Source organism: Antechinus flavipes, chromosome 3, assembly GCF_016432865.1.
Source record: "Antechinus flavipes isolate AdamAnt ecotype Samford, QLD, Australia chromosome 3, AdamAnt_v2, whole genome shotgun sequence".
NCBI classification, from domain to species: domain Eukaryota; kingdom Metazoa; phylum Chordata; class Mammalia; order Dasyuromorphia; family Dasyuridae; genus Antechinus; species Antechinus flavipes.
In genome coordinates this window covers 162,923,536-162,995,624 of record NC_067400.1, presented here as the reverse complement: position 1 = coordinate 162,995,624, position 72,089 = coordinate 162,923,536, and positions in this window count along the sequence as shown.

Below are 72,089 nucleotides of genomic sequence, written 5' to 3'. Positions count from 1 at the left end.
TAACATCTGAGAACCTCAATTTCCTCATCTCTAAAGTGAAGGGTGTGATCTCCAGGTCCCTTTCCAGCACTAGATCCACTTATAGATGGCTTATGATCCACTATAACAAATCGATAAGCAAATCAATTATCATTACTTCTCTGAAGGATATAGCAGTCTAGTGCCTTATGGCTCCACAGATTGTCCAGGAACCTTCTCTAACCCATTCCCCTTGCTCTTTCCTTTTCATTCCTATCAACCAAATCTCATCTATGTCCTTATTATATTCTGCCCTATCTTTACATTATATCCACATGTGGATGAATTTTATTGCTAATTAACTGTCCTTTATATTACTACTAGGATACTAGAAATTACTTTTGAAAAATATATTTGTGCTAATTTTCTATATAAATGTTGATTTTTCTCCAAGAGAATATAAGCATCTCAAAAGTTAGAATGGCTTTGTTTTTAGCTTTGTAAATCTGAAGCTTAGCACAGTGCCTGACTGATGAATTGAAACATCTTTAAATAAAGTCAGAACAGTGATGAGAACATGCAAAATGCATTATAAGCTATTCACTCATCTCTCAGCCATAGAAAAATGTCCAAAATAAAATATAATTATACAGTTTAATGTCTTATGTCTCACTCTTTTAAGGGCTTCACAATGGTAATAAAATGTTCAAACGTTCATAGAATCATCATAGAAGTGAAGTTTGACACTATGAGATTAAAAAAGAAGAGGTTATTATTTTACATTACTACACTGTTTGTCAGGTCTTTCTAGGAGAGTGTGTGTGTGTGTGTGTGTGTGTGTGTGTATGTGTGTGTGTGAAAGATTGAGAAAAGAGAGAGAAAAGAGAGTGTGAGATGAGAGAGAGAGAGAGCCAGAAAGAGAGAGAGAGAGAGAGAAAGAGAGAGAGAGAGAGAGAGAAAGAGATTGAATTCTTCAAAGAGTCTTCAAATTTCAGTAATCAGAACTTAAGGAGTTTCACATTATTTTTAAAGCCTAGAAAAACTCTTTTAACAACCCCATTTCTACATTATTCTCCACATATTACAGCACAATTGAACTACAAAAGCTCATTTGGTCCAAGGAGCTGCTCTCTGGCAACTAAATGATTGAACTATCTTATATACATGTGTTTTATCTTTTTGTAAAGATTTTATGATTGAACCAATATAACCATTGAAGATTTTGATTAGTTTATTTTTAAATATAAATCCATTATTAGGAGACAGAATAACACATATAAATGGATAATCATGAAAACTTTCACGTGATCTTCAGGTGCCTTGGTACATAGCCAAATAATTTGGACTTGTTTTAGGATTATTGAGAAGGCACATTTCCAGCACACAAAGTGATTCCAAAAAATTTAGTCGGTTCCCTAGTGCACCACATAATCTAAGGAGACCTGAAAATGGAGTTGTATTCACCTGCCCTGAAATATGAGTCTTACTACATGAGATAAGCATCAGTACCAGTACCCATCTGGGTATACTCATTACATTAAAAAAAAAAAAAATCCCTTACATTTTTAGTGATCAAGGCAGAGTTCTAAGACTACTGGTTATGGAGAAGGAATGGGCATGAATAATACAGGAAGTTTTCTTAACTGAAAGGTTTGCTATGTCAGTGAAATCATACCTGATTCTGTCTGCCTCTATTTGTCTCTGTCTGTATTTCTGTCTCTGTCTTCCTATTTCTGAATCTGTAGATGTCACTTTCTCCTTCCCTAATGCCATAGCCTCCATCTGCCTCTCTATTTCTAATTTCCAGAATTATATAGATGAAAATATATACATATACTAGATAGATAGATAGATAGATAGATAGATAGATATGACATCTATATCTATGTAAATATTGGAAATCTAAAAACACAACATAGGTATGTTAAGATTCTACAGTGGAATAGAAAGAATGGGGTAGAACCTAGATGAAAATGCTACTTTACCCTTTTATTAACTGAGTGACTGGCCAATCACTTAATTTCTCTGAGCTTTTCTTTCTTCATTTGTAAAATGAAAGTACAGTAGGACAACTAAATAGGCATGGTTCTTTTCAGTGCTGACATTGTATGACTCCCTCTGTATGTACACAAATCATAATATTGGGAATATATATGTAGTCCTCTTTACCCTACTCCAATTATATATATATATTTGTGTGTGTGTGTGTGTATGTGTGTGTGTGTGTGTGTGTGTGTGTGTAAGTATTTGGAAAAGATGAACAGTAGAAAATCTGTTGGTATTCTTTTAAAAAAGTGAAATATTGTAGAAAATCTGTTGGTATTCTTTTTATAAAGTGAAATGCTGTTTTATTTCCTGTTTACTATAATTTTCATTCTTAATCTTATTTTTTCTACCTTCTTTGGTAAACCTTCTGATTAAAAGGTTGAATTTGCTTTTTTAAAAATACTACATGTTCTAAGGTTTCTGTCTGAGAATTTGATAGGTTGATGAAATGTTCATAAAGCTATTATAATAAAGAACTTCTTAAGGACCCTAGTGTTATGCCAGAGGACTTGAAAAGGGCAAATAAAGGTTCCATATTTAAAATGGGATGTGATGACCATGGAAATACAGACTAGTCAGCTTATTTTCCTACTTGGGAAAACTGGAACAAATCATCTAAAAATCAATTTGCAAATAGCAAGGAGAGTGAACTATGCAAAACAATAATTCACCAGACACTGGGGGGAAAAAACATCTGTCAAAGTTATATAATTTCCTTCTACCACAATGATAGTCTGATAAATTGAAGGAAAGAAATAGCATCATATTTCTTGACTAATAAAGCTTTATTGCGCCATATAACATACTCATATAATCTAAGTAAATATGCCCTGGAGCTCTAGGTCATCCTAGAGCCACATAGGTTCCAAATGGTTGTAGAGTTTTTAGTTAAATAATGATCAATGAAGGATTTAAGCTCAGCCAGATAGTATATACTGTTAAGTTTTCTGTTGGAGTCAGATATTGCTAGAACTTTAATTATTTTAATATTTTAAAATTTAATTTAGGCAAAGGAATAGAGTAAGCATTCATTAAATCAGATTAATCTGATACTCTCCTGAATATTACAGACTAAGACATTTGGAATGTAATTAGGAGTCAAAAGAACTTTCACACCAGAATCAGAATGAAAGTAGCCTGAGGCAGTTACCTATTTACCTCATTATTCAAGAACAAGTAACAAAGTAGAATTTCTGAATGATTCCTTCAGTGGTTTAAAAAAAATACTATCTTTTATTTTTATTATTTCAGAATAAATGTTTTTGTTTTCCCCTATCTAGTAATTCATCCTATGAAATCAAAAATTAAAAAGAAAGAAGGAAAAAAAGCAGTACAGCAAAATTAACCAATCATGAACTTATGTTATACATATACTGTTACACAGCAATAGTCCCATTCCTCTTCAAAGAAAGGAGAGAGGTACATTTCTGGGGTCAAACTCATTCATTATAATAACATAGCATTTCATTTCATTTGTTGTTCTTTCCATTCATAATGTTGTATACATTGTACTTATTTCAATAAAGTCTCACATTTCACATATGTTCCACTGTGAACCTTCTGCATAGATATTAGACACTAGTTCTATGAGGATAAAATCTATTCTCTCTATGCACACAGTACCTAACCTTTAGTATCTCCCCCAAAAACTAGCCTACATTATTGCCACAGCAGAAAGACAAAAATTCATAGCAGAACATAGCTAGAATGGGAGTCTATATCAGAGTATAGTGATTTAAGACCAGATTTCTGATTCTGACAGAATTTTAACACTGCAAGGTATTCTAGAAATAATTTATTCAACTCTCATTTTGAATATGAAGTACAGGAGTAGGAGATTTGCCTAAAATCACAAAGCTAGTTAGCAAAGAAAATCAAATATTTTTGTTTCTATATTTTACTTTTATTATGCTATTTCCAGTGCAACATCATCATTGTCAGCAGTATTATCATTTATTATATGTCATATGTATATACATATATATGTAATTATATAATGCATAATATAACAATAATATACAGAACATGGTTGAACTGTGTATCAAGCAGGAAATTGAGGGGAAGGGATATTTTCATTATCTGGTCTGTTAGAAGTTATCTTCTGAATGTAGATTATACTATATGAAAGAAATATTAGCAATCTGAAGAAAGTTCACAGTAGAATAAAAATATGACTAAAATATTCATATGATATATGAAGAAAGATATCTGCATCAAAAAAGAACTGATTTGGAAGTTGTATAGAATAATTTTATATAAATATACTTATTTGTATCTAATGATAGCCATCTCTGTGGCAAGGGCAGGAGAGATAGGGAAGAAAGTAAAAAAGAAAAATTGAAATTTACATGATAATTTTGTTGTATATTTGAAAGGAATAGCAAGTCATACATAATAGATTTACAGTTTTACATGCAATCATCTTTTTTTTATTATATTATGCTGTGGAAATGCTTATTTTATTCCATAAATTAAAAATAAAATAAAATATTTAAAAAATAAAAACAATCAGCAAATTTTAAAAGAATCTTTTGTCTTTAAATATATTATTAGGAAATTATCTCTATCAAATTTCATTCTATTTGTGAGGAATCACTTTCTCAATATAAGAAGGTCACATTGAATTTAATCCCTATCTTGTAAGGTAATAGTAACCCTATTCAATTTAGAATCATAGATAGAACTAATGAATATTCTCCTTCTCTTAGATGAGTGATAAAACTATTCAATAAATTGGTCCTAGGAAAGACTTTGGTATCTCTGGATTAGTGCTAAGATTTTTAACCTTTTCTGTGTCATGGACATCTTTTGGCTAATGAAACCTATCTTGTCCTTTTCAGAATAATGTCTTTAGATGCATAAAATCAAATATATAAAATTACAAAGACTGGACTTTTTATCTCAAGTCTCACCACACTCTGGTACATCTTCCAATTATCTGTCAAATTAATCTTCCTAAATCACAGATCTTATTATAATACTCATTATTCAATAAACTCTTTATTATCTTCAGGATCAAATATGAAATCCTCTCTTTGACTTTTTAAGTCCTTAATAACTTAGCCCTCTTGTTCCTTCTCAGTCTTCTTATACCTTACTTTCCTCCACATACTCTGTCATCCACTAACACTGGACTTTGCTCTTTCTCCAATAAAACACTCCATCTCCCAATCCTGGGCTGTTTTACTGGCTGTCTGAGATGCTGGGAATTCTCTCTTCTTTCATTTCTGATTCCTAATTTCCCTGGCTTCTTTCATGTCCTTGTAAAATCTCACCTTCCCCAAGAAGTCATTCCTGATTCTCTTTAATACTAATGTCTTTCCTCTATTGTTTATCTCCATTTTCTCTTGTACATATCTCATTTGCACATAACTATTTGTGTGTTCTTTTTCCCATTAGCTTGTAAGCTCCTAAAGAGTAGGAACCAGTTTTTTTGCCTGGAACATAATAGGTCCCTAATAAATGCTTGTTGACTTTAAAATATTATATTGAAATATAATTTTATTTTTTCTTTAAATTCATAGACCCCATATTAACCAAGATAGTTTTTTTTTTTAATTCATAGATTTCAGCTTAAGAACTCTTGTTTAAGGAGGGAGAAGGGGAATAAAATTGAGGGAAATAGTATTAGTGATAGTAACTGTGAAAAAAAAATTGAAGTTTCTTTGATAATGACTTCATTTCTTAAACAGATAGAAAACAAAATCAAATTTGTAAAAATAAGAGCCATTCCCCAAGTAATAAATGATCAAAGATCAAAGATGAAGTAATCAAAGCTATCTATATCCACTTGAAAAAGTTATCTAATTCAAGATCTAAATGCATATTAAAATAATCCTCAAATACCTCATGCTGATTAGATGGGCTAATAGGATAGAAAAGTAAAATTAAAAATGGTGGAAGAGAGGTGGGGAAAACAAGACATTAATGCATTGATGGTGGAGTTGTGAACAGATTCAACCATTTTGCAGAGCAATTTGGTACTATGTCCAAAAGGATTATTAAATTGCTAATCAAAAATACATATGGTTTTATAGCCCTTTGGGTATAGTTCCAAATTGCTCTACACAGTGCCTGAATCAGTTCACAACTCCACCAACAATGCATATATTTTCTTTCCTTCAAATTTAATAGAAATAGGTCTGTTTCCCAAAGATATCAAAACAAAAAGGAAAAGCACCTATTGTACAAAATATTTATAGCAGCTCTTTTCTTAGGGCAAAGAATTGGAAATTATAGGAATGCCCATCAATTGGGAAATGTCTAAACAAATTGTGGCATATGACTATGATGGAATGCTATTATGCTATAAGAAACAATGAGTAGAGTGACTTCAGAAAAACCTGGAAATATTTACATGAATTGCTGTAAAGTGAAATGTTCTGTGTGCAAAGTAACAGTACCATTGTAAGATGATCAGTTATGAATGACTTAGTTATTCTAAGCAATACAATGATCCAAGACAACTCTGAAGGACTTAAGCTGAAAAATGCTACTCATCTCCAGAGAAAGAATTAATGTTGTCTGAATACAAATTGAATCATACTTTTTAAAAAACTTTATTTTTAAGGGTTTTTTTTTTTGGGGGGGGGAGGGTGTGAATCTGTTTTCTTCCACAACATGATGAATATGGAAATGTTTTAAATGACTTAACATATATATAACCTATATTGAACTGATTACTTTCTCAGTGTGGAGAAAAGGAAATGGTAAAGGAAAGAATTTGGAATTCAAAGTTTAAAATTAATTTTACAAGTTATTTTTATGTATAACTGGGGAAGTTTAAAATAATAAATAAATTTAATAAAATAAAAAAACTCTTCTTTAAATCATTGATAACCATTTTGGTGTTCTCTTTCTTTAAAAGCTTCAAATATATATGGATATTTTTTCTTCCTTTTCTATTTGTCCTATGAATCTGTCACAAAATATATACAAATTAGTCTGACAGGAAAACTTCAAGAAGACCCTTATATCCTACTATTACATCTAATTGGCATTGACTTCTGAAAAAATAATTCTCTTTTAAACTTCTCTTAAAAACCATAAACATATATGTATGTGTGTTTATTATATATATATACATATATATATATATATATGCTTAATTTAATTATTTTATACCCCTATGTTTCAAACATAGGAAACTGTGAAAAAACTTAATAACTTCAAAGTCAAAAAAGTAATCTTATTTTTCTCATCTACAATTTTGGTACTACTGTTCTTAAGGCTCTCAGAGACTAAAGTATATGAACACTATTGGCCTTTTAATAACTTTTCCCCCTAAATATTGAAAGGATTTTTCCTCATGTTGTCTGTCAAAAAGCTTGCTTGCCTTTGAGGCCAAAATCAAAAATCATCTTTCATGAGGCTTTCTTCAGTCTCTGTAGATGGAAGAGAACTCTTCCTCAAATCATTCATAATATGTTTTTTGACCTTGCACTTATCAAATGATTTATTTTTATCTATCTTCATATGATATTCATATTCTCTATTTCATGTTCTATCTTTATACTAGGTTATAAACTGCCAATTCAGAGCAATAACTGTTTCTGCTTTCTTATCCCCAACATTGAGTATGAACTTAAGTAATGACTGCTAAACTTACATTTATACTCATAAACATAACTTATTAGATATTTTCTCAGCAAGGTTCTGCTCATACAAACTGCATCTTTGAATATTTGACAAAGGTGAATAATATTGAGCCACAGTTTCTTTGCTACTGGTTAGTTTTACCACCAGTACTTATGTGTCTCACAAAGGTTGCTCAGCCTTCCAGAAAGTTAATATAATCATTTCAGTAGGATTCAACCTTTGATCTGCCCCAGACAGCTCAGATCTGCCCATTCTTCCCAGAGTCAGGGACCAGGAAAACCTGCTCATATTCTAGTTACACCAAGTAATAAACTAGCTTAAGATTTTAGGCACAGGTGAATAGGGGAAGTGGTATGTTTTTATAATTTATGAACTCTCTTAGGTTATAATCTATAACTCAGAAAAATGTTATTATCCTGTGCATATAGGAAAATACATTCTACTATCCTAGTTTGTATCCTAGCATAGACCAGCGTAAACCTAACTGCACTAGAAAAGAAAAGAAATCTGGTTAAAAATATGGAATCAGATTTCTATTGTTATATGACATCAATATATACACATTCTGTGATCTACAATCGCATTCATATCTCATTTACTTATATAATTTCTTCACTTTCTCCCAATATTTTCTTGATACAATACAAATGGTTGTTAGCAAATATATTGCATGTATAATGTAATAATTATCAAATTTAATATACCCCACACACAGCCATTTCCCTCAATTAGAGCCAAAAACAGTTCAAACATTGGCTTTACTCTTTGTGTAGAGCCAGTTATGCTATTAACTTGGGAAAAGGAAGAAAAAGGACAAAAGGAGAATGAAAAACACTTTCAGATTTCTAAGTGATTAATGATTTCCTTTTTCTTTTTACTTACAAGTTTCAGATTTGGAGATTATGAATCTTTTGGCCTAGAGGGAAAAGATAAGATGGATTATTGTCCTTCTCTTTGCTGATATGGAGATTGATATGTATGAAGCTTATCTAGCTAGATACAGCATAGAGCTGTTGTTAAGATCAAATATAATGATATATGTAAAGTGCATCACAGAATTTAAAACATTATATAAATGTTATTATTTTTATTAATCAGATTTTATGATATAACACATTTGATAAGTGCCTAAAGTCTACAAAATTCCATCCTAGGTCTTGGTGAAGTAGAAAGTTTAGTTAAGTCATGAATCTTGCTCTTAAGGAATCTAAATTCATCCACAGGTGAAATCCGTGATGTCATCATAACAGGTATTTTCTCCAACAGTTCACATTACAATCAATTCACACCTTTTACCTTGAAAAGTACTTATCCTTGTACTCCAATAAATTGTTTATGGAAGATCAACATTGGGAAGTCTTCTTCTTGGACCTTTTTATATTTCATGCATGTCAATATAGCAATCAAAGTGTCTATCTTATTCTTTTCAATGCATGATCAGGAAACCTCTTTTTTTTTCTTTTTTCTTTTTTTAATTAAAGCGTTTTATTTTTCAAAAGATATGCATGGACAATTCTTCAACATTAGTCCTTGAAAAACCCTGTCTTCTAATTCCCCCACACCTTCCCCTAGATGAAACCTCTTTTTCTGATTATACATTTCATTGATGGTCTTTATGCTATTCCGTAAGGTCAAGTCCATATTTTCTTATTGAGAATAGAATGTATTTCATTTATAATCATCAGAAATCTCTTTGTTGTACTTAGAAAGTGGACCCATACTTTTTGTACTTTGAAAACTGTTTTGTTATACTACTTAAAACCTAATTATAATACATGAAGAATGGTGTATAAGATGGAATTTGGTGTAAAAAAGAAAACTAATATTGTTGAATTATCATTTCACTTTGAAGATCTGTGAGTGAATAATTCACTGAGACATGTTTGTACTTAGTTAAGGTATTATGACTAATATGGAACAGGATGCTTTCTAACTTTACCACTATAATAATCTTGAAAATCAGTCCCTAATTTTTTTTAAATGTCTATTACTTCAGCATGGATCTGGCTGCTTTCCTATTTTTGTGTCCTTTGGAGCACTTTTGACTTCTTTACAAATGTAATTTTACTTATAAAATGTAAGCACTTTGGGATCAACACTAAGCACAGTGTCTTAATAAATAGTTTGTGATAGATAAAATTCCTGAAATACTAGAATCCAAATATGATGATGCCATGGCTTTCAATGATGTAAATAGTTCATTGTAGAAATCCTTATAAATCTGTTCCATTTATAAACTCCTTCAAGTTTCTTCCATAAATGCTTTTGCAGTTGTCTGGTTAGGTTGAATCTTATGCCAAATTTTCTGTAGACTCACTTTCCCATTCTCTACTCTTTGCTATCTTATAAGACAATATTTCTTACAATCTTCCACCATCCTTCTTCCTAACATTTGAAAATAAGATTATGTTCTAAACCAATATTGCTCTTGGCTACCTTGCTTCTCTTCTCATCAAGGATACAAAGTAGTCCCTTGAGGACAGTTTGAGGACACTATGGATCTCTTCACAAAGGTAACTGCTTTACATTAGGTTAAACTTCTATGGGAAATGGTGATAGCTACTGTTAATATTTAATTTTCCTTTGTCCAGTTCCAATTTTTTCACTGTTTTTCACTGTTGGAATTTCTAAAATTGGTATTGTTGAAAATATACTCAATGTATCTTCTAATTCTTAATCTTTCTTTTGATTTTTTGACTATTCACATACTGATGCTAAGTCGAATTTCCTAAAGCACAAATTGACCAGATTACCCATTTGCTCAATTAATTCTAAAAGCTCTTGTTAACTTCATGATCAAATGTAATTAGAAAATCAGACTTGATTTGTACATTGAAAGGGACCTTAGTTACTATCAAGTCTAATCTATATATGACAGAAATCCCTAATATAACAGTTGCCAACTTTTTTTTTTGTTCCAACAAGCTTTTTAAACTACTACAAAATGTGTTGTGAAAACCCAGGGCAATTTGATATACTGCTTATAATATTCTTTTAGATTTGTTCATTAAGTAATTATAATGACTACAATGAAACAAAGTTAGCTATAACAATAATTTTTGTCCTCAAAAGCCCCAAATAAAAATTTGCATTATATAGTTACAATTATAAAATATAAAAGGTTATTCTACTTATAATTTGGAAAGCAAATATAAAATTATAAATTTCTAATTACAAAATAATTATGAATAATGTATGTGGTATATTGTAAAATAATTTTAAAACAATCTAACAAAACCTCATAAGTTCACTCTTATCTGAAAAATATCATATTAGGTTTTTTACATTTTTATAAATTTTGTTGAATAAAAATTGCTTTTTCTATTTCATTTCTTTTATTTATTTATTATTTTCAACATACCCTTCTTTTTAAATTTTGAGTTCCAAATTTTCTTCTTCCCCTTCCAACATAACCCCCCCTCACATAACGCACTGATATTAACCATACACAGGAAATCACAGAAGACATATTTCCATATCAGCCATAAAGGGAAAAAAAAAAGAAAAGAAAAGAAAGAAAGTGGGAAAGCCACATTTCAATTTGCACTTTGAAGTACACCGTGTGTGTGTGTGTGTGTGTGTGTGTGTGTGTGTGTGTGTATGAGATAGAGAGAGAGAGAGAGAGAGAGAGAGAGAGAGAGAGAGAGAGAGAGAGAGGGAGGGAGGGAGGGAGTGTCACAGCAACTTTTCAATATGAGTCCTTTGGAATTGTCCTGGACCACTGTACTAACAAGAATAATGTAGTCTTTCACCATTAGCCATCACAATGTTGCTTCCACTGTGCTAGATCTCCTGATTCTTTTCACCTCCTTCTGCAACAATTCATAAAGATCTTCCCATGTTTGTTTGTTTTCCTCCCTGAAATCATTTCCCTTTTCATTTCTTATAGCATTATAGTATTTCATCCCAATTATATGTCATGACTTTTTCAGCCATTTCCCAATTAATGAGCAGCTCATCAATTTCTAGTTATTTTCCATCACCAAAGAACTCATATTTTTATATGTTAAGGGTTCTTTTCCTTTTTCTTCCTAAGGCAAGCAAGATGTAGTTTTCCTGCCTATACCTTTTAATTGAGTTTATTTTTGCTTTTTCTTTGTCTGAGATCATGATTGCTATCCCTATTGTTGTTTTTTTTTAATTCAATTGAAGCATAATTGATTTTGCTCTAACCCTTTATTTTAACTCTGTATGTTTTTTATGTGAGTCTTATAAACAACATATTGTTGGATTCTGATTTTAAATTCATTCTGATTTTCAATTCAATTTTATGGGTGAGCTCATCTCCTTCCCACTCATAATTATGATTACTATGTATTGTATTTCCCTCCATCCTATCTTCTCTTTATCCTTCTCTCTCTTTCTATCCTATATATTCTCAAAAATCTGTTTTGCTTCTGACCACTGCCTCCCTTAATCTGCCCTTCTTTTTTATCACTTCTTCCTCCCTCCTTTTATCGCCTTCCCCACCTATTTCCCTATTGTATAAAATATATTTTACACACAATTGACTATGTACATACATCTATAAATACACATACTCATAAATATGTATATATGCTTTCCTCTCAACCAATTCTGATGAGAGAAATTTAAGCATTTTCTGTTTCCATTCCTATCCCCATTTTCCCTTCCACTGTAAAAGTGGATTTGCATGTCTCTTGTATGTGAAAAAAAAATAAATCTTCCCCATTCTACTTTGTCCTTTCCCCTTCTTTCAGTACATCCTTCTTTCTTATCCCCTAATTTTTGGTAGGAGGAGAAACTAACCCAACATACTTGATTAGTACTCATGCTCCCTGACTGTATGGACTCCTTACAACTGTCCTACTAATAAAGTTCTTAGAATTCACATGTATATCACCTTTCCAGATAAAAATGCAAGTAGATTAATTTTATTGAGTTTCCTATGACTGCTTTTTCATGTGGAACTTTTTATACCTTTCTTGAGTCTTCTGTTTGAATCTTAGTTTCTCTGATCAGCTCTAGGTCTAGGTCTAGGTCTTGCTGGAAAGACCTTTATTTCATTAAGTGTCTATTTTTCCCTTAAAATATATTTGAGTAGAACCAAGAGAACATTGTACATAGCAACAACAAGATTATATGATGATCAATTCTGATGGGCATGGCTCTTTTTAACAGTGAGGTGATACAGGCCAGTTCTAATAGTCTTGTGATAGGTTTCTGCACCCAGAGAGAATGTGGATCACAACATATTATTTTCATTTTGTTGTTGTTGTTGCTTGCATTTTGTTTTCTTTATTGTTTTCCTTTTTGATCTGATTTTTCTTGTACAGCATGATAATTGTGAAAATATATTTAGAAGAATTATATATGTTTAACATATATTGAAGTACTTGTTGTCTAGGGAGGAGAATGGAGAAAGGGAGGGAGGAAAAAAATTGAAACATGAGGTTTGCAAGGGTGAATTTTGAAACTATGCATGTGTTTTGAAAATAAAAAGCTTTATTTAAAAAAAAAAAAAGAATATAATTAGCTTTGCCTGGTAGATTATTCTTGACTGTAATTCTAACTCTGTTTTCTTCCAGAATATCATATTTCAAGTCCTCTGATCATTTAAGTAGAAGCTACTAAATCTTGTGTGATCCTCACTGTGGCTCCACAATATTTGAATTGTTTCTTTCTGATTGATTTCTTGATCTGAGATTTCTGAAATTTGACTGTAATATTCCTAGGAGTTTTCATTTTGAAATATCTCTCAGGAGGTGATTGGAAGATTCTTTCAATTTCTACTTTACCCTCTGGAGCTAAGGTATCAAAGCAGTCTTCCTTGGTAATTTCTTAAATTATTATGTCTTATTTTTTTTTTATCATGGCTTTCAGATAGCCTAATGTATATTTCTATGATTTATTTCACTTTTTTTTCTTTTTTCTCATTTTAACTGTGTTTTATTGTTTCAAGATGTCCAATAGAGTTACAAATAACATTTTAATGAAATAACTCACAACTTGGAAGATGTTGAGTAGTATAATAGTCAAATATAAACTTTATTTTTATGTTAAATTCATCTTTCACTTGAACAAAAGTTTATAACATTTGATTCAACACAGAAAGTCTTAAATCTGGTTCTGTGTAGTTGATTTAAAACAAGAATAAAGTGAAAATGCTTACACCCACAAATGTGTGGTACAAAATGGTGAGAGAAATTTATAAGTTCTTTTGCTGAAATAGAATTTAAAAAAAAAATCAGCCACCTGAACAATAAAAAAGAATATCTAGTTAACATTAAACCATTTAATTTTCTATTGGCAAATGATAAGTATTTTATTAATATACTTAAAGTTCAATTGCATATATGTAAGGGAAAAATCTCTTTAGACCTAACTTTCTTCTTTTCTATCACTAGCACACCACCTACACTTTCATAGAAATTCCATTGAATGACAAGACCAGTATTGCCAACTAATTAATTTAAAATTCTGCCAAATGGAAGAATAGTGGAGAATAAGTTTAAATTGGAAACCAGCCTTATTATGGTAATGAGAGATAATATAAGTTTTGTTTCTATAGAATGTTCATGATGGTTCATGATGGCTTTAAAATAGCTTATAATTTTCGAGCTCAGGAATCATGGCTGTAAGACATTTGTGTTGGAAAAATATAAACATTTATAACATCTCAATCATATGATTACATAGCTTATGAGATATTATTATGTAGTAACATGGAATAATGACAGAGATACTCTGGTGCATTATACAGAATGCCAATGAGGATATGCTTCTGACCAATACCGAATCCATGTGGTGGTTTGGAAATAATTCCAAGAAAGATTGATATCCTGAAAAGACATGCTGTACTTAGTCAGAAGCAGTCAAAGTGTTATGTATTCAGTGAATGAAAACCAAAATCAATGGGTGTGGAATCTTCACAATTTTGAATCATAGCAAAAACAAATATACATCGCTTCAATAATGAACATGCTTATTGTCACAGAAGGAAAAAATATATAACTAATAATATAATTGTAGCAATTAGTTTGAACCTTGGACCATCATCATGAACTTTCAAAGAGTTCACTGGCCACAATTAGGAACTATTGTCTTACTAAAACTTTCCCAAAAATTGGTCATCCAACTTTTCTTGAAAACTTCTTAAAAGTTTTAAATCAAAGCAAATTTTTCCATTTTTTAAAACAATTTTAATTGTTGGAGTTTGTGGGGTTTTTCTGACATCAAGCCTAAATTAGTTTTTTTTTTTTTCAGCTTCCATCAATTACTCCTGGTTCTACTCTTTGGAAATAAAAAGAACAATCTAATTTTTCTGCCACATGACAGCCATTCAAACGTTTGAATAAAGCTATCATGTCTCCTGTTTATGTTCAATTTTCTAGGGTAAATATACCTAATTCCAGATCATCATATAGCATGAATTTAAGGCCCTTCACCAACTTAATTACCTGTCTCTGGACACTCTCCAACTTATCAGCGTCCTTGTGGTGCCCAGAACTGACCTGGTGAGGACAGAGAAATATAGAATTAATACCTCTTTATTCCTAGAAATCATATATTTCTTAATGCAATATATGACTGCCTTAATTTTTTTACTCTTGTATCACACTACTGATTCATTTTTAGCTTGAAATCTGCTAAAGAATTTTCACTCCTGTGAATTATAGGGCTTTTTTTTTCAGAATTTCAGAAAAAATCATGATTCCTTCATCTTTGACTGGTAAAGGTACACCCAAGTATAAGAATTTATAGTCATTTGGATTTAATTTTGGATTTATTTTAATTAGATTTATTTATTAATATTGGATTAATTGCATTTGATATTGGATTTAGTCTTAAAGTCAGTTCGATGCTATAGTAATTAAAATAATTTTGGACACTGGCTCTGAAAATAACAGGTTATCTTGTTATATTGATATCTCAGTATTTGAAATTTTGATGAGAATGTCATTTTTGCATTTATCTAAAGCTCTGATAACCAATTTAAACAGCACAAGGCCAAGCACAGATCCTTGGGGTATGCAACTGGAGACCTCCTGCCACATTGACATGATATCATTAACAACTATTTTTTAAGCTTAACAATTCAACAAGTTCTGAATCCATCCAGCTATATTATTGTCCAATACATATCACTTCACTTTTTCCACCATAATGTATTTCATTAAAAATTTTACTAAAGGGTGCAGCTAGGTGGCACAGTGGATACAGCACCAGCTCTGAAGTCAGGAGGACCGGAGTTCAAATCTGACCTCAGACACTTAACACTTCACACTTCCTAGCTGTGTGACCCTGGGCAAGTCACTTAATCCCAATTGCCTCAGCAAAACAAAACAAAAATTGCTAAAATCTATGTAAATATATCCACAATGTTCTTTTTATCTACTAGTTTAATAATACCACCAAAATATGAAGTGAGGCTAGTCTGGTATGACTCCATCTTGGTGTTATTATTGCTTCTGTCTTCTAACCATCTCTTCAACATCCATTCTACAGTTTTTTTCAAGAATCTTAGGAAAACCCTTAGGTTGGGATCACAACCTGATCTTCATCTACTTCCCCATCCTTATTGCACATCATTCCCCCTTATTCACCCCTTGGTCTAGCCAAGCTGGCCTTCTTGCTATTTATTCTTCATATGTAATAATGTATTGCTCATGCCTTAACCTTTATATTATCTGTACCCCCTGTTTGGTATTACTTCCTTATCTCTAACAATTAGAATCCCTGGTTCCCTTTAAGACTCATTCAATCTCAACCTTCTACCTGAAGCCTTTGTTAATACCATCCCTCTAAACTACCCTATATTCATTTTGTATGTATTGTACAGGAAGAGAGAAAGATATTATTTATAATAATATTTTTGTTATTACCATCCCTCCAAACTACCCTATATTCATTTTGCATGTATTGTATAAGTAGAGGAAAAGATTATTTATAATAATAATGTTACATATATATGTGTCTCTATGTGTTTATACATGTCTCCACTATCAGAATGTGAAGTTGAATTTTTATCATTGCATCTTCATGACCTAGGACAGAACTAGGCACCAATATGACCTTTATAAATGTTTATTTACTTTATCTCTTGATTATCTTCAAGGCTCAACTCTTGTACCACCTTCTACATGTACATCTTCTACATTTCCTGATGCTCCTAGATCCTAATACATTCTTCTCAGAATCAACCTTGTTTCTATTATTGTATCAATTTTACATGTACATGTTACCTCCACAGGCTATTCAGTAAATTTCTTGGACTAGGAACTGTTTCATTTTTTTCTTTGTATATCCCAAACAAGGACCAGCACATAGCAGGTTGATTAATTTAATTAATTAACTTAATTAATTAATTAAAATAATAAATTAATTAATTTAATGACTCTGAACTGTTTCCCACATCATTAATCAATTGTTTCCTGTCTGCATCAGAGGAAACCTCTAAAGCTGAGAACCTCTAGGACTCTACCCCTGTCCCTGCCTCTCCTTCTCCCTCTCCCCTAGACATAATCCTAGACATAACTAGGATTTTAACAACAACAATAAGATTGATCAGCACACAGATTTCTAGAGTGCAGTATAAACATAGCTAAATTTAGAAAAGAAAAGTGAAATAGAATAAAGAAAGGGTTGGTGAAATTTCCCAAAATTCTTGGCTTAAACTAGCAATGTAACATTTCATTTTGTTTTTTATGTCTTTTCTTGGCCATAAAGGAAATTCCAAAAATCCATCTGTGCTTGGGATTTAAAAATTACATGTGGGTAGGTAATATGCTTCAATCTCACTAAACCCATTGCTCCTCTGCTCATTCAAACTTACTTCTTGAGACTGAAAATCTAGACTTTTGCCCCAGAGGGAGATGAAGATTAGGGGAATGACTCAGAGTTATGACTGATGTCTGCAATCTAATTTTCCCACATCTACTCTCTCCCCGGTCTAATTCATTCTATACATTCTTTTTCTAAAAAATTTTTCATTCTGTACATTCTAAAATTCATTCTTGATCTAAATTTATAGTCATATGAAAAGTACACTAAGTTATATTTAATAATAATTATCAATCTTTTCCCCAGAGATGAGTTTTAAACATATGTTTTCTTTTCTTTTTTATGAAGGTGGGGAGCAATTGATATAGGATATTTCATGTTAAAGAAGACATAATTATTATATAAATTACTTTTATTGACTTTTGTATTTTGTAAAAAAAATGATCTTACATAGAGTTTCTTACTGATAGGGGAAATCATAAGAATGTATTTGGAAATGTATATGATATAATAGTAAAAATCATCAACAATTTTAATTTTTAAAAGTTAGCAATTTTAAAAAGATGTATAGAAACTTAACAATGAGAATAGGGAATAGATATTAGACATAGGGAGCAGAATGAACAAAAGTAAAGAGGCTCAATCAGAGACAGTTGGAAATTTAGGTTAATCAGACCTTTGAGGCTTTGTATATCAGAGAAAGAACTTTTACTCAATTATCTGATAACACGTGAATTGATATATGTAGATATAGATATAGATATGATTATCTATATAGATAAGGAGTTTTATCTGGCTCTGAAATTCAATACAAAAAGCATTTATTAAATATCTTCTGTACAAGATATTTTGCTACTTTTTGTGGTTAGAAAGTCAAAGAATGAAATAGTAGGTGGATTTAAGGAACTTATATTCTAATAGAAAGATACAACATGCAAACAAATAATAGATAGTAATTTGAGGAGAGAGACAGCGCTGACACTTTGTGGGGAAAGAGATGGAAATCAAGGAATGTTTCATGGGAAAAATAGCTTTTGAACCTATGAAAAGCAGTGGTGAAAAGGAAGTCAATTCCAGACATTAGGTACATTTGGAATATTGAATGTCTAGCTTGAACAATTAAACAAAGTAGAGTAATATGAAACAATATTAGAAAAGTGGGTTAGAGTACATCATGATAGTTCTTAAATTTCAGGTTGAGGAGTTTGTTTTTTAAGGTAGATAAAATAGAGAGACACTGGAGACTTTTTAGAAAGACAATAATTTGATTCAAACTATATCTAAGGAAAATTATGTTTGTAGCTTTGGAGGATGGAATAAAAAGAAGGAAAATACTAGAACCATTACTGGAGAAGCACTGAAGAACAAGAGGGAGAAGGAAATGGTAGGTCATTACAGTATCTTTGCCCCAAAAAACCCAAAATGGGGTCATGAAGAGTTGATCATGACTGAAACAACTGAACAACAACAATTGGAACCATGGAGCCAAGCTAGATTGCTAGTCTATTAATCGAGGGGAGAAGCAATAATGAACTAAAAAAGAATTGTAGTCTTCCATTTGAGAAGGAAGGAGATTGATATTATAATTATAATTAAAGATTAAGGTCTAGTTTTAACCTTTTATAATATTGCTTCAAATTTCTTCTTTTTTGTAAATTTTTGTTTTTATTAAAAAAAGTACTGATTTTTAATAATACTCTCTGGCCAAAATAAATGGGATTATAAGTATATAATAATGATAAATTATGAACCCTAGGACTATTGTCTATGTTTAAACTATTTTTTGATTGAAAGGACAATTGTGTCACCTTTAAAAGCATATTCTGGCCCCAGGTATATAGAGTAAAGACACCTCCATTCTTTCATTTAGCTTTAGCCTTCACTTAGATTTCTGTTCACTTTCAGAGTAAGCTCTGGTTAGTATTGTTGCAGCCCAGAGAAAAAAATTCGTTTTGATAGACTGTAGACCATTGTGGTAATCTCATTTCAAGTGCAGTTTATAAACAGAGCTTTTTTAGAGGTTTAACAAAAAAAGCTCTTGAAGAGGGGATGAGCAATGATTACTCAGTTAATTAAAGTGATACTACACTGAATCCCAATGCCAGAGTCAAGAGGTGTGACAGACTCCCACTGCTTTCTACTGCTCTCTTGGGATGGATGAGAGAAAGTGAGGGCATCTGGGACACCTAGAGTAGGCAGCTCTGAGAAAAATTTGCATAATACTTTACCAATTCCTGTAATTTTAGTGTATGTAGTATTGAAACTCTCAAGCAGCAGACAATCTCCCCAAATCCCATCTTACTAGAAATACTACATATATCAGAATAAGAATAAAAAGGATAAATAACCCAGAAGCTCAAACACTAACCATATTAAATCACTCCTCTAACTCTTACCTATTCTTTGTACTTCCATCATCCCCTAGGTTCCTCAACTGAAATAATGGACATAAAACATTTTGTAAACTTTAAAGCATTATATAAATGCCTGTTGTTTTATTGTTGTTATTATTATCTTTCATTCACCAACTTCATTCCCTAAGCTCAGAAACAAACTCTGTTTATAGAGCAATAGAGGGATATGCTGACTAATGTTTAATAATAAGGTTTTCAGGAAAATATACATACACATATACATACATTTATACACACATGTATATGTATATACGTATAGATATACTGCGTGTATATATACATATATGTATACACATATAGAATAACAAATATACATATACCTATATATACAAACTTTTCAGTTAAAACTATATTATCAATACTTTCTTAAGCCTGGAAGTCAACCGAACAATAAACCAAGCCCTGACTTGTAAGCATTGCTGATTTCTGAGATGTCAATGCTCACATTGGAAATTCAGTCAGACTCTAACAAACTAATCCAAATTGACTCCATTGTAGCCTTTATATTAACAAAGTATCCATGCACATTTTGTTGCAAGGTGGTACTTCAAGGAACCAAAAGAGAGAAAAAAATTCTCAGAATGTACAATGGATGTTCATATCTTAAGAAAGTCTCTGGCACAAGATTACATCAGTCTAAATGATAAACTTTTATGCGTTTTTTTTAATACCTTTTTATTTACAAGTTATATGCATAGGTAATTTTACAGCAATGACAATTGCCAAACCTTTTGTTCCAATTTTTCCCCTTCTTCCCCTCATCCCCTGCCCCTGATGGCAGCTTGATCAATACATGTTAAGTATGTTAAAGCATATATGTCCTAACGGTTATTTTGCTGTACAAAAAGAATTGGAGTTTGAAATAGTGTACTATTAGCCTGTGAAGGAAATCAAAAATGTAGGCAGACAAAAATATAGGGATTGGGAATTCTATGTAATGATTCATAGTCATCTATCAGAGTTCTTTCACTGGCTGTAGCTGTTTCAGTTCATTACTGCTCTATTGGAACTGATTTGGTTCATCTCACTGTTGAAGATGGCCATCTCCATCGGAATTGATCATCATATAGTATTGTTCTTGAAGTATCTCCTGGTCCTTTCATTTCACTCAGCATCAGTTCATGTAAGTCTCTCCAGGCCTTTCTGAAATCCTCCTGCTGGTCATTTCTTAGAGAACAATAATATTCCATAATATTCATATACCACAATTTATTCAGTCATTCTTCAATTGATGGGCATGTATATCTAGTATTTACCTCAGAAGTTAACACATAAAATTTGGGGAAAAAATTATTAAATGCTTGTTGATTGATTTATTCTTTGGTCTCTGTTGCCATCATTATTTTACACCTTACAACTCACCCTCCTTCCCTCTATACTATGCTATCCAATAATACTGGCTGCCTTGCTGTTCCCTTCCTCTCTTAGTTTCAGGCATTTTCATTGGTTGTCCCCCATGATTGGAATGTTCTTCTTCTTCTTCATCTTTGCTTACTGGCTTCCCTAATTTCCATTAAGTCACAGCTAACATTTCATTTCTGTGGAAGCTTTTCCTAATCTTTAATTCTATTTATTTTAATATAAATCTAAATTTAATACCTTCCCACTATAAGTTATTTCCAATTGACAATCTGTTCATAAATAGTGTTTTCAGGTTGCCTCCACCCTTAGACTATAAGCCCTTTGAGCATAGGAATTGTTTTCTATCTTTCTTTCAATGCTTAGCACAATGCACACATATTAGGAACTGAATAGTTTATTGACTGATTGATTGACCCTGGAAAAGTCACTTTCAGTCTTAGTGATCTTATCTATAAAATACAGAGGGTCATTATGAAGATCAAATGAGATAATATGAAAAATGCTTTACAAACTTTTTGTTGTTTTTGTTGCTGTCATTTTTGCTGCTACTGTTCTTGCTATAATTGTCTGGAAGAGAGACACATTAATGTGCCTCCACCACATTACTCAAAATATTAGACATTGGAAGCACAAATAGTAATAGACAGGGAGAAATGAAATTGGTTTCTTTTGTTAAGAGAGCTGATCTACCCTCTAAAAAGAAATATTATGCCCAAAGATATAAAATTATTAACTGAATATGAAATATAGAAGGTATACATTTTGCCTCCAACTCTCAGGAGATTGAAGGGGAAGGCTATTGTTGTTATTGTGGTTATCTGTTATTGTTTATTCTTCATTATTGAAGAAGACCAATGATCTCAGAAAGGTGATGTCTTGACTTGCAACTAACTAGGATTTAAGCAAGGCACAACTATGCAATGTCATCAGCTTCACTTTCTCCTCCAGAGTCCTTGGTGTCTAATGGCAAGACATTGGCCAAGATGACTGGCAATACACTTGGATACTAGGCTTGCAAAGGGACTTTGGCCTTTTTAAGCTAAAGTGTTTCCCAAGTCTCAGTCTGTCTGAGGCAAAATTCCTTCAGTAATTAAAAGCAAGGAAAGAACAGAGGAAAAACATGGCCTAGTTTGCCATCATTAAAAAAAAGTCAGTCTGAGAGTTGAAGACCCTCTGAGTTTCTGGCTAGAACAGAAACAATTCCTATTTACACTCAAGGAAAGGAAACTATTTATAACCAAATTAGGCCAAGTGTAATGGGAAGGACAGGTCAGCAGGGTAAGGCAGTGTATAGAGTGCCAGGTCTAGAATCAAGAAGATCTGAATTCAAATGTTATTTCAGCTACTTTACTTAGGTAAATTACTTAGGTAATGCTGGGCAAGTGACTTCCTCATTGTTTGCCTCAGTTTACTCATATATAAATGAGCTGGTGAAGAAAATTTCAAATCACTCTAGTATCTTTGCCAAGAAAACCTCACATAGAGTCATAAAGAGTCATACATTACTGAAATGACAGAACAACAACAATGGAAAGGACATAAGATTTCTACTCTCTTTGAGGAACCAGTCTTTTTTCAAGAGCCCTTTTTTAATCTGGTAACACATCAGAGGTCTTTTCACCATTTTCTCTTTATGATAACGCCAGAGATCATTTTTACCTCTTCCTGTAGCTGCCCAGTGGACCTTAGGGAGAAAAGGTAAATGTTCAAAATCCTTTTCTAACTCTAAATTATTCTACTGTATGTGCATGAATGAGTGTATGTCTATAGTTTTAGATCTATTTTTTAAAATAATATTCTAAATTAAGATGATCATTTTTGATAGGCTTTCATGGTGGTATTAAAATTTTTCTCCATGCAAACCCTCATGAAATACTGATTCCTTCTTTGAAGAGTTTGCTTAACCAATAGTACTTGTAACTGTTATATTGAGTGAGAATCAGTCAGCCTTACACTATACAATACTGGCCATTTACTAAGAAACTTGAAAGATGCTGGCTGCTGTAAAGAAACCTAAAATCTTTTCCCAAGGCATTTTTCATCAATATTGTTGTCTAATTTTTTTTGTAATAAATAGAAGGGAATGTGGGAGTGTTGTTCATAACAAAAAAGTGACTGAATTTTATTGCTACATGACAATTCTAGGTCAATGTTGAGATAGACTAATTCCTAAAAAGAATCCCACAGGAAAAAATGAGAGACACTTGGGAGTAACAGCTGGAAACCATTTTTTTAAAATTATAAACAAATACCTAATATCTAATCTGACTCTGAATCTTATAGTCACAGTTAATTTCAAGTATTAGTGACTAATTCTTAATGACACAGAGAGATCAGCAAGTCACACTGATCACCATAAATTTCTATTTTTATTATGCATATTTTGCATGATATTTATCAACATGATGAAATATAATTTTCTAGTGTGGATTTATGTTTTATATCAGATATTAAAGATATAACAAAATGTTTTTACTATTTATTATACATTTAAATATGATTACACATGGTGTAAATGCATACATATGTAGTTGGTAAGTTAATAAACATTTGTTAAACATTTATTATGTATCAAACATTATGCTAAGGGCCAAAGCTACAAAGAAAGGCAAAAACAGATGCTGCTTTCACAGGCTAATGAGAGAGACAACATACAGACATCTATGTACAAATAAGATAGATACAGGATAAACTGGAGAAAATCTCAAGATGAAGGCATTAGCATTAAGAGGGTAGTTTCTTTGTGGTTAATAGAAATTTAAGTGAGGCTTGAAAAATTCAGGAAGATAGAAGGCAAAATGGAAGAGGGTAAAAATCTCAGACATGGGGAACAGGAGTGACAATGTACGGAGTCAGAGATGGAATATCTTGTGTGAGAAATGGGAAGGAGGCCAGAGTCACTATATACCTAGATATATCATTTTCCAAGAAGTAGTTGATTTAGATATTTTGTTAGTTCACAGTTTAGATTAGAAAATATTGAAATAGCTCACTTTTTTTCATCTTGTTGATGAAGATATGATGGGAGACTTTGCCAAATGCCTTGTTGAAATCCTGATAAAGAATCTTTATTATTTTTCTGTTCCCTTTTTGGCTCCTAGACATTATTACTTTTCTTTTTAGTGTTTGCCCTTTTTCATGATCAAAACACTATGCAAGTATATATATATATATATATATATATATATATATATATATATATATATATATATATATATATATACACACATACATACATACATATGTATATGTATATATATTCACACAAAATATATACACACATATGCACATACATACATCTATATGTATATGTGTACATGTGCATATATACATATATAATGCATATTTTATTGTGTATATTTCTATATTATAGATTAATATATTTTTTCACATTATATTGTGTATTTATAAGTTCTACTTTGCTTCGATTTTAACTGTTGCAAATGGCAGGTTTTGAGACAATATCAATTCTGATTCTTTTTTAATTATTGTGAGCAAAAAGGAAACAGTTTTAGGCTGTCCTCATCCTTTTGTAAAGCCTATATTGATATTTTCTATTCTTCTCATCCTGTCTAGAGAAACATTGTTTCAAAGCAGTATTTTTAAGGCCTACCATGTCTATTCTATTGCATTCATTTTGCTATCTCCAGGTTAACATGTAATTTATTCAAATACAGCAATTATGAAAAACACTGGCTAATCACTATGCCTTAGCGTGGAGCTCACGTAAGTCACCCAAGCAGTTTTCACTTGGCCCTGGGTATATGACTCTCTAAAATAGGTATACAAATCAAACATTAACTGATATTAAATCAATTGCATGACCCCTATGATCAGTTATATGACTGCATACGGGGTCCCAAATGACAGTTTAAGAAGCTTTGTTTTTGATCACATATTTACTTGCTCTTTAAATCCTATTTTTTTAAGTTTTCTCTATTGGCATAAACATTTTGTTGCTATGTTTCTCTAACATTATACTCATTTTCTACTTTAAAATATCTATTACTTTACTTTCAGTCATTTTTGTCAGTAGTATGTTATATTTTAAGTCCTCTTCTTTTGTAATCTTCTGTGGCAAGTAAAGCATCTCTCCTATTGAAATACCACCTCAAAACCTTTTTCGCTTCTCTCGAAAAAGATTGACTCATAAAAACTTAAAAGTGCTGGTACACAAAGAAATAGGACAATTGAGACTTCATTATACTGTTTATATACTCCAGAGATTTACCTGAATGAAATATTTAAGTGAAATATGAACTAACTATTCTCTTATCAAAGACAAAGGGAGAAATTTATGAACCTTTCAGAAGCATCCCTAGAAAATGAATCATTTTGGGAGAATTAAAAAATGTACCAATGCTGATACATAGATATTTCAGCCTGATGGGATAGTCTAAGGCAGTGAACATGAAAAAGAACTCTTAAAGACAGGAAATTCTTTAGTCTAAAATATTAAATAAGAGCTAAAGCATCAAGCCCAGGTCAAAGAAGAACTGATTTCAATTTGATTAGGTTGATATTCAATCTTCTGGGAGATCAGAAGAACAGACTTCTTGCCTTTTTTTTTTTTTTAGTCAAGGGCACATTTCACCTTCCTTTTTGTTAAAGATTATGTGATAGTCAATTAGCAGGAAAGATGAAAGGGAAATTAAAACCGTATAAGTTTGCACAATGGCCTAAGAAAAATGTCTGTGAAAAGTGAAGAGTCCTTACCACAGGTGAAGAATAATACTGAATCCATTATGAGAAATAACTTTCCTCCTAACTGATGAGAAAAGGCATTCTGCCAATTTTTACTTCTGAAACTTTGAAAAAAATCCTTTTATAAGAGATATGTTCATTTTAAAATGCACTTGACTTTTGAAAAGATTGTCTGAGTGGGAAAAAATAACTTTTTCTGAAAAAAATAAAAGGAAAAAAGATAGCAGACATATTTTAAGTCTGTTTTTTCCAGGAAATGACTCTAAAATTAGTGGTTATGGTCAAAGAGATATGAAGGGAAACAATACTTGGAAAAAATCCCAAAGCTTTAGGATTTCACTGAAACAATATTAATTGAAGAAATAAATACATGGAATAATAATAGCTTGAACTTACATAATGTTTTATAGTGCTTTCATATAAATTGTCTTATTTGATTCTCATGTCAGTTTTTTAAAGTAGATAGAGCAGTTGTTATTTTACAGACAAGACACAGAGATGCAGAGTGATGTAAAGGCACTTTGAGGAAGTGGAAAGACCATTGGGTTTGAAATCAATGAACTTGAATTCAAATCTAACTCTTTCACTTACTAACTAACTAGGTGAGTTTGGACAAGCTGCGTAGTCCTTCCAGCCTCAATTTTCTTGTGATTAAATAAGAACTAGTAGAATAGATGATTATAAGGCACTTTTTAACTCTATAACCTATGATTCTTTGAACTTTCTTATTCCTACAACTGTTGCCTTTACATTTTTAAACAAGGCCTGGATAAAGAATAAGTAAATTGAAGTTAAGCATCTTTTTATAGAAGTCACAAGTATTTAGACATACTATACATGCTTTCTTTGTATACAGAAAATTGTTACAAGTGTTTATACCAAATCAAATGGCCATTTGTTTATTCCTAAGATAAATCAAATAAGCAGCACACACACACACACATACACACATTGTGTATGTGTATAAATATGTGTATATGTGAGTGTATAGACTTGTGTACACTTGGAAAGATACTTCTTTGAATAAACATAATAGTGTGTGTGTGTGTGTGTGTGTGTGTGTGTGTGTAGATTTACACTAGATTATTAACTCCTTATAGGCAGAATCTATGTAATTCTCTGTCAACTAATGATTATGTGTTAGTTTACAAGGCTACTTTGACATTTGAAGTATATGGAAAGTGAGGATAAAATAAAATGAGAAGAATATCTATGATTAAGTGATTAGAGTCCAATTTGTGTTTTGTATACCATTGTCTTGTTTGCTTTTGTCTGTCAAATGAGCTAATCTTGTCCTACAAGTATGGTCAAAAAGTTAGGGAATGTATGCAAGATATTGTAAGAATCATCAGAACTGATGACCACTATTCAACTCACTTTTTTTGATTTATATAGGGATAAATGAAACTCCCAGAAGAAACTTAGAAACAGTGTTAAGAATTATGCAGTAATTATACAACAACAATTAAAAAAAAAAAAACTAAAGGCCTTTATGATAGGGGTAGTGCATTTATTAATCAATAAGAAATCAACAAACATTTAATAATAACTGATAAATGCCAGTTATATCACACAATGAATAGAGTGCTGGACCTGGAGTCAGGAAGACCCATCTTTCTGAGTTTAAATTTGGTCTCAGACACTTAGGCCCTGAGCAAGTTGCTTAACCTTGTTTGCCTCAGTTTTCTCATCTGTAAAATAAGCTAGAGAAGGAAATGGCAAACTACTCTGGTGTCTTTCCTGAGAAAATCCCAAATAAGGTCATGGGTAGTCAAATGTTGCCAAAAAAAAATGAACAACAATAATATAATCCTTCAGGCACTGTACTCTGGGGATATAACAATCAATGGCCTTGAGCTTACAATCTAGTGAGGAAAGATCAAGGATTCAGAAAAATATGACAAAAATAGGAAATCAACAGCTGGCCGAAAAGATAGTGTGTCTGAGAAGGGGATTTGGATTCTGGACTTGGATTTTAAATATAGGCCCAATGGGCTCTTAGCCAGATAGGGCTGTTCCTAATAAAGCCAGCAAAAACCTATTTGCCTGAAGTCTTATGACTCTAATCAAGAGAGCTTTATTTAAACTAAAAAGCAACAAGGAATGGAAAATTTCTTACTTAAGTCTGAAAAGCCTGATGAAACATATGAGTATAGCTGAACAGAAGACCAAAAAATTCATTGGAGACAATATTTAAGAAGAAAACCAATAAGAAAAATATATGGCCTCAGGTGTGTGTGTGTGTGTGTGTGTGTGTGTGTGTGTGTGTATAACTGCACAAAGTCACAGCATGAGCTAGAGATCCTAGCATAAAGAGCTAAATTTTACTTCATAGGTATTGATCAGAAGTAGTAGAATGGAATTTGTGATTAAGCTATCTCTTATTCAAAAGGAACAGAAGAGATTAAAAAAAAAAGAAGAAGGGATTGAAGCATTTTGTCTTAAAAAAAAAAAAAAAAAGATATATTTCAGAGAAAACTTGATTGAGAGCCCCTGAGTAAAGTTCCACAGAGGAAAGAAAATACCTGTTGTGGTTCTGGACAGAAAAAGTTTTAGATGAGGAGACAGAGAAATAGCTCAAAGACTTAGAACAGAAGCATAATATTGTAGTGAAAGGGCTCTTCAACTCTATAGGTCTTTGTTGGAGATCCCATCCTGCCCCAAAGCACAGCAGATGATATATCAATGAATTACATTTGTAATCATTTCAATTCTCCCAAAGTAGAAGAAGCATTAAGAGGAACTATTATCTCTGTCTCATTCTAGTTAAACAGGGAAGGACAGGTTGCTGAAAAAGATATGACAAGGGCCTCAGGGACAAGTTGCCATTCTTTCACAGAGTTTATGATAGAGAAGAAAAGGAAAAGCAATCACAGTTTGACATGTACCTTAGGGATATGGGAGAAAGCTGATTCCCAAAGGGTTTAAAGTAAAGATGTATTGAATCAAATGACCTGATTTTTCTTTTCAAGAGAAGTCAACCCTAATGGGATGAGAAACTAGCAAGACTGAAATTAAGACACAAGCAAAAAATGATTCTAATAAAGGAAAAGGTTGCAGTATCTAAGGAAACATAACGATGTATTGGAAGCTCATCATCCAACTCAGATTTTTTTAAAAGCATATATGTGGAAGAAAGGGCAAATCATTGAGGATGAATACCAAAAAGTAGCATAAACCTCTAAGAATTGTCAGGAGTGCTATATCTTCAAATAAGCAGAGATTGGTGATCAATAATTATAGCAAAAACAGAAGATTTAAGAAAAATAAAGTTATATTGGACTTCTATTTTTCCTGTCTAGGAGAATGATCTTTGGGCTATGAAAATCCCAACAAAAAAGATTTAGAAGTTGTGTGGAAACCTAAGGCAAGAATAGGATAATCAGATAGAATCTCATTTTCTTCAATAATTTCAAGGTATCAAGTCCAAGTGAATCATATAACTAAAATGTTAGGTGAAAATATATAACAAGCATTTATATAGACATTTAAGGTTTACAAAGGACTTTATGTATTTTATTTCAGCTGATGCACACAACAATCCTTTGAGGTAGATATTATTATCCCCATTTTATAGTTAGAAAACTGAAATAAAAAGAGGTTAAGTGACTTACTAGATGACCATACCATTAGTATCCAAGAGCAAAATCCAAACTCAGATATTCCTGAGGTCAAATTCAGCACTCTAGCCACTGCATTTTCTAGCTGCTTGTATAATATACAAAAACTCTTAATTTGAAAAAAAAAGGCAGATAGGCTGAGTGATTTCTGAAAGATCATGGAAAATAATAAAGGTGCCAGGAAATGTTAGGTAAATGTCCTATTTTTTTTTAAAAGGGGGGGGGGAGTCTATGGCATAATTTTTAAACTAAAGATCAGTCAGCTTGATTCTGATTCTTAATAAAATTTTAAAATACATTATTAAAGAAATTATTTTGAGTGCTTTAAAAGGAAATCACCCATCACTGAAAGAGCACTTCAGAAAGAACTTTTAAGTTTTTCAAAACATTTTACATATATATTAACTTAATTGACCTAACAACAGCCAACCCCTGAAAAGTAGGTGTTATTCATATACCCACTTTACAGATTAAGAAACTATGAGTTACAGAGAAGTTAAGTGACTTGCCCACAGTCACCCAGCAAATAAGTATCTGAGGCAGAATTCAAACTCTACTCTTCTGAGATCTTTGCTTTCTCTACTATGCCATCTACCTGACTTTTATGAGAAAACTAGACTGGTAGAACAGAAGAATGTAGCAGACCGTAAAATCAGATTGTATCAAAGGATTTTATTTTTTATAATCTTTCATTTTACACTTGCAGTAGAGAAAGATGTGACAAAAATATGACTGTGTAGTTACCTTCTCTAGGCCTCAGTTTCCTCATCATTATAACAAGAATATTGGTCTAGATAATCTCTTAGCTCCCTTTCCAGCTCTAAAACAGTTATTTAAAAGTAGATGGATTTTAAAATGGTTAAATAACTGGATCCCAAAAAAAATAGTCATTAATGGCTTAATGGAGAGAAGTCTCTACAATCCAAAAACCTGTCATTGGTCTTGTGTTGTCCATAATTTTTTAAAGTGACTTGACTGAAGCTATACATACTGTGCTAGTTATTTTTTTTAAAAAACATCAATGTCATTTAAAGAAATAGTTGACTTTTTAGAGTCATGGTGTCAGGGACCCAGAAGATGTCAATAGACTAGATTCAGGATTAGCAAACTACAGTCCTCAAGTCAAATTTTTTTTATGTTTTTGTATGGCCTATAAACTAAGAATTTTTTTTTTTGCATTTTTAATGCTGTACAAAAACAGGTGGCTAGATAGATTTAGCCTCTGGAACAGGTTGTGGAAATAGAGCTGGAACAATGGGCTAGATCAATATTAATTTTATTAAGGATAGGTGTAAATGTCTACACTTAAATTAAAAAATGAACTTCACTGAATGGCTCAAACAACAAATCACAGAAACAATCTATAATTTCATCGAAGAAAATGACAATAATGAGCAACATACCAAAACTTATGGGATGCAGCCAAAGCAGTTCTTAGGGGAAATTTTATGTCTCTAAATACCTATATAAATAAAATAGAGAAAGAGAAGACCAATAAATTAAATATGCAACTAAAAAAAAATTAAAACTCCCAATTAAATACCAAATTAGAAATCTGAAACTCAAAGGAGAGATGAATAAAATAGAGACTAAGAAAACTATTCGACTAATAAAAACAAGTAAGAATTGGTTTTTATGAAAAAAAAAACTAACAAAATAGATAAAGGAAGGGAAAAAAAACAAAAACAAATCACCAGCATCAAAATGAGAGGTGAACTCAGCACTAATGAAAAAGAAATTAAAGCAATAATTAGAAGTTATTTTGCCCAATTTTATGGCAGCAAGTCTGACAATCTAATTGAAATAGATGAATATTTTAAAAATATATAAATTGCTTAGGTAAACAGAAGAGGAAATAAAATAAAATACTTAAATAGTCCCATTTTAGAAAAGAAATTGCACAAGTCATTCATGAATTCCCAAAAAAAAAAAAATCTCCAGGGCCAAATATATTTACAAGAGAATTCTGCAAACACTTAAAGAACAGTTAATTCCAATACTATGTAAACTACTGCAAAAATAGGTAAAGAAGGAGTACTGCCAAATTCCTTTTATGACACAAATATGGCAATGATACCCAAACCAGGAAAATCCAAAGCAGAAAAAGAAAGTTATAGATCAATCTCCCTAATGAATATTGATACAAAAAAATTTTTAATAAAATATTAACAAAGAGATTACAGCAATTTATCAGCAGGATAATACACTATGACCAAGTAGGATTTATGCCAGGAATGCAGGTCTGATTCAATATCAGGAAAACTATTACCATGATCAACCATATCAATAACAAAACCAACAGAAATCATATGATAATTTCAATAAATGCATAAAAAGCTTTTGATAAAATACAGCACTCATTCCTATTAAAAACACTAAAGAGTAAAAGTATAAAGGAAGTTTTCCTTAAAATACTAAGCAGTATCTTATCTAAAACCTACAGCAAGTGTTATTTATAATGGAGAGAAGCTGGATGTATTCCTAATAAGATCAGAGGTGAAACGAGGATGCCCATTACCATCACTATTATTCAAAATTGTACTAGAAATATTGGCTTTAACAATAAGAAAAGAACCAAAAAAAAAAAAAAGGAATCAGAATAGACGATGAGGAAATAAAATTATTAATCTTTGCAGATGATATGATGATATACTCAGAGAATCCTAGAAAATTATCCAAAAACCTACTGGAAACAATTCACAGCTTTAGCAAAGTCACAGGATAAAAAATAAATCCACACAACTCATCAGCATTTTTGTATATTACTGACAAAGCCCAACAGCAAGAGATAGAAAGAGAAATTGCATTTAAAATTATAGTAGACAAAATAAATTAGTTGGAGGTCTACCTCAAGACAAACCCAAGAATTATGTGAATCCAATTACAAAACATTTCTTATACAAATAAAATCAAATCCAAACAATTGGGAAAATATCAATTATTCATGGCTAGGCTGAGCTAGTATAATAAAAATGACAATTCTGCCTAAATTGGTCTACTTGTTCAGTGCCATACCAAACTGCCAAAACATTATTTTACAGAACTTGAAAAAATGATAACAAAATTCACCTAGAGGAGCAAAAGTTCAAGAATATCAAGGAAATTAATGAAAAAAAAATGCAAAGGATGGTGGCTTAGCAGTACTAAACCCAAAACAAACCAAAACAGCAATAATCAAAACCATTTGGTACTGGCTAAGAAATAGAGTGGTATATCAGTGGAATGGATTGGATACACACAACATAATGATCAAGTCCTATAGCGGATAAATGCCCAAATTCCAGCTTCTGGAATAAGAACTCACTATTTCACAAAAATTGCTGAAGTAACTGTAAAATAATGTCAGAAACTCAGCACAGACCTACATCTCACACTTCACACCAAAGTAAGGTCAAAATGGATACATGATTTGGGTATAAAGGATGATACCATAAACAAATAAGGAGAACAAGGGATAATTTACCTATCAGATCTTTGGAGAAGGGAGGAATTTATGACCAAAGAAGAACTAGTACACTAATGCATTGGTAGAGTTGTGAAATGATCCAACCATTTTGGAGAGCAATCTGGAACTATGCCTAAAGAATTATAAAATTCCATATGCTTTGACTCAGCAGTACTATTATTGGGTCTGTATCACAAGGAAATCATCAAGGAGGGAAAAGGACCCACATGTGCAAAAATATTTATAGCAGCTCTTGTTGTGGTAGCAAGGAATTGGAAAATGAGGAGATGCCCATTAATTGTAGAATGACTGAACAAACTGTGGTACATGAAGGTAATAGATTATTATTGTTCTATAAAAAATGATGAACAAACTGATTATAGAAAGGCCTGGAAAGATTTACACAAACCGATGCTGAGCAAAACAAGTAGAACCAGGAATACATTGTACACAATAACAGCAAGACTGTGCGATGATCAACTATGAAAGATTTGGTTCTTCTCAGTGGTTCAATGATCCAAAGCAATCCCCACAGACTTTGGACAGGAAAGCCATCTATAGCCAGAAAAGTATCTTAAAAGCCTGAATGTAAATCAACCCATGCTATGTTCACTTCTTTTTTCTGTTTTTAAATCTCTCCTATGGTTTTTCCTTTTTGCTCTGATTTTTCTCTCCCAACATGTTTCATATTATTTTAAAATAAATTATCTAAAAATAAATAAATTTTTTAAAAGAACAAAAAATAAATGTCACAAGTACAAGATGGAGGAAATATGTCTGAATTATAACATGAAGGAGACCAGGGACGTTTAGTGAATTATGAGCTCATTGAGTAGACAATGAAACAAGAATGTGACGTGGCAGGCAAAAAGCTATTACTAACCTCAGTTTAATTGAGATAATATGATGCCAAGAATGAAAGAAGTAACAATGACACTACTCTCTGTTTTGATCAGTTCCATGTCTCTTGTGTTGTTTTTTGTTCTGAGCATTACATTTTAAGAAAGACAGTCAAACCATATTTTGTACAGAAAGAGTTAAGGACAGTGAACAAATTAAGGAACAATGGTTGGAATTGTGTTGGGTTTGTCCAAAAAAAGAAATTTAGCTGTCTTCATGCACTTGACGAGTTATTATATGGAGGGGAATTCAACTAGTTATTCTTGATTCCCTCCCAAATAGACAAAACTAATAGAAATAAGTAGAAACAGCAGAAAAACTAATTTAGTCTTGATATAAGGAAAAGATTTCTATGAATTTTAACCATTCAAAAGTGGAATGAGTCAGTTACTCCTTTCTAGAGATATTCATGCCAAGGATCAATGGTAATTTGTTGAAAAGGTTGGAAATGGAATTATTGGTCAGGCACAGGTTGTACTAAATGGCTTTGGAAATTCTTTCCAATGCATGGATTCTGTGATTTGGGGATTTTTTTTCAAAAGATTATATAAAATTTAAATTTTCTACAATGCAAAAATATTACTTTGGGGGATACTATATCCCCCATATCTTTCCATTCTTAAATGAAATGTGGCAGGCATTAGAGTATTTGTTGAACTGGATAGTATTGAATGGTTCTCAAGGTGTCTTTGATAGATGTCCAAGGGAATAAAAAGAGTAATCACAACATCACCAGACAGTCCTGTTTCCCCTAATCTTATAATGTCCTTCATGGAGAACAGAAATGACCAGATACAATCTCCTGAATTAAAAAAAAAAAAAGAGGTGATCCACTTCTCACAGTGTCTATAAATTATCAGAAGTACATGGAAACAATAACTGATTGATCTGCATGGGGCCAATTTTCAGATAAGACAAATGAGTTTCTTAAGATGTACAATTCTGAGAAAACTTCTTTGTACCTGAGTTTCTGGTCAGCATAACAAAGGTCCTTAATTAAGGGTTTCTAAATAGCAGAGAAGTGGTAGTACAGCTTCCCGATCATACAAAGCTGGTTCAAATGATACAATAAGGTTTTTCTCTCAATTCCCACAAGAGAGAAGCTCAAATCTTTGTTTCCTCAGTCATTTTATCCTCCACCCAGTACAATGACAGCCCAGCCTGCTAAATCAAAAGATTAGGATTTAGATTTTGTTGTTGAGATTATGGGATCCAGAGGTATCAAACATCATTCTGTACCATGCCTGGCCAATCAGGTTAAAATATAATTGAGAAATATTATATAAAATAAAGAAAAACATCACAGAATGCAGCTAGTAGTAACGTGTTTTTTTAAGTCAACATACGACTCAGCGGACATTATATTTCATTTTGTGCCCCATATCCCTTTACAATCCCCCCAATTTGAATTTGACATCATTGATATTCTTCAATCTCCTCATTTTACAAAAGATCAGAGGCATAATCAAAGTCACATAGATAATAAATGATAGAACCAGAACCAAATTTAGGTTTTTTGATTGCAAGTAGAAAATTTTAGTTCTATATCCCTCAGCACTACAGTCATTTTACATCATTTTATAAATGACTTAAAGTTAATGAAGAGTTTTGTCCATTGGGAACTGTATACTGAAAACCATCTGACTATCTACAAATATTTATGTAACTTTGCCTCCTTATGAGCTTATTGGAGTATGTTATTTATTTCTCCAAATTTTCTATTTAGAAATTTCAACTTAATCTTATTGGAGGAACTATGTGTTGATCTACAACATTTAGTTGAAACTGGTTCTTCATAAAAAATGAAATAACTAAAGTTAACAGTAAAATGAAAACTACAGTTAAGACTGATGGCTTTCTGACTTCCCCTCTAAGTTCCTTTTTTTTTTTTTTTTTTTTTTTTTTTTTTTTTTTTTTTGGCATATCTCCTTTTCATAAATACCACTTCTCAACTGATTTTTTTTTTCTTTTTCTATTTCTTTTTTTTTTTTTTGGTTCAGACGTGCTTTAATCAGTGTGGGAAATTCTGTTAAGGAAACATCCCTGATGAAGATAGTCAAGCCAATTGTAATTTATGGTCTTTCATTGTTGCTTGGGAGAACTGGAAAGTTAGTTAACTTATCCATGTTCACAAAGCTAGTATTTGTCAAAGTCAGGACCTGAATCCAGGCTTTCCTGAGTCCAAAAGCAAACCAAAATAGCTTGGTTCAAATGCCTTCTCATTTTTCTCACATAACACCCTTCTCTTTTTCAAACGGGCTTCAAAATTTGGGTCCTAATACAAAAAGAAAGAGGAAATAATCATAAAAGAAAAATATTTCCCTAACATGTAATTTTTTTATGTAGTAAATAATGAAAAATCTATTTTTGTATTATAAAATACCATTTAGACTATTTTCAGAAATAGGTATTGTCTCCATAATTTTTAAAAGATTCTTTTATGAAACTAAGAAAATGTATTAATCAGTGAAGTACAATATGAAGTCAAATAACATGAATTATAGTCAAAGAATGAATTAATAATAATAATAATAATAATAATAATAATAATAATAAGATTGTGAAACTGAAGTTTATTTGTTTTGAGGGTTTTAAACTGAGGAAGGACAACTGTGAAAACATTTGCAGTCAGCTGGAACTACATTTCCATCACCACAGGGCAGCTGAGGCTCATTCAACCATCCTTCTTAGTTCAACAAGAAAAGATGAATATAATTAGTTTAGGTTAAAGATAAATCTTTAAGTTCCAGACTACTTTGACTATGGGGACAACATAAATAAAATAAGTCCCTTGTGATTAGTTATGAAGATTGGCACCCTCGTGAATGAAATAAAGATAAAATTAATATTCTTTTTGTTCTTTCATCAAGGGTGAACAGGAAAAGTGCCTTTCAATGATTATCGAATTTTATTGATTCTTACCCTTACATTAAATCAACAGGACACATAAAAGACAATTTCTAGTCTTTGAGCCAAAGATGTTTTCAGATGAAAATGAGTAACATTCCTTTGGAAAAAAGTTGAACAAAATCCTGTCATTTAGGTAAATTAGGTCTAACATTAGGGGAAAATGGAAATTTATGAGTTTTTTTAAGTAACAAAATTTTTATTGACTAAATACAATTGTTTTGCTGGTAATTAGTCTGTACCAATTCATTGATCTTTTCCTACTCACCTCATCTTCTCTCCTTTCTTCTTCTAGTTGTATAGTATCTTCTTTCTTATGATTTCTTATTCTTTTACTATTTCACTCATTGTGCAACTTACTAGCAGTCAATTCTATTAATGCAGCTATAACCTAGTTATTGGCAAAGTACTGTAGTATAAAACATTCCCAAAACCTCACTTTCTTTCATCCCATTATAAACAATAATTTTTCATTGTTTTTCAATTTTACTTTCATAATATCTTTTATATAGATCCCCTTCTCTTCTCCAGTACTGCCATTCTTCTGTGGCAGGACATTATTACCACTTACCTTGATGATAGCAATGGCTTTCTGGCTGGGACCCCTGCTTCAAGTCTTTCCCCATTCCAGTCTATCTTCCATCCAGTTTTCAAATTTATCTTTCTATAAATCTGATCGTGTCATATACCCCTTACTCAATAACCTCCTTATTGTCTCCAGGATAAAATATAAATTATTACTATGCTTGGCTTTTGAAACCTTCTATAATCTGTTTCCAGTCTTCTTACATATCATTTTCCTCTTTGCTATTCCTTTCAAAAGATACTCCATCAACAGAAATGAATGCAAGGGATAATGCTGTAAAAAATTACCCTGGCATGTGTTCTATCAATAAAAAATTATTAAAAAAAAAAAAGATACTCCATCTACCAAATCTCTGTATTTCCACTGACTGTTCCTCATACTTAGAATTCTCTCCTTTTTCATTCGTGCCTGCCAATTTCCCTGGTTTCCTTCACATCTCAATTAATGCTTTACCTCCTGCAATAAATCTTTCCTGGTTCTGCTTAATACTAATTTCTTCATTCTGTTATTATCTCAATTTCCCCCCACCATACAATTTTTGTACATTATTGTTTACATGTTGTCTCCTCTATTGGACCATAGGCTCTTTGAAAGCAGGATATTTTTTCCTTTGTCTCTCTAGAGCTTAGAAAAGGACCTGGCACATAGCATGTCCATGCTATAACAAACATATTGACTTGATTTGGCATGTGTTATTCATTTTTTTCAGAGTGATTACAGAAAACACTAAGTCTTAAAATCTTTTTGCTAAGGCATAGTCTTTGTTTTTTATTCTGAAATACAATTTAGTAGATGAAATTCATCCTGATCTGAACACTGAAAGACTAAATCTTAATTCATTTTTTTCCTGACAACTGGTTTTAATGTGTTAAATTTAGACATTTAATGGAATGTCTAATTCATCTTTAGATACCCTATGTATCTAAAGTGAAAATTATCAATGATTGATCATGATATAGTGGACAGAATGTTGGATTTGGACCTAAACAGACCTGGATTCAAATCCTACCTCAAATATCTGCTAGCTATGTGATCCTGAGCAAATCACATAATATTCCCCCCACCCGTCTCAGTTTTCTCATCTATAAAATAGAAATAACAACAACTTTCTGCCTTTTGTGATGTTCAAAGGAGATGGTGAATGAGAAGTACTACATAAATCTTAAAACACCATGTACATGTGAGCTATTATTAAATAGAAGGAATATTATTATTTTTATTTTGCAGATGAGGAAACTGATTTAAACAGGAATTAAGTGATTTCCCAAGGGTCACACAGGAAGTCTGAGGCCATATTTGAACTCAGACCTATCACTACACCAGCTAGTTTTTCCTATGCCTATCCATATATTCCCATAAATATGGGAGAGAAAGTTCTTCTTGAGGTGGTGGGTGCCTTCACATGTTTTCTTGACAATACAAAAATGTCAATATAACAAATTAATTGGTTAGTAATTTTAACTTCTTATCATATAATATATCATATATTTCCTTGATGATTTCTTTCCACTTCTCTAGAAGGAGTTATAATCTACTTTTGACAAACAAGTCACTTTCTGTAACTCTTTAAGTGATATTCTATGGCAACTAGACATATAACATAAGAATTTTTTGACTAAGAAAATAGGTCTTTGTTTCAGAGAAAAGCTTTGGGTCAGATAAAGCAATTTTCAATTTTCCAAAACAATCTAGGCAGCTTTTCTTCTCTTATTCATTTTTGGATTCAATTTACTGTCCATTTATAATGTATATTTACACATGTGTATATACATATATATGTTGTGAATAAATCTTGGACAACTTTGGGACATTATCCAATTCTCTAATAAAAATATTATATGTATATTTATGTGTGCGGTATAACATATGCTATATGATATATTGTCATTACATAGCATTATATGTGCAATAATATATATAACATTCATGATGATATATGTATATATTTGTATACAATGTATAGAATGTGTCTATATTATATATATGATATTAGTGATGATATATATGCATATGTGTGTATATATATGTATATTAAGTTAATGAGTTCCATAGGTTGTCCAGACATCCTTGATTCACATGGGTTTTTTGGTGTGTAGTTAGGCCCAACTCTTTTTTCCACTCAGGAGACTTGACAATGTTCTGGAGCTCGATACAATCAGCACTTTAACTAGAAATTTCATCTAGAAGAGCTCCTCATCTATATCAGAGATTCTTAATTTTTTTTCTTTTTTTTTTTTAATGTCATGGTTTCCTTTGGCAATATAGAGCAGGCTACCGAGCCCCTTTTTACCATATCACTTTTACATGCAAAAATCGAATATACAATATTATACTGAGATATAATTATCAAAATATTTCCTTTTGAATTTCAGGAACCCTCAAGTTAAGGATTCAGATAGGAAATCCTTGTTTCCATTTCGATTCATCTCTGGATCTTCTCCATGGCAAAGGTAAGAAGCTTCTCCCAGTTTTATTTATTCCTTGCCTGATAGTTCAGCCAACCAGGTGGCATTGAAGATAGAACATTGGGGCCAAAAAAGTAACTAAAAGGAAGATCTGAATTGAAATCTTGCCTCAGACAATTACTAACCAAGAAGTCCTAGGCAAATCAGTTAACTTCTCTCAAGTCAGTTAAGCCTCAATTCCTTATCTGTAACAAAAGGATAATAACAGTACCCTTTGATAGGATATTGTAAGAATCCAGAGAAATAACGTATAAAATGCTTTGCAAACCTAAAGGAGCTATCTATGCAGATACTAGCTATTATATTTATAATAAAAGAGTTATGGGAAAAGTTTCTATTTCTAGATATATGTTTTAAAGGACCTAAGATTTCATTGACATAACAAACTCCTGATGAGAAAACTTCTGCTACCAAACTAGTCAGCACCTGTTCTGTCTTACAGTATTAGAAATTTGTTTTGGGCTCTGAAAGATTAAGTGACAAGTTCGTAATCACACAAGTCAATGGCAAAACTTGAACTCAGGGTTTCCTGATTTGGGGATCAGCTTTCTATCCATTGTGTCTTGATGCCATTTTCAAGTAATATTATATAAATCTGTCATATCTATAAGAGACTTCTTGTTGGAGTTGCCTCCCCCTTAGGCAAATTTTGTTCTACTTAATTAGTTTTGTTTATAATATAAAAAGAGAACAAATGAGCACAATGAAATCTAAATTTCTTTGAATCTTTTAGTCAATTGTGTGATGGGAAAGATATGGTCTATTGTGGAATATTGCTTGTGAAAGCTTGATTCCTTTCACCACCAAGGACAGAGAAACCATTATATTTTGATCTTAACATGATGGTCCCAGATGTGCTTCCAGAGGAAGTATAAATATTGCTGAAGAGCAAAGATGGAAAAGCAGCTACATTAAATCTATATCCCAAAAGGAGATAGTGTCAAGAGTGACACAATTTAAACCATGTCAAGACATTAATTCTGTGCTGTAAAGTAATGGAAGATTTCAAAGGTTGAGAAAAATCTCAGACTTCATTACTACTGACAAAAAAGTAACTAAGAGAATATCAATAACTATCATCCCTATGACTTTTCCCAGTTATATTCTGAGAATTCTCTGGCCTCATTTACTCAGAGAGTTAACAGTCTCATCTCCCTTCAGGGTTTCAGGGGTATCTCTGAGGGATTAGAGCATCTCTTCTCTAAAGCCATCATCCTGAGCCCCCATTCTGGGTGTCCACTGTTACCCCCAAGTGTCCAGCACTCAGATTCTATTTAGCCACTAAAAACCGTTGAAGAGGAAGCAGGAACAAAAGCATAAACATTTCCTACCAACACCAACCTCTTGGAGAAAACCTCTCTTTGTTGTCTGGAGAGAATGAGCTTAGATTTGGCACATTTTATATGTAGAACTGGTCCTGCCTAGTTCATATCCATATGTGTGTTGAGTCTTTATGTCCTCTACAATTCATCTGAGTCCCAAAGGTAACTTCTCATCCTTGTGGCATTGATACTGAGCTGACTAAAAAATGTGCTCTAAACTCAATTCCTGGGCTACCAACCCTCTCACTCTCCTGATCTTCTGAAACTCGGATAAGCTTGCCTTCAATTTTCTTCACCCAAAGCAAAGTAATAAATGTAGAAGTAAACAACCAAAGCCATCACTCACAAGCCCACATCAGCCTTCTATGGGAAGATGGTCCTAGACCTCTCCACTGACATTATTTCTCATTAAATGCTAACTAAAAGGAAAAAGTCAGACATCCAAAGATGTCATAATCAAGAGAAGAAGCCCAACCTAGACAGAGAATAAGGCTATCTTTTGGAAGGTCCCTCCACTTCGAATTCCATAACTGCTGCTGATGAAAGAAGCTATGATCCAATAGGTAGGCCAGAACCAGCTACAGAATGTCTACACATGCTCCAAAGTGTCTCCAAGGAAATTCTATTAAACACCGTCATGACTCTCCTGGATACTGGTTCTCTAAACTTTTCCACATGTGGAATTGCATCAACAGCACTCAGTGCATGTTTGTGCTGCCTGGATTCATTGGCCACTCCTCCATTACAGGTATATACAATTTTATGAGAATAAGTTTCATATACATCAGAGAATGTTTTTGAGGAGATTGTTAGGAGAAAAGTACTAGTAAGGGAACAATAATAGATCTTTATGGTTTTTGTAAGACTCTTTTCTTACTTTATAAGAATAAATAGATGTGACTCAGAAATGTGTTTTGAACACAGATTTTAGCTAATTAATGTGAAAGATAAGGAAAGGTAGAAAATTTGCTGCTCTTTTCATAGTATTATTGCCCACTTTTCAATAGTAGCATTGCCCACTTCTATTTAAAACACACAGACATATCCTTATATCTTTAAAATGACATTGTGGTACATCTGTTGCTTCAGTAATTTCAGTTCTCTTGACAGCATTCACATTTTTCTTCTCTAAGTATCCAATGTGACAATGATTTCTTTTTCTCAGCCTCTAGCAAGGACCAATCCCCAAAGTCACATATTGCTACCACATTTTTAAAAGTTGGTTCATTGTTTTGACAGAGCCTAGATTTTTTATCTTTTGTATGGGCATATGATATTATATTTGAAAGAGGAAATATTATTATCAAATAGCTGTTAAGAATTTCTCAGATAACTCTGCCTTCACAGAAAAACCCAACTGGGCTTAGGTTTTCTGGCACCTTAGAGAATTTCTGGCAGTTATTGTCTCTTTTGCAGCCATTGCTAAAATCATGAAAAAGGTTACCAATAGTAACAGTAGCAGAAAAGAGATTTTTTTTTAAGTGAAAAAGCCTTCTGGAAAAAAAATACAAATAAACAGAAAAACCAGGAAATTGGTCAGAAATGGATGTAAATGTGAATAACAAAGTATTTCATTAGTGTCTACTTCCTAACTCAAAGGGAAAGATATCCTGTACATATATATATATATATATATATATATAATATATATATGATATATAAAGCATGTGTGTCTGTGTATATTTGCATACTGTCATGTCTGTATGCACCACATGCAGATCTTTTTATATATGCTCATCTATACACGTGTGTTCATATGGTTATATGTGTGTTTTCATGAATGCACATGCATGCATAAACACATGTGAATGTTTTGCATTTATGTGTTATGTGTGCATTTTGTCTAGGCTTTGGGAGATTAACTTGCCCAGCAGCATATAATTAGTAGGTCTCAGAAGCATCATGTGAACTCACACCTTTTTCTCATTAAAATAGGTTCTTTAATCCACTATGCCATTCTATAATTGTCCATCTGTCTCTATTTCCAGCTCTCTGAACAATAATGATCTTCATTTATGAAAGGAGTTTTTAAAATGCCTATTATATAGAATGCATATTTATAAGCCAAATATGCATTGTCAAGATATTAGAGAAACCATTCATACCTGAAAAATTATGATAACTTTTTTTTTTTTCTGAAGCAATTGGGTGTAAGTGACTTGCCCAGGATCACACAGCTAGGAAGTGTTAAGTGTCTGAGACCAGATTTGAACTCAGGTCCTCCTGAATTCAGGGCTGATAATAACATTTTGAAAGAGCCATCATATTTCACAGAATTCACTATGCTTCATATACACTTTCTCCTATTTTTATAATATATGATAAAGAACTAGTTCTTTAGATATAGAGTAGACTATAAGTAGTATTTACATGTAACATGGACATTAAAGATTTTGAACAAATTGATTAGGCTGGTTCAGGTAAGCAGTCATTCAATTAAACAAGACAATTTAATTGTTATATCCATGGAGACATGGACAAAATGACATCCAAGACATTGAACCCATCTATTTCTTTAGCCTTATCTTTCACTCCCCTACATGAAGGTATCTTATATTCCAGCTAAACTGACCTATTCACTATATTATAAAGATGTTCCTGTTTATTCTGCTGCCATGACTCAGGCCTCTCCATTTTTTTCTTCCTGGAATACCATATTTTCATCATTAAAATCCTAATTCAAAGTCCAACTCAGATATAGCTTCTTTTTATGGAGCCTTTACTGATCCTCCTAAATAAGTGTTATCCCCCTTTCTTTGAATCATTAAAGCACTTTGTTTGTATTTCTCTTATGGCCTTTATCATACATGATCTGCTTTCCAGAATAACTATTTGTATACTTATCTTATTTCCATTTCTATACTGTAAGTTTCTTAAAAGCATGGACTGTGACTAGCTTGTCTTTACATCCTCCCTAAAGTCTAGCATGATATTTTACCCATAGCAATTTTTCCATAAAATATTTGTTAAGCACAATTCAGATTAATGTTATACTGTAGTGAAAAAATGAGTTGAGGACTAATTTGTGTTTTCAAAAGCTATACCAGTGGAAGACCAGATCTACTGGGCTCTATCAAGTATTGAACATGACCTTAGCAAGTTATTTTCACTCAAGGACAAAGTTAAGTTCAGGAAAAACATTAAAAGGAGCCTACCAACCTCTAATTAAACCATCTGCTAAGGGGTTGAGTAGTTACAATAAACATTTGTAAAGGGAGTGCCCCCTTGTCAATTAATGAATCTTTTTAAGTACTAATAAAGAAAAGATGATTTATCAAGGACGCCAAGTTAGTCCCTAACAAAACTAGAGCTAAAAATGAAGTCTCTTCATATATGATCCATATGTAGATGAGAACAACTTTATCCAAAGAGATCAGAATGTTTGGGCTGTGTGATTCACTACAATTCCTTACATAAAGGATATAGAAATATCATTCCTAGTACTATATGACACTGTGGGAATCATAGAATGAATGTTTCATTGCTTTACTTGGTTTTTCTATAGGTAAATCAAAAGATTAGAATTTGCCAAGAAGTAAAGAATAACTTATTTGACTTCTATGAAACTAAATAAGAAAATTAAAATATATCAATATGGCTTAACACTAAAAAAAGAAAGTCTAAAGAGGTTTGTGAGATTCTTAACAATAAAATTTTAATGATACATAAATGATCCTATTGAAGAAGAAAAGTAGAGGAAAGCATCTTAAGAACGTAGATATTTTTCAAAAGGAACTTTAACAATTACAATTTTAAAGCATGTACAATTGCCTGTAGCAAACAACACATTGTAGATTACAAAATAAGCATTGTCTTACATAGGTAGGAACAGTATCCTCGTCAAAAAAAAAAATCATCATTTTGTTTTGTTTTGTTTTTTTAATGGCAGGAAGAACATATAATTAAGGAAGAATAGGGAAGTAAATAGCTTGATTCCATTAAAAAAAAAAAAGTGTTAGAAAAGGGATACCCAGGCTTAGCTAAGATTTGCCATAATGCTAAGAAATCAATCAATCAATATTAATTAAGCACCGACTAAGTGCCAAGCATTGTACTGTTTGTTGTTTTTTTTGTTTTGTTTTGTTTTGTTTGTTTGTTGTTGTTGCTGCTGAGGCAATTGGGGTAAAGTGACTTGCCCAGGTTCACACAACTAGGAAGTGTCTTCACTCAGGTCCTCCTGACTTCAGGGCTGGTACTCTATCCACTGCACCACCTAGCTGCTCCTACATTGTTCTAAGTTCTAAAGCAATGTGTCAAGTTCTTATGGGAAAGGAGGGAGGAAAGAAAATTTATTGATTTATCTGGTAGTTATGTTTGAAGCAAAAAGAGGAACAATGAAGAGACAGATTCATTTCTTGAGGTAAATGAAACAGACAATGATGGTAGAGCAAAAAAAAAAAAAGTAGAATGACATTTCCAATTTTTCTTCTTTCTTCTATGTCAAGAATAAAAACTTTATTCAAAAGAAGATGGAATGTAAATGGTTGACATGGGATTTAAAAAGAAAATTAATAAGATGACAAGGGCACTCAGTTCCCTAACCTTAATTCACTGAAAATTATCTAGATAAGCTGAATTCACAAGTACTAAAAGAACTTACAAAAGTGATAGTAACTAATTGGGGGGACTTAAAAAAAATATTACAGGACTAGAGTTATGCAAAATGTTTTCACGTTTTTCAAGAAAATGCATTTCACAAACTATAGTTGAGTCAGCTTGACAGTCACCCATGCCAAAATTCTTAGATCACAAAATTATCTTTCAATTCCTAATAGGAAAAATTTAATCTTGGTCCAAGTAATTAAACATGAGGGGGTAGGGGTGCACACCTATGTGTATGACAGGGAGAGAGAGAGAGTAATTGCCCATTTGTAGAAGACTGAATTTTGCTTAAACTCATTTTTTATAAAGAAGAATATATTATAGTAACAGGGATTAATACCTAAACAGGGGTCTGAGGATTAAAACCAGAAGCAGGATTTCATGTAAAGTTGAGTTGAATAATAAAATATAATCTTCCAACTCTGAAGTGTCACTTCATACCTCTCAGGTTGGTTAAGATTACAGGAAAACATAATGTTAAATGTTGGAGGGGATGTGGGAAAACTGGGACACTGATACATTATTGGTGGAATTGTGAATAATTCAACCATTCTGGAGAGCTGTTCGGAACTATGTCCAAAGGGCTATAAAACTGTGCATATCCTTTGACCCAGCAATGTCTCTACTGTGTCTGTATCCCAAAAAGATCATAAAAGAAGGAAAAAGGCCGACATGCACAAAAATATTTGTAACAGCCCTTTTTGTGGTGTCAAGGAATTGAAAATTGAGTGGATGCCCATCATTTGGAGAATAGCTGAAGTTATGGTATAAGAACATAATGTTCTAAAAGAACATAATGTTCTAAAAGAACATTATTGTTCTATAATGCTCTAAAAGAAATAATGAGCAGACTGATTTCAGAAAAGCATGGAAAGATTTATATGAACTGATGCTAAGTGAAGTGAGCAGAACCAAGAGAACATTGTACACAGCAATAATAAGATTATGTGACGATACTGTGGTGGACTTAGCTCTTTTCAACAATAAGTTGATTCAAGGAAACTCCAATAGACTTGTGATGGAAAATGCTATCCATATCCAGAAAGAAAACTATGAGAACTTTGTGGATTAAAGCATAGTATTTTCACCTTTTTTGGTCATTATTTGTTTGTTTGTTTTCCCTTTTGATCTGATGGTTTTTTTTTCAGTATGATTAATATGGAAATATCTTTAGAAAAATTGCACACATTTAACCTATATCAGATTGCTTGTTGTCTTGAGGAGGGAGAGGAAGAGGAGAAAAAGAAAAACTTAGAACACAAAATTTTACAAAGGTGAATATTAAAAACTATCTTTGTTTGTAGTTGGAAAAAATGAAATACCATTTAAAAAAGAAAAAAAAATAGAACAAACTCAGGGTCAGAACAGGAAGAAGCATAGAGCTAATCAAATTCTATATTGATACTTAAAACATCTAAAAACCCAATTAAGAAAACTGTTTATGAGATACATTTTTAAAAATCATTTGACATGTTTTTCTCTTAGCTAGAAAAATTATTTTTTTTGCTTTGTCTTAAATCGAACTAGGAAAAAACAAAACTCATGAGTGTTTGAAATTATACTAGGAAATTGAGTACATTAAAAAAATGTTTTTAAGTACTATGAATACTATAGTGATATATTTTGAAATGTGGGTGATTTTTTATACCTATTATATTGAATAAAGGTAAAGGTGTTATGAAGATTCACTATTTATGGCTAATGTAGTTTATAAAGGTAAAGGTGTTGTGAAGTGAAGTGAAGTGAAGATTCACTATTTATGGCTATGGCACTATATATGGCTATAATATTCATTTTATTCATTGAACAAATACTATCAAACATCTATGTTAAGAGCTCTTGGGTTGGGAGGGGGAAGAAGAGAAGGAATAGTATGAAAAAACACAATTATTGTCCTCAATTATCTTACAATATAACGTTATAATAATTATCATTTACAATGTTTTTTAAAGAAACCTAGCACTGAACATACTTCAAAGGATTAGAAAACTGAACCCAAAAGTAGACAAGAAGGTGTAAAATATTCAAATCTTTATTATGCTTTTTTTAACCACTAGAAATGCATACTTTTATTTCAGATTTTCAAAATATTTTTTGTGATGTATGGCATGTCTTTAAGAGTTATACATGTGTTAACATAGAACAAAAGGCCAGCCTGCCAATGCTAGAGTGCCCGAGTACTAATGTGTCCATATGTCTATGGGCCTTTGGTCTAATTGATTTAGTATACCCTTCTAGGTGAAGACCACAAATCCAAATCCAAGAATAGATGTAAAACTATCAGCTCATTTATCAATATGAAGATGGTCAGAGCAACAAATTAAGGTGCTATAGATTTAGAAAGGTCATGAAAAATAACAAGGGTAATTTTGTTCTTTTTCTTTTATAATAGCAACTTAATGTTCTCCAAATTTTCCTGATACTTATAGCTGTCCAGAGATAGAGAGAAATAATATCAAAGACAAAAATTTTATCTTTATAAGTGACATTGAGAAGCTAAAGTTTTGTTCAAAAGAGAATAAAGATGATGATGATTAGACAAGAAACCTTTTTATAAAAGATTGCCAAGTGAAGGAACTAGGTATATTTAGGTCATATAACAAGAGAACCTTGAAATTGGGATGGCATGATAATTATCTTAGATATTTGAAAGGAAATTATATAGAAGAAGGAGAAGACATATCAAAAAAACAAAAATGGGAGCAACAAGGAAATGGATTGGGCCTAGTATGAGAAAAAGTTTCCTAATAATTTTGTTGTTTTGTCTATTTAACCTTGTCAGACTCTTCATGACCCCTTTTTGGGGTTTTCTTGCAAATATACTGAAGTGGTTTTCCATTTCCTGCTCCAGTTTATTTTACAGATGAGGAAACTGAGGCAAACAGGGTTAAGTAACTTTTCCAAGGTCACACTGCTAATATGTGTCTGAGGCCTAATTTGAATTCAGTTCCTCCTGACTCCAGATCCAATACTCTATTCACTGCACTACCTAGCTCTCCTTCCTAAAACTTAGAATTATCCAAAATTGAAATGTACTACCTCATGAAATAGTGAGTTCCTTATCATTGGAAATTATCCAATAGAGACTGAAAGATTACTTGTCAGAAATGTCATAGTTGAGCTCCCTGATTCATGTAGGTAATAGGTAATTTCTCAGATATTTTAAAATATTTTATATTGTATGATTTTATCAACCTAATTTTAAGGTTAATAGCAATATGTGAATGTGAAGTAGAGAGAGACTTATTTAATGGAATAACAATGGTTTTTCAATAGCTTAGACTTAGATAACATTTTATAGTTTGCAAAGCTGTCCATATACACTTTCTTAATTGATCCTTAGACAGACACTATGAACATATACCTATGTACACATACATATGTGACTTGTCCAAGGTCACACAGCTAATAAATGTCTGAGGTTGAATTTGAAGTTAGATCTTCCTGACTCCAGGCCCAGCACTCTATCCATTGAGCCACTTACCTGACAACTCTGTGCAGCAGATAATAAATGACAAAAGGGTAGTACAAAACAATATACGTGCATATATCAATATCCATGAGCCTTTTTGTAAATAAGGAAACCAACTCAGTGGGATCAAATGACTTGCTCAGAACCAGCAAGTGGATTTCTAATTCATACTAAATCAGGAGATTTGGGTGCTAATTTTGCCTCTGTTACAGGCTACCTTAATAAACATTTCATTTATTTTGGTTTTTGTTTCCTCCTCTTTAATGTAAGAATATTGAATTTGATCATCTGTAGGGTACCTTCCAGTCCTCTAACAGTTTGTAATTTCTATTACCCAGTAGATTGGGATTTTTTTTAATCAATCATACATAATGAAACAATTAAATTCTTATATAACTCTACTATTAGAAGCAATTCCCCCAACACAAAAGACTAGGTACATTTTGTGGGTCTCTAGTGTTATCTGACCTATTTGCTCTTTTCCAGATAAAATCCAGAAACTTCAATGTATTATTCTCTCATTAGAAACTTTAGTTTCTATTAAAAACAGTCAGGATAAAAACGCACCAAAGGAAAAAAAAAAAAACAGATTTTATTTATACAGCAAATGACAGAAATGACATGTTCATAAGCCTAAAGAATGTTTCCCCCTTTCTCTTTTTTCTTTCCTATTTTTAATGGACCTTCCCTTATTAAATCAAAAAACCTGTACCATCTCTGTTATTCACAATAAGCTTGGCATAGGTCATCAGGGAAAAGAAATATCAGAGATTTCTCTTCACTATTGATTACCACTATTTCCTGCCCACACTAACACAGCGTGCTACCCTCTGCTTTCAATAATGATGCTAGTTATCTACAGACAGAAGCTCTTTCAGACAACAGGCCAAGGTAACAATTATGTCTCATAGTATTATGCTTATTTGATCTTCTGGGGTCCAAAAGACCAGGGGGCTATTTGAAACTTCTTCTTATACCAGAATCTCACAATACCACATTACATGTTTTGATTCCCTTGTTCTACTAGTATATAAGATCCTACGCCTAGCTAAGTTAATTAAGTAGCATTTTGAGTTGGGTTTGAATAGATGGACAAGAGTTTGATAGTTAGAGGGCTGGTTGGGGTATTAAAGGAATTAAAGTTCCTTTATGGAACTTTATGGAGATAAATGTAGTCTGTGATACTACCTTTAAGACAAGGAATAAGTTACTAACCTCTCAGTTCAACACATGTAAAAATAAGAGATTTGGCCATAGATGGCCTGTAAAGGTCCCTTCTGGGTCTAACTCCCAGATATTAGGATCATTTTAAGAAATCATTTTAGACATGAAGACAAGGAGAAGGACAGAAGGTAGCTGGGTAGGATATGAAGAGAGAAGCTTAAGAGAGCTGATTATATTTGTAGCCATGGCACTGGACAAGATGAAGATGTAGCAGACATAGTCCCTAACCTTCAAAGATTTTAAAGTTTGGTCAAGGAGATAGGATATATGTTGCTGTTCAGTCATTTAGTTATGGCTGACTTTCCCTCATTCTGAGGACCATAGCATAACAATGCTGTTCATAAGGTTTTCTTTACAAAGACAATGGAGTGGTTTGCCATTCCCTTCTCCAATGGATTAAGGCAAACCAAAGTTACATGACTGGGGAGCAGCTAGATGGCATAGTAGACAGAGTACCAACCCTGAAATCAGAAGGACCTGAGTTCAAATCTGCCCTCAGATACTTAACACTTCCTAGCTGTGGGACTCTGGGCAAGTCACTTAATCCCACTTGCCTCACCAAAAATAAATGAATATATAAATAAAAATTACAGGACTTGTCCAGGGTTACACAGCTAATAAATATCCAAGGCTGAATCCAGGCCCAGCACTCTATCCAATGAGCCACCTAGCTGACAACTCTATCCAGCAGATGATAAATGTGAAAAGAGTAGCACAAGACAATAGTTTAAAAATGAGATACAGGGAAATTAATTCCAGGAACATCTAAACTTATCAAAATAATTATGTAAGAAAGATGTGGAATTTAAAATTTGCTTTGAAAGATAAATAGGATTTGAATAAGCATAATTGAAAGGAGAAAGCATTTGAGAAAGGAAAAAGTTATATGTGAAGATAAAAAAACAGAAATGTTCATGATATTTTAGAGGAAGGTAGGCTGGAGTAGAAGCCTTGGGTAAGGAAATGGAGATGAATTCAAGTTAGAATAAGGGGCAGGTAGATGACACAGTGGAAAGAGTACCAATTCTGAAGTCAGAAGGACCTGAGTTCAAATCTGTCTTCACACACTTCATACTTCCTGGCTGTATGACTGAGCATGTCACTTAACCCAATTGACTCACTGAAAAAAAGAAAGTAGAATAGAACCAATTTATGGAATACAAAATCCAGTCTTTGGGGAGGGAGATAGAAGGAGGTAATCTTGTGTAACATGTTGTAGTTCAGTCATTTTCAGTTGTATGCAATTGTTCAAGACTCATTTGGGGTTTTCTTGGCAAAGATACTAGACTGGTTTGCCACTTCCTTCTCCATTTCATTTTACAGATGAGGAAACTGAGAAGTATCTATTTTAAAAATAATTCATTTCTACTTCTGATGTTTACTACTGTGTAATCCTAAACAAGTCACTTAATCCCAAGTCTCTTTACATTCCTGAACCTCAGTTCCAGCTTTTATAAAGTGAAATTAATAAAATCTGTGGGATCTCCATCACTAGGTTTTTATACTACAAATTGAGATAGTATATATAAAGTATTTTGAAGCTTCAAAATTTTATGTAAATCACTTTTCAATAGTCCAGTTACCATGTTATAAAACAAACCATTACCAGAAAATAATGGCAATAGGAATTTTCTAAGGCATATTATCAACTATAGCAATTACCTAGGGCTAGATGATTCAGTGGCTAGAATCTCAGTCCTGAAGTCGAGGACCTGAGTTCAAATCCAGCTTCAGGCATATATTAGCTGTGTGATCAGCAAGTAACTTAATCCTATTTGCCCCAGTTTCCTCATCTGTAAAATTAGCACAGAAGGAAATGGTGAACCACTCCATATCTTTGCCAAGAAAACCTCAAATGGGGTTCCAGAGAGTCAGAAATAATTCAACAACAAAACAACACTAGCAATTACAACATACATGTCAAGGTGGTAAGCACTGGAACTACAAAGTTGTATAAAAGACAATTATTTTCCCTGGGGGTTCCCACTAAATGCAGATGCCATGAAGCTAAAGCTATCACACTAAATGATAGAATTGGGATTTTAAAAAGATTAGTAAGCTATAACAGTGAAGGGAAGTAGGGATAAAACTAGAGGAAACATATATACTTGGATTTAAAATATATATATGTTTTAATATAGAATGAGGAAAACATGATAGATAACATTTTGTGGGAAAATTACCTGAACTTTTTAGTGGATGATTAGATTGATATGTATTGATAAGGTGACACAGTAGCCAAAAAAAAAAAATTAACACAATTTTATTTGTTTATTTGTTTGTTTTAATCCAGACCTGGAATTTTATTCATTAAGGAACCCCCAGCAAGGAAATTCCTTCTAGTAGCCTACTTTGTCAACCATGCTGCAACCTATCGTGTGAAATGATTTTCTACATACTGACTTGGCAAGTCAGTATGTGTTAGAGGCCAGCCTTAAACCCAGTTTTTTATGACTCTCAGAGTAGCTCTTATATCAGGCTATCTTTTAATGTAATATTAGGCTGCATTAATAGAAGCACAATATTTAAAATGAGACAGATTATAACTACTGTATTGTACTCTGGTCAGATTATATTTGGAGTATCATATTTTTTCCGGACATCACCTTTCAGGAAGAATACTGACAGACTGGAGTGCTTTCAAAAGAATCCTCTCCTGCCTCTTGAGGAGACTTGAAACTATTCCATAAAAAATTGGTTGAAGGAATTAAGGTTTTTCATGTGAAAGAGGAATTGAATTGGTATCCTAGGATATAAAATAATAATGGGTGGAAGTTTGCAGAGAAAAGGATTTCCAATTGTTATAAGGAAAATTTTACTAATATTAGAATTATCTTAAAGTGGAACAGGCTGCCTCAGATGGCATGGGCCAGCATTGGATTGATCATTTTCCAGGAATTTTATAGACAGATAAATTTGTAAGTCTTGATTGGACTGGTTTGCCTTTGAGTTCCCTTCTAATTCCAAGATTTTGTTAATTCTGTGTTTTAGGGAGAAGCAAAGCATTCAGTACTAAACCTTTGAAAACACTCATATTTGGGGGTAAGGAAAAGGAGAAAAGTTAACGAGAAAGACAAAAAAAGAACAATCAGAGATCTAGTAATAAAATCGGGATAGTACAGCAAAAACCAAAGAAGAGAGTTTCAAGAAGGAAGTGATGGTCAAAGGTCAAATGCTGCCAAAAGGCCTTGGCTACAAATTGTGAAGCATATGATTTGCCCTTTGAACTATCTTTCACCAACTTGGATTCCATATAGTATTAATGATAATAATAATAGCTTGTGTTTATATAGAACTTTGCAGTCTCTAGAGAAAAGCTTGCCTGGAACATTTCACCAAGTATAGGTCATCAAATATTTGGATGATCCCTGTCAGATGGAGGGACCTGGGCACCTGACTGATTCTAAATGTCTTTTCTACAAGAGAACCTTTACAAACCATGTCATATTGAGAATGAAATAGGGAAGAAACTAAGGTGATCAAGGGGAAAGCTTATTTGAAAGTATATTTAGAGTGAGAGCCAAAGAAGTTCAGGAATCTCATCAGCAAGACTATTATCATAGATTTATGGATGGAATTAAAAGCTATCATATGGGATATGACTTCTCTTTGCCTGTGAAAAGTTAGTAAAAAGGACATTGAAAGTAGAGTCAGGGGCATTATTCAATAAACCTAGCATTTATCAATGCTTACTATATGCTAGACACTCTTGTTAGGCATTGGAGTTAACAAAGACCAAAATGAAAGTCTCTGCCCTCAAGGATTCTGATCAGGTCCTGTCACTAAAAACAAACTATATATTACACTCTAGAGCAAGGAGGGAAAGGGAGAATGGTAAGCATAGCTATTGTATTGTATAAACCCTTTCAGAAAATTCCTCAGAAGTATTACTTCAGGGAAGAGTGTTTCCCCAAACACATACCTACAGCCACAGGAAATGTAATCCTGTTCTAGTAACTGTGTAAGTTTAATAAATGGAAGCAGAGGCAAAGAGCGAATTGTCTGCCAGAAGAGTAAAAAAAAAAAAAAAGATTTTCTCTTCCTCTATGACCCCATAGCTAGCAGTAGGAAATCTGGTTAATATATCCAGCCCTTTTCTTTCTCAATTTGCCAATCTGTGAAATGGAAATGTATTAGGCCTAACTTCTCTCCTCTGCAAACAGACAAGTGATAGGGAATACTTTAGAGAGTCCTCAAAACAAGACAGTAATTTAACAGGACTCAGTCAGACCCCCATGGGGATTGTCCATTGTTAATGCAAATGAACAAGATTTGGTTTTCAACTGATCTAATTCATTAATTTGCTCATTAGATCTATAAATTAGCCAACAAGTTCAGCAGTTGGAAAGAATTCATGCTGTATAATTACAAGTCTGAAATAGAAATTGAAGTTTTTTCCCTGCAGGATCATCCGTGTTTATAACACCAACCAAGTTCCCTGGGTACACACCCCACAGAATTCATGTCTTCCTCTCCACAGTTACCATGATTTTCTACACTTGGAAACACTCTGTGGACATACAGTAGATGCCTCAATGGATTTATAGAAGTAGATGTTAAATTGGCTTCATCTGTCAACCACCTCATTCTAATTGATAATAAGTTCCTTGGGGGAGAATATGATATAAGAGTGAGAATTAATAATCACTTTTTAAAGAGTTGGTGCCTGACTTTTAAAAGTATTTTTTAGCCATGCTTCATTTGCTATGCTTCCCAATGTCCTCTGTTCTTCATATATTTACCAAAAAAAATTCATTAAAAAAAACTTTATTCTGATAGTCAAGTGTAAGCAACTGAGTGATTATATCAGTGACCTCATTTTAATGTAAGAGACCTACTATGCTTTGAATGAGATGATGCTCTCATGAATTGAAAAGTATTCCAAAGCAAAAGCTAAATTCAGTTTTTGTTGGATTGTCTGACTGGGGAATGTGCTGAATGCTCGCCTAGGGAAGCTAAAGAGTATTTATGCAAATTCAAAATAGAAACAAAGAAGTTGAGAATTTTGAAAAACTGCTCTTAAGGGTTTTCTCCCCAACTCTGCTTCTTGGTATTTGGTATGACCTATATATCTATCTAGGGTGGAGAATAATAAATATGCTAGCGGGTAAGGCTTTTATTAATAAATAATTCAGGACCCGAAGAGTGCGGAGATACCATTTGCATTGTTGCTGGGTGTTTTGTTTTCTCATTAGGAGGCAGAATTGGGAGGCATGAAGCCTCGAGACTGTGTGATTTCCCTAGTTTTGTTCTGTGGTTCCCCATTGTCGCCCTTGAAAAGCACATTCCCACAGAGGCGGGCCCTAAGGACAATAAACATCGTATGCAAGAAAGAAATGACATAATTTTAAACACTGATAAGGGCAGTCTTTTCCCAGGGGCTGCGTGGGAGAGCCTCCAGTGGGAGCAGACATGATTAGGCTAACGTCTGTGCTAGGTGCTCGGAAGGAAGTCTCCATACGGCAAATGTACCCAGGCTCTCATGCAGTCCTCTCAGCACAAAGACCGCGGAGGCAGGCAGGTCCCTCCCAAGCCCTGGGAGAATCAATTTAAGGAAGCCTGATGCCATGGAGCTGCTTCCTGTGCACTGTGTGGGAAATTTAACTGAGCGCAAACGGCAGGCAACAATGGGACAATATATTATAATAAACAGGAAAAATAGCATTGGCGACTGAAATCAATGGCTGGAGCTCATGAAGCATTCATAAGAGTGACAAGTGAATAAATTAAAACAAAAAGCACAGGACATTGAAAGAGAAGTTAATTTTATTTCTACCCTGGAGCCATTTTTTTTTTTTTTTTTTTACCCTTCCCAGGTTCCAGTCAGGGCTATTCGTAACTGAAATTCAAATAAAATGCTAGGTTTATTAACGGCCTTTTGTTATACCAGTGCCAATAGAGCATCAGTGATTCTTTTCCCCAATTTCCCCACTCATGTATGGCTGTTGTTCACAGTGCATTAACAGACCCCTCTCCAGCGTGACCAAAGACTTATTTAAAAGCATCCCTTGCTTTAAATAAACCTGCTCTCACAAACCAACTGTTCCTGCAGGAAGTGAAGTGATACCCCAATATATTGAAGAAGCTCATTCAACCAGAACCAAATGGAGATGTATAAAGCTCTGTTACTTAACTTAAAGATCCATACCACAAAGCCACATGAGGTTCCTCCAAACCTCCAAATAGCCATAAACAGTGGGGTGTGATTCCAGAGCATATTTAGACTAAATAATTTAAATACTGAAATGACTACTCTTTTTGGTAATTTTTGTTGCTGTTGTTTTTCAAAACAAAAAAAAAATCTTTTTAAAAGTTCCATGAATCATTATTTTTTTTAAATATATATATATATTTGTTTTCCAATGCAATGTGGAACTTTGTTGTTTCTCTCTATATTTATTTTTAAAAAGCAGTGATATTGTCCAAAGAATGAAGCATTTGATAAGATATCTTGTGATGCTGGTTTTCAACCCTAGATCTTCTGCTGACTTTCCCAAGTCCAGTTTCTATTCAATAAAGCTACACTTGTACTTCCTATTCATAGAGAACAAGTTAAAATTATTTTAAAGCCTAAGTGCTTTACAATGAATAATAAGAAATAGATTTTTAAAAGACCCAAATTACTTAATGTTGACTATGTATATTTCCAATGGAATCTGGTTTTTACCTTTGAGTACATCTGAATGATTTGTTTTAGAATCTGATGTCATGGGAATTCAATTGTTTTAAAAGGCTTTCATTCCTGTGTAGGGAAAGGTGAAGTAACTTAGATATCAGCAAATTCACATAGTTTCTAACTTTTTGGAATGTACTATTAACAGGATCCTTAAGCAAAGTAAACTGACTCAAGAATGTTGAAGTCTCCCATTTCTGTGTCTGAGCAAATTTTTAAAAAGGAAACTACAAAGTGCTAATGCTGTGGTTGAAAACCAGAAATTTCCATATTAAAAAAATCACTTTTCTTATACTTGGAACTATTTTGTGGTTAACATTAAAAGATTATTCCACAGGAAACAAGATGCTGTTAAACCAGACTACTTTTTCTTTCTTTCAAAATTAGAATTTTATACTGAATCCTTTAGGAGAATAACTCTCTAAATCTTAAAAATGAAAATAATTGGTTGTTTTGCTATCATTGGAAATGATTTTCTAGATGTAGTACAGTTGCACAGAAGGACGGAAAAATGATAAGATTTTGTTTTTCTGTTCAGACTAATCAATCCACATAAAGCATCCAAGCTGTCTTTATAATTTTGTAATTCAGTGAAATAGCAATCAGTGTGACCAGAAGAGGGCAGCATATAACAGTATAAATTCTGAGCCTTAAACGTTAAATGTTAATAGTGAGACTGAAAAACTATTCAGTCTGATAGTCAGAACCATACTGTTGTCTCTGACCAAAAAGCAATGTTGTTCTTATTAAAAAAAAAAAAAAAAACAAATATACCTTATGCAATAGTCATTGTAAAATTATTATGAAGAACATTGCTTCTGAAAAAGCATACTTTTAGACATAGACCTCTGAAGGATAGCCTCATATGTTGTTATTTGAGGGGGGGAGGGTTGTTTTTATTTTTATTTTTTCATTTTGCACATAAATAGCATGAAAGTAGGTACTCCCTTAGACATCTCAGTTGTCTGTTTAATTTATACTGGGATCCCACGGAGCAGCAACAATGTCTATGTCTGTGTGCTGCACAAAATCTAGCATGCTGTTAGCTTTCAATAAATGTTAACAAGCATTAGCAGCAGCCTGCTGCCAAAGTGCTTCACAAGAGGATGCCCAGTTTTGTTTTTCCTACATGAGGTTTTTGGCTTGATTTTACATGTTTGTCCCTGTGTTAGGCTATGAAGTGTTCTCTTCCCACAATACACCTTTTCTTCATCTCTCTCCTCTACCTTTCCTTCTTCCTTCATACTAATACTGCCAGACTAGGGGGAGGGAGAGAAGGAGGTTTTATTCAGCAGAGAATTCCTTCCAGAGGAAAAGATCTGAGCAGAAGTCCTGAACCTCCAAATAAAGTCATTTTTCTAGTGTGCTTCTGTGGATCCCTTGCAAATTTTTATAGTGATTGAAATTAAAAATAGAATTTAGGACTGGACTCAGTCTCTGCTTCCTGGGTCTCTTTTCCTGTTCTCAGATGTTCATTCCATGAATTTACTTGGTTCTCCCTCCTCCCCCCTTTAATATTGCCACATTTTTTTTAATTTCATAGAAAATGGAATTGAATTCATAAGTGTGCATTTGGCACAAGCTTTAAATTCATTCTTCTGTGTGACCTGTTCCAATTCCAGCCCCTCCTCTCCTCTCCTATTCATATCTCTTGTTTCCTAGTCCTTATCATGGTTGTTGTTTTTTTCTTTTTCTTTAACAATGAAAGCAAAGGCCCTAAACATTAGATATGTATTATTTTCTCAAGGAAAAAAAGTAGCTTGCTAACAATGTGAACAATAACAGAAGTCTAAGAAACATGAAAGGAAGGATAGGCTAAGCATTTCAAAGAAAGGATAATGATCCAACAGTCTTGACTAATGTTAGTGTATGAACCAAAGTGTATGGAAGAACTTAGAAAAGTATTATATAACTGCAAAAGCACTAGTCAATCAATTTCATCTGTGGTGAGTAAGCCCTTGGTAATTTGAGTAATGAGTGGGCAAGACTTTCTGAATTAATTGTATTATAAGGAGAAAAAGTCTGCTGTCAAGCAGCTGCATCTCCCACTGAACTCTCCAGGCAATGGGCATGCACAACTGAAGGTTTTCCCCTAAGGATATTTGGTACTTTTCATTTAAAAATAAGTGGTCTAAGGTCAATATTACACAATGGATTCTTTATGGATACACAATATATTCAAAATATTTTATGTTATTAAAAAGGAACAGTTTAGATATTTCATTCTTTTTAAGGAACACATGGTCCTAGAACAGGAATTTGTATTTGGTCTACTTTTTATAGACACATATATCTTTAAAAAGCAAAAACTAAACTAAATAATGAGTAATGTGACATGCAAAGTTCAAATAAACTCTTTGGGATTCTGCTTTCTCTTCTTATCTCTACTTTAATTAAAATATACAAACCATCTCAGAAAGATGGATTTTTAAAAATTTCCAACATTAAATATAGTACCTTGTACATATTTGAATGCTTAAAGGATGAGATTTCTTCACTTTGGAGAACTTTCAACAAGAACTTCCACTCTATCACTAAGGATAGCATCTTGTCTACGATTTGTTTATAACTGCTAAGGAGTCTTTTGAGTCACATAAACTTTAAATGGTTTGCCTAAAAACACTCAGCAAATATGTACCAGAAAGAAGAATTGAACTTCCCCACTCCCACCCCCCAGGTCTTATTAACTTCAAGCCCAGTACTCCATGCACCAAATCTTGCTTCCTTTAAGTGCTGTGTCCATAGTAAGCACTTAATAAGCAGTGGTTGAACTAAACTAAAGTGAAATTAAGTTCAAAGACAATGCCCTTAGTTCCAGCAACTATGTCTTAGTAACATAGTCCCTGAAGTTTCAGAATGATTACTTCTTTTTCTTTCATGGAAATATGACTTCTGATCACCATCTTAGTGCCATGATACATTACATACCTAACCATTAAGTTACATCTCAACTTTCTCTCATCTGTAGAAAACACAGAACTTCTGTGACTTTACTATTTCGATATCATCTGATTTTCTAACTAAATCTTCAATTGCTGACCACTGACATGTGATCAAGTTTTCCACATAGATCTCTTAGCACAGAATTGGACAAGTAGGCATAGTAATCTAGTTAGGTTCTGAATATAATGAGCATATTATCTCAATTCCTATTCCTATTTATGAATACAGTTCTTCAAAAGTTTTACAGAAAGCATCTAAAGAAGCAAATTGCTCATAACCTTTAAATCTGCCCTCATTAACTAGCAGCAGGGGGTTCTCTAAATGACCAGCAAGACCTCCTCAAAAAGACTTGTTCATTTACTACTTATCTTGTTGGGAAATTAATTTGTTACATTATATTCTGAAAAAAACAAGTCTAAATTGTTAAATATTTCTAAAGAGAGGAAGTTTTATTACATTCAAACATATTCACCACTCAGGGAAGCCCTTAGGAACCTGCTTTAACAAATACTTAAAGATAATTTACTCTGAGCATATGCATTGTTCATATATACACAGAAATTTCTAGTGATAAAAATGCATGCTTTTTGCAATATTATTTCCACTATTGACTCAGAGGATTTCAGCCTTTCCCCTCAGAGTATCAGTGAAAATTAACTTAGAACTTTTTTGAATTACTACAGATTCAGAATCTGTAGAATTTTAATTAATGGTCTTTTTTTTTCATGCTTGTTGGAGATGATACAATAGGCAAGTGGAAAAGAAAAAGTATGGAATTATCAAGCATAGAGTACGAAAACATCTTTAAAATTATCTGGTCAAATCCCTCTATTTTACATATGAGTAAATGGAGACAGAAAGAGATCATAGAGCTACTTTGGAGCACAGGTAAAGTTAAAATCCAGGTCTTCTAAAGCTTAGTTCACTATGCATAGCAAAAGCCTCATATGGAAAAGAAGAGAAATCAACAAAAGGGGTGAATGATACTATTTGCATCAGTGGAAGTTAGCAAAGAAATTTTAGGATCAAAGATTTAGAGTGTGAAGGGACCAGAAATCAGAAATATTAATTAGTCCTTAGTGGCCTTTGAGAGTAGTTTAGTTATACATTGAAAATTATGAAGAGTCAGTGGAAGATCACTCACAAATTATGATCAAAGTAAGAATCTACTGATCACCCTTTAATTCAGTGGCATATGTATGATGGAATAGCTATCAGTATATTTATATATGTGTTTATGTCTTGTCTGCTTCCTTAGCAAATAGTTACAATCATTTAAATGAGATATTGCTTGCTAGATATTTATGAAGACAATGATTTGTTTTAAATAAGACATACAAGGAAATGCAAAGTCAAAGATAATTCAAAGATTAGAAAGTTTGTAAAGAGGAAGAATCAAGAAACCATGCAGGATGAGAGAATATCTAATAGTTCTCTCTGCGGGGAGGTCTGTTCTATAATAGCTCCATTTTATCAGCATTATGCTTAAGAAAATTAGCCAACATCCAAACATTAGTATCAGAAAAACAATCATGCATTGCAGCAGAAGCCATTGTGGTGTCTGTAAAGAGCCATAAATATAACTGAGTGCCATTTGCATGACAGTGTAGGTGATAAGTGCAGGTTATTCTGACTAATAGAAACATACTCCAAACACAAAGAATAGGTTTCAGAATATATCATCAGGGGACACAAGATGACATTGGAGATATGGGACCTCAAAGCAATATAGAACAAATAATAAGAAAGATAGACTGTAATTAAAGCTAATGGTCAAGAGTGTCAAAAGTCACAGAGGGCTTCAACAGCATCAGAAAAAAAAAGTCATAATAATATAGCTTTAGGGATGTACATAAGTCATTGGAGATAAAGCAAGGACACGGGAAAAAAAAAAGAAACTCAGAATTTGATTTGTTGAAAATAAATTCTAAGTTATACAACATAGGATATAAGTGCCTACTACAAGTTGATAATAATCAGAGACGTTAATAAACTACAATTAACTGTAAATATTTTTCCCTGGGGAAATATGATAACATTTAAAAACAGTCCTCAAGACAAACCTTGTTTGGATGACTCATGTCAATGCAGATTTGATGAGGGTTCTCAAAGGTTACTCTATAGGAGCATAAGATATGAGGGGTTTCAATAAATTGGAAAGACATTAAATATGAGGGTAGGAGAAGACTAGGTGACTATTACATGAGAAACAACATATCTAAGTTTGGAAATGCTCATCATGAGAACTTAGGATATTAGATGATGAGTTCTTCCTGCTTTTGATAACACATGAATTTGACAAAAATACAAAATTATCCTCAATCCTCCTGCAGGGGCAGAAAGAGCACTAAGTAAGGATCACAGAGATCTTAGAGATGTTAAAAATGTTAATTTAAATACTAATTTAACTTAATGGAAAGTCTTTATCCAAAAACTGAGTCATCTTATCATTAGAAAAATCAAACTATATCTATGTTGACATTCTTGGTTTTCTTATAAACTGAAAAAGAGCAAGGAAAAACAGGGAAAGTCATTTAACTGTCTGTAGGTCTGTTTCCACCACTGTGAAATGAATTGGATGTACTTGATGTACTTTTAAAGTTCCTTCTACTTCTGAGTTTTGTTCTTTATTCTTAATTTTCAAAGAAGACAAATGATAACACAAGGTAATATCTTGACATGTGCGTGAAGTGGATTTAAGTGAGGCAGAGTTGCACAAAATTATCGGCCTCATTCTCTCTTTCAAAGTCATGAAAGTTTAGAGGCAAGACAAAAGTCAAGATGACTGGAAATTCAGGATTCAGTGGGTGACTTTTGTCATCTTCCATGAATAAACAAATGACTTCCTTCTTTCTTTCCTTTCTTTCCTAACTTCCTTCATTCCTCCCTTCCTTTCTTCCTTCCTCCCTCCCTCTCTCCCTTTCTTCCTTTTTTCTTTTCTTCTTTCCTTCCTTTTTTTCCTTCCTCCTTTCTTTCCTTCCTTCTTTTATTCCTTCCCTGGTTTCAAGGCTAACTCTCTATTCACCCTGGCATGTGTAACTCCACAGAGCCTGCTTCAGGCACCTTTATAGATGTTGGAACAAATTTCTCTAATCCATCCATTCCACCAGAGGAAGTCTTAGCATATTTGATACTTGACACTTTAGATGTCCTCTAAATTCCCTTCTAGCTTTGAAATTAAGTCACAATTAAATGGAAATGTGGTTTGACAGTCTTCATGGAGAAATGAATTTCCAAAGTTTGTTTTTTCATTAGTGAAAGGCAAAAAGAACAATCCCAGCTCTCTCATTTATATGATCCATAGGACCTGCTCTGTCACTTACACTGCTAGGACTTCAGTTTCTTTATCTTTAAAATGAGAGAGTTGAATTATGTCCAGAGAAAGAAGAAGTTCAAGGAAACTTGCTATTCAAGTTAAAGAGTATGCTGATATTAGGTGACAGTGATATAATATAATGAGGCAGTGCAAAATAACTCCTAATTATTGCTTTAATTTCTTTTTCATTGGTGGTAATTTCATGCTTTTCATTTTTGATGGTGATGATTTAGTTTTTTTCCCCTTTTATAATCAAATTAATCAAAGATTTATTAATTTTGGTGAGTTAGAATCCTTATCAGCTCCCTTTGCTACCAGTTTGACCAGTGGACCTCAGTTTACTTATCTCTCTTATGAAAGGGATATTCTATGCAAACTTGAAACTTGAACATCTCACTTTGCAATGCTCATGATTTGCTCATAAGCAAACAGAGCACCATGAAGCTAATTGGTGCTTAAGTGTCATTATTCATTTCAAAGGATAAATAAAGTTCTGTGAAGGACCTGACAAGTTTCTCCAAATTAAATTATCACATTTTAATATTTCAAATCCAAAGTGGCCCTGGGGGCAGAATATGAATTAAAGGTAATTCAAAATAAAATAAAAAAAAAAAATAGAAGAAACCAAAGGTTTTCAGACTTGCCTTAAAACTTTATGTCTATACATTTATAATATTTTCTTCAAGAATTAAATAAAAAAAATTAAATCCTTGGTTTCTGGATAAAACAATGTTGGCCTGAAATTATGTTCTAATTTTCTTATTAAATATGCAACAAATTGCTGAGGTTCAGAAAAAAAATTAAGCAGAAGGCAACTGTACATAGCTATTATCCCCTCTGTAATTTTTTAAATTGTAATTAACTATATGTTAACAGAAAGGAAATAATTTGGTGATACATGGAGGATTTATTTCTATATTAGCTATCTATTTGCAGTCAGTCCATCTGTTGACTATAACATGTCAAAATAAATGCATATAAGAAGAAAGAGTAGAGATGAGAAGACTCTATGAGCAGCCACACTTCTAATCAACCTTGTTTAGATGAACTGCAAAACTCTAAAAATGGGAAGTGAACAAAAAGATTTTGATGACAAACATAATCATTTTCTAGAGAAGATTATTGTATTAAAAACATTCATTATACATATGATAAAACCAAAAGAGTTTAAGAACTAGTCTGTAAATGCTTTGTCTCCTTGCCAAGAAAGAAATGTCAATAGCTGAATGGGGGGACACAATTGACTAATGGGGTCCCAGTCCTAACAGCATATGTATTTAGTGAGATTGCTTCTGGAAATCCATTATGACTTAGAATGAAAGGACCCAGCCAAAGGTGTGGGGGAGCCAACCAGCCAACAATCCAAGGTTATTAAATTTTCAGTTTAAACATTAATGCCTTGAAAATCAGCAAACCTACAAAAATAAGGATTGATTTTGTCTACACTTAAGAAAGTGGAGAAAATATTGATTAAAAATTAAATTTAAAAGTGTATCTTGTTTATACCTTTAATCCCTCTCCCCTATGTCTTAGGTAGCGAAAATTTACTAGCACACTCCAGCGCCCGGCTCTCCAGTTTTAGTAGATGCATAGGCGTATTGCAACTATTTCCCATATGGTTACTATATGGTGAATTAAGAGTTGTATTTGTCCAGTTCTTGTCATCATAGCTCCACTACCCAGTCACCTTCTTCTGTCAGGCAAGAACAATAGTTTATAATATTAACTCATTTTTTAACATTCTAAGGAAGATGATATGTATCCATGAATGCAGATTGTTTGAGACAGTAAGGAACTTGTACAGCAGGTACACCTTGCTGCCCACAGTGATAGTCATAAATTTTATTTTATGCTTCTTGGGAACTCAGCTGCAGACTATACAATAACTGAATTTTTCATGTTTGTAAAACATTTTGCATACTAGCTTTTTTAGTTTTTATTTTTCTTGTGTTTAATGTTTATTTAATGTTATCATGTAATTCTCAAAACAATCTTGAAAAATAAATGCTTTTATTATCTAAGGAAACTGAAGTTTAGAGAGGAGAAGAGACTTTTCATGGTTTGGAAGTGCTAAAAGCACTATTTGAACTAAGGTCATCTAGATTCCAATTCTAACATTTTTTTCTACTGTGCCATGTTGCCTATTAAAAGAGGATCAAAAAGTTGATCTGGGGGGCAACTAGGTGGTGTAGTGGTTAGAGTACCAGCCCTGAAGTCAGGAGGACCTGAGTTCAAATCTGATCTCACATACTTAACACTTTCTGGCTATGTGATTCTGGGCAAGTCACTTAATCCCAATTATCTCAGCAAAATTGATCTGGAGATTGACAAAATATTATTACAGATGCAGCTTAAAACTTCATACCTGACTATCAATAACTTCACCACACTTTTTCTTCAACTAAGTATTATATGACCACTGGTAGAAAATGATATATAAAAAAATACCCAATATTTACTCACTTTAAAAAAATGAGAAGCACTTAAGATTACAGAGCATTTGTAGATGAAATAAAGAGAAAGAATAGATATGAAATGAAACTGATCTCTCAATACTTTTAGCAATCCACTTTCTTCCTATCTCTCTATACCTTTGTAAAGACTCTCTCTTCCTGTATAGAATGCACTCCTCCTTCACCTCTACTACTTTATTTTAAGACAAAGGTCCAGCTACCTCCTACATAATTTCTTTCGTTTTCCAAGCTGCTGAGCCATAAATTCATTATTATTCTTGATTTGGCTTCTGAAGAACTAAGTGGATTGCTGCTGCTATTATTACTATTATTTCCCTACAAGACAACAGACCACTATATTACCTAATATCAATATTATCATCCAGTGTTCTAATGTTGTCTTATGTAGCCCTAATTTTAATGATGCTAGGAATGATAGAGAAGCAACTATTCCCAATGGGTACTGATAACCACTGGTTATAATCCCTAGTATTATACTCTTAAATGTATTTACATCATCATAAGAAGTATGTAAACCCCTATGCTCACCAATGGGCTGGGAGTCAAATCCAGATTTGAATTCCTGATGATGGGTATCTGATAAAGGAAAATTAATCCTAAGTAGTCTTTTTAAGATATAGCCCAGCTATTTTTTAAGGAATGAGAGAAACGATTGATCACAATATCCATTTGGCATCCCAATCTCCTCTCCTCAACCACTAAGTATATCATCCACTTTTATTGCTTAGTAGAAGAAAATTTCATTCTTCTTTGCCTTTAACACTAATGATGTTCTTAGTCCAAAAGTCATAGTTTAGGTCTTATTGATTTGATGAGAAAATGGTGGGAAAAAAATTGGATTCCCACAAGCAGCTTTTAAATAGCATATTATTTGACCTAGTTGTAAAGCTTAGAATGCATTATAAAAGAATGTTTCATACCACCAGACTCTACTCCCTGGTTTCCATATGTTGTTTAAAAGCAATAGTCTGAAGGAGATGTAGATTTTATGTTCATCCAAAGTTCCTAAATTTCATGTTATACAGTAAACAATTTTTCAATGGTAAAATGAGTGTGATTCCAGAGACATAGTCACTCTTAAGCCTTTTTTGAAAGTAGAGGAAATAAATGAGCATTCTTCTGCTTGGTAGTCATACTGGCTTTCATGAAGACCGTAACTCTTCTCGGTCACCAGGGCTCTATTCATCTTATTTCAGCTACAAGTCACAAGATGTTTGACCCAAAAAGGTTAATGCCCCTCTAAAAGGCAAAGAATAACTGAGGCACACCAAGAATCTGGCTCAATGTTCATGTAACACTCAAAATCCTTGGAAGAAAGGAGCTCTATAAATGCAAGGCTATTACTGCATAAAAACATTCAATAGATAACTTTTTATTAAATATTAATATTTGTTGAAAGCAATGGCTACAATTTTAAAGGAGAAATCTTTAAGTCAATAATAGAGAGAGAAGAAATATATAAAATTCTTATATTTGTATCTGTACATATATAAACACAAAGAAAGAATAAATTGAATTGTTAACAGCAACAATGTCTAATGGAGACATTTTTAGCTTTATAAAAGTGAAGCAGATACTTTATATATGGTATTTTTTAATAACCAAGTAACTAAATATGCCTTTTTTTCTTTTTTTACACAATTGATTATATATTTATGTTTGATTTAGAAACCTGGTCTTAACAAGGAGTAGCACCAATTTTTGATTCTGTTATCAGTATAGTAACATAACTGTTTGCGACTATTTTATATTAACTCAAAGAACATGACTTATTTTTCTCTCAGTAACTGATAATTCAACACAGTGACAAAAGGAGAGTATGATTTTAAGTAATATTCTGCTCTGTAAATGTTTCTAGAAATATACTGTTGATTTTGAATAATCAAAAAGTTCTCACAAATAAAGAAGCATGGAAAGTGTTTCTAGAGCTTAACAAGTTCTTGAAAGACTATTTAGGTCATTACTCTGCACTAGGATGATCTGTGAATTAACTCTGTTCCCAGCTGCAACAGAAATTGGGGGAAAACCACCCCATACTCAATGCCATGAATATACAATCTCCCCCAAAGGAGAATTTGTCTAAGGCTTCCCTTCCTTTTCTAATTACAAGGGTGTGGCCAGAACTATATAGTCTCAGCAATACAAAGACCAGAGAAGCAATTAAACTTTGCATTTATTTCCTCAATTCTCAGCATAATTCACAATAGTACCATCTTCAGAATTTGATAATTGGTTTTCTCCTTTTCCTAATTTCTGGTTGGCATCCTCAATTGGACTAGAACTATAAGTTGCCTAGCTTTGTGTTATTATCCCCTTTCCACAGACAAGGAGCTAAGGAACAAAAAAGATTTTAATTACTTGTCTGGAGACACAATTAAGTTAATCAAAACTGAAATACAGTCATTTCTCCTGACTCTCCGCCTAATAAAAAAAAAAAATACTTTCCAATTCCAACCATAGGTTCTTCTTTAAATTATTAAGTATTAGAATATTTAACTTGGAAAAAAAACACATTTTCCATTATTTGGTGATCTTCTCAATATCACAGTTGATTATTTCCCCTACATTATTTCCAGTCTGTCAAGTAAAGAATAGTTCTTTAGAGTTTTCTCCTTCAGACAAGGTGGGCTTTATTACAGATTACTGACTGGCCAATAGCTCCACTAATAAATTTTATATCTTCAGACATCCCAAAGACCACATGCCCCTATATAGCACATGTAGGCCTGTAAATTGAAATTATTATGAAGTTCAATATCATCATTCTTATCATGATAAATATATATAATCATTATTGTAAATATACACTTATAGGATGCTTTAAATTTTGGGAAATGTTGTACATATATTATCTCATTTTGTCTTCATAAGAATCCTCTGAAGTATTTACTGGTTACTACTAGCAATTATCTCCATTTTATAGACAAGGAATTGAGGTTGAAAGAGAGTAAATGACTTGCTTAGGGTAACACAACTTGTGTATAAGGAAAAATTTTATCTCAAATCCAATACTTTATCTACTGTGCAACCAGACAGTTCTATCCAAAATCAGTGATCAAATAGATGAAAAGAGATAGGTGTTATTTATAATGAGGAACAGATGTCGTTCAGGTCTTACAGTATTTCTTAATAATTATATGAGTACAGTTTAGACTCATTTCCATTATATTGAACAATTTCAACAAGTGAAAGCAACCAGGAAAAAAAAAAAAAAAAAACAGCTTATTTATCAGATACTTAAGCTCCTCTGTTTTAGTTACTACTTTAGGAAATGGGGAATGTCTTCTTTAGGGCATTTCCATTTTTGGAAAATAACTAACCCTGGAAGCAACTCTTATTATCAATGATATTTGAGTGATTATATTGCTCCTTTCTTCTCTCCTTGTCCTGATGCCTCAGAATGACAATACTAGTGAAACTTCCAGAACTTGCTGTCAAGGGAACATCAATACAAGAGTCAATGGCTAACTGCCCAGGAAGCCACAGTAACTTCTTCATTTGAGTTAGGGTTTTTGATCCTTATGGGCTATGCCTGCACCCCACTCTTCTCCCTCATTTTCCTGCCAATTGAGACCTGTATTCCAATATCAGCTTTCTGATGCCAGATAGTTCTTTTTAAATCCTTTATATAATTACTACTTTTCAAATGTAATTTCTCCACAAGGTTAATGGATTTGATAACTGGGAAGCTTCTTGGGCCATATTCTGATCTCTCTTCTTTTTTCTCTCTACAGTTTCTGCCTCAATGACTTTGGCAGCTCTCAGCCACTTTCCATTATCATCTCTATGCAGAGTGGTCCAAATCTGTAGTCTCCATTAGTCTTTTTCTTGAGTTCCAGGCCTGCATTAACAACTGCCTGTTAGATGATTCAAAATGGATATTCTCTAGGTCTCTCAAACCCAATATGTCCAAAACAGAATTCATTATTTTTTCCACTACTCTTCTGACCTTCCCTATTTCTGTCAAGAGTATTATCATCTCTCCAGTCACTCATATTGGCAACTTCAGTATTACCATCAATTCTTCACTCTTACTTACTATTATATGTCTCTGTCTCTGTGCCTCTGTGCCTGTAACTATCTCTCTGTCTCTATGTGCCTCTTTGTCTCTCTCTGCCTGCCTCTCTTTCTTCTTCTCATTCTCTGTCTATCTCACTGTCTCTGTTTCTCTGTCTCTGATTCTGTCTGTCTCTTTGTCTCTGTTTCTGCCTCTCTGTCTCTGTCTGTTTCTGTCTCTGCCTCTCTGTCTCTCTTTCTCTCTGATTCTGCCTTTCTCTCTGCGGGTCTCTTTCCTCTGTCTCTCTGTGTGTGAATGAGTGTGTGTCTGTCTCTGTCTCTGTTCCTCTTTTTCTCTCTTTCTCTTTCTTGTGTTTTTCTCTTATTCTGTCTTTGTCTCTTTCTGCCTTTGTCTCTGTTTCTCTGTCTCTGTCTGTCTGTCTGTCTCTCTTTTTCTGTTTGTCTGTCTCTTTCCTCAGAGACTAGATCTTGTTGCTATCTACACAATAACTTCCATATGTTTTCTCTTCTCTTCAATCATATAGCCATCACTTTAGCTCAGCCCATCACCTCTCATTCTTTGCAAACTCTAGTGACTCAGTATTGTTGATAGAAGACCTTTCATCCTGAATCCCCCCCCCCAAAAAAAAAAAACCCTGGAATGAAACAAAGTCCAAGCACAGATTACAAAAAAGAAAAAGTGAACCAACAAAACAAAAAGTTTATAGTCTTAAGAGTCTTGCAAGGGATCAGAGAGGGAAAGTTCTCATCTGCTCAAAGCAGAATGGAAAAAGGGTGAGGTAGTTATGGTCTCTGTATCTATTTGCTCAGAGAGCAGAGATTAAGGGGAGATGTCTGTAGATACAAAAAGTCAGGGAAGAGGAAAAGTCCTGAATCTACAACTACAGCTCCACATTGTTTTTTGAGGCACGAAGGCATCTGTGGTTTCTGGCACTTATAACCATCTCCAAATTCTGCTAGAAGTCACTTGCAAAGGATCACTAGTGCTTCAGAAGCCTGGGTTTCAGAAGTCCTAGTTGTTGTGCTATTCCCTTGTCTTGCTCTCCTATCAAAAAAGGAAAACTTCGGTATATTCAACAAGTTAGTATAGTTAGTACAGAGCCCATGTTCACAATATCAACTCTAAAATCAAACATAAACTGCCCTGTTAGGCTTTTAGAACTCTTTACAAACTAGCCCCATCTTATCTGTGTAACTTTCTTACACATAATTCCCTCTGCACTCTAGCTATACTTGGCTTTCATATTGGCTTTTCATATGATGCTTCATCTCCTATTTTTCACCCTTAATTTTAAGTTTTTCCCATTCTTGAAATACTCTCTTCCCTCACCTTTGCCTATAATCCCTGATTTCCTTATTTATTTTTTTTTAAATTTTTATTTAATAATTACTTTATATTGACACTCGTTTCTGTTCCAATTTTTTTTCCCTTCCTCCCTCCACCCCCCCCCCAGATGGCAAGCAGTCCTTTATATGTTGGATATGTTGCAGTATATCCTAGATACAATATATGTTTACAGAACCGAACAGTTCTCTTGTTGCATAGGGAGAATTGGATTCAGAAGGTATAAATAACCCGGGAAGAAAAACAAAAATGCAGATAGTTCACATTCGTTTCCCAGTGTTCTTTCTTTGGGTGTAGCTGCTTTTGTCCGTCATTTATCAATTGAAACTCAAGTCTCTTTGTCAAAGAAATCCACTTCCATCAAAATATGTCCTCATACAATATCGTTGTCGAAGTGTATAATGATCTCCTGGTTCTGCTCATTTCACTTAGCATCAGTTCATGTAAGTCTCGCCAGTCCTCTCTGTATTCATCCTGCTGGTCATTTCTTACAGAACAATAATATTCCATAACATTCATATATCATAATTTACCCAGCCATTCTCCAATTGATGGGCATCCATTCATTTTCCAGTTTCTAGCCACTACAAACAGGGCTGCTACAAACATTTTGGCACATACAGGTCCCTTTCCCTTCTTTAGTATTTCTTTGGGATATAAGCCCAATAGAAACACTGCTGGATCAAAGGGTATGCACAATTTGATAATTTTTGGGGCATAATTCCAGATTGCTCTCCAGAATGGTTGGATTCGTTCACAACTCCACCAACAATGCATTAGTGTCCCAGTTTTTCCGCATCCCCTCCAACATTCATCATTATTTTTTCCTGTCATCTTAGCCAATCTGACAGGTGTGTAGTGGTATCTCAGAGTTGTCTTAATTTGCATTTCTCTGATCAATAATGATTTGGAACACTCTTTCATATGAGTGGTAATAGTTTCAATTTCATCC